The 59243-nt window shown below is 45.7% G+C and overlaps 1 protein-coding gene and 2 pseudogenes across 3 annotated transcripts, besides 7 other annotated features; 1 reads left to right on the forward strand and 2 right to left on the reverse strand.

Moving 5' to 3' along the window:
- Positions 1–402: 402 nt before the first annotated feature.
- HPCAL4 (hippocalcin like 4) lies at positions 403–13188 on the reverse strand. 3 transcript variants are annotated; one of them, NM_001282396.2, is made up of 5 exons: positions 13061–13188; positions 12820–12925; positions 6197–6366; positions 5692–5907; positions 403–4488 (listed from the first exon to the last, which is right to left on the reverse strand). In NM_001282396.2, the coding sequence occupies exons 3-5, from the start codon at positions 6356–6358 to the stop codon at positions 4291–4293; spliced, it is 576 nt and encodes a 191-aa protein (NP_001269325.1). In that variant the 5' UTR covers positions 6359–6366; positions 12820–12925; positions 13061–13188; the 3' UTR covers positions 403–4290. The 3 variants fall into 3 exon arrangements, with proteins under 3 accessions (NP_001269325.1, NP_057341.1, NP_001269326.1); NM_016257.4 differs by lacking the exon at positions 12820–12925; NM_001282397.2 differs by lacking the exons at positions 5692–5907; positions 12820–12925.
- Positions 11464–11690: a silencer, noted in NCBI's record as "fragment chr1:40155381-40155607 (GRCh37/hg19 assembly coordinates)". NCBI's record gives its function as "represses an EF-1alpha promoter that drives an FKBP-Casp9 reporter gene in an ReSE screen in HepG2 liver carcinoma cells {active_cell/tissue: HepG2}" and the evidence as "EXISTENCE:reporter gene assay evidence [ECO:0000049][PMID:32094911]".
- Positions 12965–13044: a silencer, noted in NCBI's record as "silent region_710". NCBI's record gives its function as "represses an Ori minimal core promoter by ATAC-STARR-seq in GM12878 lymphoblastoid cells {active_cell/tissue: GM12878}" and the evidence as "EXISTENCE:reporter gene assay evidence [ECO:0000049][PMID:35858748]".
- Positions 13265–13494: a silencer, noted in NCBI's record as "silent region_711". NCBI's record gives its function as "represses an Ori minimal core promoter by ATAC-STARR-seq in GM12878 lymphoblastoid cells {active_cell/tissue: GM12878}" and the evidence as "EXISTENCE:reporter gene assay evidence [ECO:0000049][PMID:35858748]".
- Positions 13567–14157: an enhancer, noted in NCBI's record as "H3K4me1 hESC enhancer chr1:40157484-40158074 (GRCh37/hg19 assembly coordinates)". NCBI's record gives its function as "activates a minimal SCP1, AML or CMV promoter by ChIP-STARR-seq in primed H9 embryonic stem cells {active_cell/tissue: H9 hESC(primed)}" and the evidence as "EXISTENCE:reporter gene assay evidence [ECO:0000049][PMID:30033119]".
- Positions 22571–23223: an enhancer, noted in NCBI's record as "H3K27ac-H3K4me1 hESC enhancer chr1:40166488-40167140 (GRCh37/hg19 assembly coordinates)". NCBI's record gives its function as "activates a minimal SCP1, AML or CMV promoter by ChIP-STARR-seq in naive H9 embryonic stem cells {active_cell/tissue: H9 hESC(naive)}" and the evidence as "EXISTENCE:reporter gene assay evidence [ECO:0000049][PMID:30033119]".
- Positions 32257–33014: an enhancer, noted in NCBI's record as "OCT4-NANOG hESC enhancer chr1:40176174-40176931 (GRCh37/hg19 assembly coordinates)". NCBI's record gives its function as "activates a minimal SCP1, AML or CMV promoter by ChIP-STARR-seq in naive and primed H9 embryonic stem cells {active_cell/tissue: H9 hESC(naive and primed)}" and the evidence as "EXISTENCE:reporter gene assay evidence [ECO:0000049][PMID:30033119]".
- Positions 33634–34329: an enhancer, noted in NCBI's record as "OCT4-NANOG hESC enhancer chr1:40177551-40178246 (GRCh37/hg19 assembly coordinates)". NCBI's record gives its function as "activates a minimal SCP1, AML or CMV promoter by ChIP-STARR-seq in naive H9 embryonic stem cells {active_cell/tissue: H9 hESC(naive)}" and the evidence as "EXISTENCE:reporter gene assay evidence [ECO:0000049][PMID:30033119]".
- On the forward strand, positions 39730–40548 carry CCDC25P1 (CCDC25 pseudogene 1; annotated as a pseudogene).
- On the reverse strand, positions 45321–45382 carry RNU7-121P (RNA, U7 small nuclear 121 pseudogene; annotated as a pseudogene).

Consider the following 59243-nt stretch of genomic DNA (forward strand, 5'->3'; position numbering starts at 1 on the left):
GGGTTCAAGCAATTTTCCTGCCTCAGCCTCCCGAATAGCTGGGACTATAGGCGTGCACCACCATGCCCAGCTAATTTTTGTATTATTAGTATGTTGGCCAGGATGGTCTCGATCTCGACCTTGTGATCTGCCCCTTGGCCTCCCAAAGTACTGGGATTACAGGTGTGAGCCTCTGCGCTTGGCCTGAGGTTCAGTCATTCTTGATTTTCCATCTTCAGAGTCCCTTATAATCTGCTCCCCCATTTCTTTGAACTAGCTCAAGTGAGTCTCATGCCATGTTCCCAGAGTCCTTGCTAGAACAAGGACCTTGGCCCTTCACTGAGTGAGCCTCCCCAGGCCTCTTCTGTCCCTTTCTCCCCACCCCAATCCTGTCCCAGTGTAGGGAAGAGCAGGAGCCCTCAGCACAGTTGCACCTTTTATTCACTGTCAGTGGGGAAAGAAACACACCACACAGCACAGGGTTGAGCAGTGAGGGCAGTCACTGAGTGCACAGCCAGAAGCAGCACATCTGGAGGGGATAGGGGGCTACACTGGAACTGGCCTCCTTCCCCTGCTACCCAGACCCCCCACTTCCCCAAGCCTCCTTTCTACTGCTGCTTAGAAGGCCCTGGGCCTGACTGGCCTCCACCAAGCAGGAAGGGCTATACACCCTGGCAGGCCCAGTCCTGCCCCCACACTCTGGCAAAGGTAAAAAGAAAACCTCGAAAATTCCAGAAAGAAAATCCCATATTTTTCTGACTTTTTAATTCCAAGGTTTGAATTATTTCTTTTTTCAAGAATGATGAATAAAACATGTAAGACATTCTTGACCCCACAGTGATCTCTAAAGTCAGCTCAAAGCCTCACCCAGGGTGGATCTTCAGGAAATATTTGTTGCTTCAATACATTTTTGTGTAAAAAATATTTAGTGTCAGCTTACTACCCTGCCTGGAGACCCCAGCTTCTTCTCTTTCTTTTCTTTCCCCCATCCCACGCCATTCCTTCTCTCTCTGCAGCAAGGCAAATTTCTACCTCTAGAGACTCTGCCATTGTCAGGAAAGGATTTAGTGCCTTTACTTATGAACTAACTTTTTCTTCACTTTTGATATACAGGTAAGTTAAATAATCCTGACTACAGCTGAAAGGACTAAAGTGGCCATCTGAAGTAGCCTTTGCTGATAATTTTTAGAGATAAGAAATAAGATGCTCATCAATTAGCCCAAAAGGATGAATGAGGGTAGAGTATGTGAGAAGGCAGATTCTGGGACCTTGCAATTCACAGAGTTGTTGCAATAAGATTGGAATTTAAAGGAGAGTTTGAATATATCAATGTTTTGATTGTCTGTATATTTTTGTGTCTGTGCAAGTCATACATAAATCTCTGCCAGCCTTGTGCTTTGCGGCAAGTCTCTCTCAGCTGGTGCAGGGACGGGAGACCTGTGTCTCTTCTCAAGGCAGGGCCAGTGCTCTACCACAGTGCTCCTGAGCACACAGTCCCTGGGACACCCAGGAGTATGCAGGAGCATGTCCTGGGCCACCTGTTGTTCCTTCCATCAGCAAGATGGTGGTCCCAGTTCCTGGCCTGGCATTGTGTGTTCACACTGCTGGGCTGTCTGAGAATATTGGGCCTGAGGAGCAAAAATCACCCATGGGTATGTGTGTCCAGAAGCCTGGAGTAATCAAACACGCCTTCATGGGTAGGCATGTTTCTCTTAGTGAAGATGATGGTGGGTAAAGACAATGCAGGATGCTTCGAGGGTTCTGAGTCAGAGGACTCCCAGGACAGCACTGAGCTGTTAGCACAGCTGCCAGAGGCAGAACACTGAGTGCTTGAAAATGTGGGGACTTCAACCAAGCTCCTATTTTTTTTGGAAGACCACAATCTCAGAAGCTTTTTAGCAGGAAGCCTATAAAGGATGAATATCAATGTAACTTGCCCTGCTGTCAACCTCTGCACAGCTTAGTCACAGAAATGGACAGGGAAGAGACTCTGAAAAGAAGAAATCCTCTTAGAGCCTTGGTTCAAGTCTTAGCCCTGTGTCACCTCCTGACTATGTGATCTTGCACAAGGGATGCTTCCTCTCTGAATCTCAGCTTCCAAGTCTAGAGAAAAGAAGTGAAAATCCTCACCTCCATGGGATGTGAGTATAGAATGAGATGGGGCACATGGCAAGCCTTTGAAAGCCATGAAATTCTGTGTGGTTGCGAATTAGGCTAGATTCAGCATTTGCAGGGAAGGAACCTCACTTAGTGAAAAGCTTTTCACCAGAAGATTTAGGTCCCAGCTAAGCCAGGCTGGTGAGCATCTATGTGTCTGTGATGCTGACTGACCGCACAAGACATACCTAATAGCCAGTTCCTGGGAGCAATGCAACATCCTTGAGGCATTGCTGGATAAACAACTGCTAGTTCCTGCCTGAGGATGTGAACTCCCCAGCCTCACCATATGGCTGGTCATGAGCAAGAGGATAGCAAAAGGATAGCAACCCAGTGGTTGCAAACCAGTGGTTGCTATCCCCAGCAAGAGGATAGCAACCCAGTGGCCTTGCTACCTCCAAGGGCCCAGTAGAGCTTGGGACCAAGCTCTATTGATCAGCATCCCCCAGAGTTTTCACCTGCAGAGAAGCAGGACAGGTGGGCACTCAGGAGTGAGGAGCATGCTGCATCTCTTTCCTGCAGATGCAATTCCCCTGCCCCGGGCTCAGCAATCATTTCCTGCTCCCACCCTGGGCTGACAGCACCTGTGTACTAGACTGTTTTCACCGGCAGTTCAAGAGGAAATCAACTGTCACTGCACGTCAAAGGTAATTTCTGATCACAAGTACAGGAGAAAGACCTGATGAAGAAGCAAGATTAATTTTTCCGGCAGTCAAAGCATGCAGCTGTATAGCTCATGGATCCAAAATTGGGAAGCAGGCATTGGAAAGCAGAACCAGCACACTTGGAAGATGTTGAACTACCTGGCAGATCTAAGATTTGGGGTTAGAAAAAGCCTCTCAAACAGAGCATGCCTGGCACATTTTTAGGCATTTCGTCCATAAATTATGTCTGGGTGCCTAAACAGTGGCCAGGTGAGCCTTTTCTTCTAGCTCTTTCTGATTCTGTGGCAGTGAAGGAACAAGTCCAGTTCTGAAACTAAACCCAATCCAGAAACGAACTACCAAGATACGGAATATACACTAGTTTCACTCTTTGCAAACCTTGCTTTTTCCTGTCCCTGAAGTCAGCACCCAACCGGAGTAAGTATGTAGCAGAAAGTTGCTTGTTGAATTGAAAAAGGTAATAAAAAGGAAGAGCTGAAGCAGCAAAAACTGCTGAGAGTGGCAGCTCAGGACTTAGTCTTAAAAAGTGTTATCTGGTAAATTTCATGGTCTTTTCTCCCTTTCTTCTCAGGTTTTTTCCCCTTGAAAATTAATATTTTCTCTATTCATTTAATCATTTTATAAGAAACCAAGTAATATAGAGTATATTTTAACCTCCTGAAATAATAAAATGACTGTAGCTCCTTTAAAGGGTACTAAAAAAATAAGTATGACATAAATTTCATTTTTCTTAAAACTTTCACTCACGTGGCTCCTAAACTTCCAAATGCTTTTCATTTCGTCCTTCTGCAGCTTTGTGTGGAGCTGAGCTGGAAGATGAAATAGCTCCTCCCAGACTAACCAGCCTTCCAGCACCTTCTGCTTAGCTGAGACCCTGACGGCTGGAAGTTTGCCTCACAACCCTATGAGCTTCCAGAGGGCACAAGATGTGTCTTGTAAATGACCATATCCTTAGCACCAAACAGGTGCTCAGTAATCATTAGCTGAAGAAAGGACTGAATGAACGCTCCAAAGGCTGGGGCTGGAAGGGCCAGGTAGAGTAGAAGGGATGGGGAAGAGACCCCCTTTATGGGATCTGGAGCCTCAGGAATGGACAGACCCAATTTGGCCCTGTGACAGGCCTGTGGGACCACATCCTATAAAGCATAATCCCAGGATCAAGAGAATTCCTAACCAGAACCCCAGGCCCCCAACTCCTTAACCTCACCTCCTGGGGCAAAAGCCAACTCCCCTATGCCCAATGGACATTGGTTCTGGCCAAGTGGGAGGTGGGGCTAGAAGACAGGGTACTGGAGGACCTGTCTCTTTTGCAGGGTGAGGTGGTCCCTCAAAGATCTTGATGGAGGGGAGGAAGGGCTTGGGCAGAGGACTGGGTGGGCCAGAGAGGGGGGCTGGAGTGTCCCTCCTCCTGGGAGGCCAGCCAGAGAGGTCATCAGGTTGGGAGGTGGCCATGCCCCTTCTGGCCAGGGACCCTGCCCCTCACCAGCTTCTACTTCTGCATGTCACACTGCAGCAGCAACACAATGGATGGGTCACTCTTGGCTGCCTCCTTGAACTCCTCCAATGTAATCTGGTCGTCCTTATCCTGGTCCATCTTCTTGAAGATCTTGTCCACACGCTGCTGGGGCGTGAGCCCGTCCTGGTTCATGCGCATCATGATCACGGTGCCCACCATCTTGTAGATTGCCTGGTGAGGGAAGGAGGAGGGAGGTGTGAACACCCACAAGGGGCCCCGAGAAGCAGCGGGTGAAGGAAAGGGATCTGGCAGGGAGAACACTGGGGGTTGGTGAGGATACTGGAAGGTATATGTGGTCATTAAGACTGGATATTTAATGAGCAACTCTTTTTTTTTTTGAAACAGAGTTTCGATCTTGTTGCCCAGGATGGAGTGCAATGGCGCGATCTCGGCTTACTGCAACCTCTGCCTCCTGGGTTCAAGTGATTTTCCTGCTTCAGCCTCCTGAGTAGCTGGGATTACAGGCATGCACCAACACGTCCCGCTAATTTTTGTATTTTTAGTAGAGACGGGGTTTCACCATGTTGACCGGGTTGGTCTCGAACTCATTACCTCAGGTAATCCACCGGCCTCACCCTCCCAAAGTGCTAGGATTACAGGCGTGAGCCACCACGCCCAGCCCTCAACTAATTTTTTATTTAGACTAAATAATATTTATGTGGATGAAACATGCCAGAAGCCCAACTCCGTGGAGACCTTACTGATGGGGCTCCTGGCTCCCCGTATGACCACCTTCCTATCACTCTCTCCCTCTCATGGCTCTCCCACCACCGGGCCTCCTGGCCCCTCCTTGAACTCTGCAGAGAAAGGCCGACCTGCCTTAATTGCCCCTCAGCATGGAACGCTTTCCCCCAGGCATCTTGCAGTAAAGGCCTCACCCCATTCAGGCTGCTGCTAACTTTCCATCTTATATAAAGTAACTTCTCCATCACGCGCTCTCCCTGCACTTTGCTTAGTGTATCTTCCTCATAGCACCTACGGCCTGACCCCGCATGTCTTCATTCATTTATTTTTTAAAAAAATTTCTCACTAGAAGGAATGCCCCATGAAAGCAAGAACTGGCAGGCGCTCAATCCCTGCCTGTTGACAGAATGAGTTGAAAACATCAGCTATGAGGTCAGACTCCCTGGATTGGAATCAGGAACCCGGCCGTTTCCTCCTCTGCCAAATGGGGTTTGGGACAGTAACCAACCCCTCCGCCCCGTCGAGTGTCGGGTAAAGCATTTAGCCCGGGCCTGTAGCGGGGTGGTAGGAGGCGGGATCGCAGGCTGGGGAGCAGCAGGGAGGCCCCGAAGCCCGAGAGCAGCGCGGAGGCAGGGGCGGGGATGGCGAAGCGCTGGCCTCGGGAACAGCAGCGCCCGCGCGGCCCCGCACCTCGATGATCTCCAGCATCTCCAGGCGCGTGATGCGCCCGTCGCCGTCCAGGTCGTACATCTCAAAGGCCCAGTTGAGCTTCTGCTCGAAGCTGCCGCGGGAGGTGACCGACAGGGCGCAGATGAACTCCCGGAAGTCGATGGTGCCGTCGCCGTTCTTGTCGAAGGTGCGGAAAGCGTGCTGCGCGAACTTGGAGGCGTCGCCGTAGGGGAAGAACTGAGGGGGGTGCGGTGGGTTGGGGCGCAGCGACAGCCCCGCCCACCCCGCCCCCATCTCAGGGAACCTCCCCTGCACCCCGGGTGCCTCGCCTCCTCCCACCCCGGGTGCCTTGCCCCCGCCACCCCGGGTGCCTCACCTCCCCCGCACCCCGGGTGCCTCGCCTCCCCTCCCACCCCGGGTGCCTCGCCTCTTCTCATCCCAGGGTGCCCTGCCTCCCTCACCCCCGGTTCCTCGCCTCCCCCAACCCGGGTACTTGGCTCCCTCACACCAGGTGCCGGCCGCCCACCTTGATGTAGAGCTGCTGAAACTCCTCCAGGTTGAGGATGCCGCTGGGGCAGTCCTTCAGGAAGCCCTTGTACCACTGCTTCAGCTCCTGCTCGCTGAACTCAGTGTTCTGAACAAGGTCCTCCAGCACCTCGGGGGCCAGCTTGCTGTTGGTCTTCCCCATGGCGGGGCCTGTGGGACAGAGGGATTCCTCCGACTGGGTCCAGGGAAAGGCCCTGCCTCAGCCACAGCTGCCCCCTCCCCTGCCACACACAGGGCGGGGTTGCAGGTTCCTTCCCCTCATGACACTCCCCCATAATGGGGCCTCCTCTCCCCTCACAACACCTGCATTCAGGTAGGTTTCTTCTCCTAGCCCCGGGGGTCTCCCGCCTTCCAGGTCTCAGCTCTCCTCCTCACTGACCGTGCAGCACGCCACAGTCTTCATCCTCTCCCCTCCTGCTCACACCTTTCATGGCTCCCCTGCCCACAGACTAAGGCCTTGACTCCTCTCCTTGCCATTTAGGGCTTTCTGAAGTCAGCCCCCACCCTCCTTGGCAGGCTTCTGTCCTGAGAAGGGACCCAAGGTAGGTTCCTTGTGTGTCCCCTTGGCACTGTCTCCCAATTTCTTCCTCAAGGCTTTCTTGGGCCACCCCAGCAGGGAGCTTCTCTCCCTCTTTCCTCTATACAAATAGAAATCCTCTACTGACATTTGGCTTTTCATTAATCCATTCATTCCCTGAGCATTTATTGAGACTGACTGTGTGCTAGGCCCTGTGCCAGTGATGGAGATGAAGCAGACATGAGCCAACCTTCAATAACTTGTAACTGGGTCAAAGAGGCAGATGGTTGGTTACAAAGGGCCTCCAATCCATGCCAAGAAATTGGAGGGAACAGACGCTCCTGGGATTTTTTAAAACAAGGGCTGGGAAGATTGCATTCATTCCACAATATTTACAGAATGCTTATGATATACCCAGTCTTGAACGAGTCACTGGGGACCCAAGAAAAGGTATGTGTTTTAAAATTTTTCCAGGCTGGGCACCGTATTTCATGCCTATAATCCCAGTACCTTGGGAGGCTGAGATGAGAGGACAGCTTGAGGCCAGGAGTTTGAGACCAGCCTAGGCAATACAGTGACACCTAGTCTCTACAAAAAATTTAAAAATTTGGCTGGGCGCGGCCGGGCACGGTGGCTCACACCTGTAATCCCAGCACTTTGGGAGGCCAAGGTGGGTGGATCACGAAGTCAGGTGATCAAGACCATCCTGGCTAACACGGTGAAACCCTGTCTCTACTACAAATACAAAAAAATTAGCTGGGCGTCGTGGCAGGCGCCTGTAGTCCCAGCTACTCGGGAGGCTGAGGCAGGAGAATGGCGTCAACCCAGGAGGGAGAGCATGCAGTGAGCTGAGATCGCGCCACTGCACTCCAACCTGGGTGACACAGTGAGACTCCACCTCAAAAAAAAAAAAAATATATTGGCCGGGCGCAGTGGCTCACGCCTGTAATCCCAGCACTTTGAGAGGCTGAGGCAGGTGGATCACGAGGTCAGGAGATCAAGACCATCCTGGCTAACACAGTGAAACCCCATCTCTACTAAAAATACAAAAAATTAGCCAGGCATGGTGGCGGGCGCCAGTAGTCCCAGCTACTTGGGAGGCTGAGGCAGGAGAATGGCATCAACCCCAGAGGCGGAGCTTGCGGTGAGCCGAGATCGCTCCACTGCACTCCAGCCTGGGCGACAGAGTGAGACTCCGTCTCAAAAAAAAAAAAAAAAAAAAATTCACTGAGTGTGGTGGTGCATGCCTGTAGTCCCAGATACTTGGGAGGCTAAGATGGGAGGATCACTTGAGCCTGGGAGGCAGGGGTTGCAGTGAGCTGAGATGGCACCACTGTACTACAGCCTGGGCGATAAAGAAAGGCCCTGTCTCAAAAAAGAAAAAAAAGAATTTTTCCTTTGGCCACAGCATGCAAGATGACCTTTGGTGGGGGCAGGTAGGTAGAGCAGGGAGGGGCCTGCTACACGGTTCAGGTGAGAGACAATGCTGCCAGAGTAAGGGTCGTGGAGAGACGTGGATGGGCTGAGACGTTAAGAAGGGCACTGGCAGGACTTTGCAGTTGATTGGATGTGGGAGTAAGAGGAACAGAGGAGTTGAGGCAGAGGCTCAGATTTGAGCCTCAGTGGATAGAAGTGTTGTTGCTGAGAAGCAGGTTTGGGAAGGATCAAGAGTTATTCCCCAGTGGGAATGTGAGCCCGTAAGTGGGCTGTGCCAGGGGAAGTGTTTGAAGAGGTACAGGCCCTCCTCAGGAAGTGTGGCCAGACCTTGAAGGCAGAGTGGACCCTCCTCTCTGACCTCCCTGGGAGGAATGTCCCTGCAGAGTCTGGGTTTCCCAGGACATGGCTTGGGAGGTGCCTCTGACCTGCCTAGAGTCTCTTTGGAAGAGGGTCAGGCTCCCACCCCAGGTAGCCTGTCCTCAAGATACTCTGGAAAAGGAAGCCCTTGGGCTGGCAGAAGGAATTCCACTCCCATAGCCCGATGTCTGCCAGTGGGCTTCTAATTCTTACAACTGGGAAAACACTAAATAGCAAATCTGAGGTTGGTCCATTCCTTCCCACTCCCCTTTGCTGGGCTGACCTCAGGCTAGTTACAGATCCTCTCTGGGCCTCAGATTCCTCCACTGGGCCATAAGGAAGACCAAGGAGCAGTGCAGGTAGCAACATCCTTCCCCACTCCCAGAGGATGAGGAATTGTATGCCCTCAGGAAAAGCCAGGGAGGGGGAGCATGCCATCTTCAGGAACCTGAGGCTGGGCGGAAAATGGCTACACTGAGGCCAGAGCAAGGATGCCTCTGGAACACCCATAGGCAAAAGGAGGCAGGCCTCACCCCTCTCCCAAATCCAAAGGACTCTCAAGGCTCAGGGTATAGTCAAGGAAGCTGGAGAAGTCAGGCAGAGATGTCTGATGGGGGGAGGCACAGCCTCTCCAGCTGTCTTCCGTAGGATGTGCCTGAGAGTCAGCATGAGGGGCTGGGTCTGTGTGTGGGAGCATGTCAATGTCTGAGGCTGCAAATCTGTCAGAGTGCACACGTCTCTCTGTGTGTGTCACAGTGTCTGTGTGGCTCTCACCTTATACCCCTTTTCTCCTCCCTGCTCTGTGCTGCCTTCTCCACAATTCTCTGTCTCCTAGGGTCCTTCCTGTTCCCTGCTTTTATTGGGTCTCAGACCCAGACTATGCCTCCTCCTTTATTTCTCCTCATTCCCTCTAGATCATCAGAAGGTCAAAGCTGAGCCTGGGCAAGATAAGGAAACCCTGTTTCTACATAAAATTTAAAAATTAGCCAGACATGGTAGCATGTGCCTGTAGTCCCAGCTGCTCAGAAGCTGAGGTGGGAGGATCACTTGAGCCCAGGAGGTTGAGGCTGCAGTGAGCCGTGATTGAGCCACTGCACTCGAGCCTGGGCAACAGAGCAAGACCCTGTCTCAAAAAAAAAATAAGTAAATAAAAAATTAAGAAAAGAAGGTCAAAACTGGCCGTGCCCTTTAAGATCATCCCCTTATTTCAGTGAAAATGGAAATTGAGAGATAGGAGAAAACTGGCTCAGGGTTACACAGCAGGTCAGTGGGAGGGCCCAGATGAGCACTCAGGCTGAATCCGTGCTACCTGCCTGGGCCACCGTCTCCAAATCATGGCTACTCTTGTTCAGCACAGACCTTCTCCACCCACATCTGCCCTCTGGGAAAATCAGAGCTCTGATCTCCCTTTTGGCCGCAGTGGAACCATCTGGGGCCACAATCTCTGACACCCAGGAGATAGCCACCCTAGGGGTGTCCACCAGCACCTCTGAGACAGCAAGTCTACAGCCAGACTCGCTCCCAACCAGAGATGGTCAGACTGTCTCTGTTGCCCCTTCCTTCTCTCCCTCATCCCCGGGGTGTGGGGAACACAATCTTAGTTACCTTCATTTTTTCCCTTCCCTTTGCCCTAGGTCTAACTTGCCATCAAGTCCTGTTGTCTCTTATTTTGAAATGCTCTTGGTACCTTCATTATGTCCATAGCCAGGGACACAGCCGAGGGGGCTGAAATCAAGCTATGCTCATGCCCATGGGGCTTCCCTGCCTGGCAGGAAGTGCCTTTCTTTTGATTCCTCTGTTAGGAGGGAATGGCTTTTTCCCCCCGAAAGTTACAATATAGACTAGAAGTAGCCATGCCCATGGGCCCCCTGAAACTCTAGAATCCTCTAGAATCTGGTCTCAAAGTGCCCACCTATCTCGCCTCAGCTCTCATTGCTCACTCACCACCGCATACTCCTCTCAAGCCAGCCTTCTCACAGCCAGACACGCCTCACCTCTTTGCTAAGCTATTTTCCTCTCCCCTAATATCCTTTCTTCTCTCCTGGACTATAATCAGTCTTCAGGGCCTGGTTGAAGCCTGCTTCCTTATGATCAGCCTTTTCCAGTCTGGACAGTGGAGAGTCAGCAGCCCAAGCTCAGCACTTTGGGCATGAGTCAGTCCCCCACAGGCGTGTAGACTTCATAGCCCTCTGACCCTCACCTGGTGCTGTAGAATTCCAGGATGCAGTCTGATTTGAGACAGGTCTTTGCATTAAACCCCTGCCTGAGTCAGAAAAAAAATCCTCCAGACCTTTTTGCTCAATGGCAAGGAGTTGATCCCCTCCAATATGCCCCAGTCCACTTTTGAGCAGGTTGAAGCGTGAGAAAAGTTTATTTTTCCCATGGGGAAAATAAAAGTGCTTTTCCCTATGCACTCACTTCTCCCAGTGAGTGCTTAGTCCTCACTGAGTCTGGGACCCATGAGAGCAGGGGTTTTTTCTCTCTTATAGCTCCCCTACCCTGGTTCCCACCCTGCCTTCTGTGCCTGCACAGAACTGCTCTGTGGAGACGCAGTGGCAATGCCTAGGACACAGTGATGTTCAATGAATGTCTCTTGGTGGATTACGTAAGAGGAGCAGAACCCCCTTCTTCCTCCCTGGATCTATGTCAGGCTGTTTTGTTTATCTGTGTTCTCCTGCTATCACACCCACTTCAGAGACAATGGAACCCAGACCTAGGGGAAGGAAGGGTTCACCCCAGGTCAACTATAGCCCATCAGCAGCAAAGTGAAGGCCAGAACCCAGCTGGGGACATGCTCTGCTGGAGCTGTGGCCCTGCTGAACATGGGCAGGCTCCTCTGCTTACCTCTTGAGGGCTGTCCTCCAGCTATGAAGGAGCTGGGACTGTCCCATACACAAAACCATTGTCCCAGTGTGCCCAGAGGTTTCTTCAAGAGGGCTAAGGGCTGTGGGCTTTGAATGGAGAGGTGGCTGAGGCTTTGAATGGGAGGGACTGAAGGAGGCAATAATCCCACACCCTCACCCAGCTTCAGAGGAGCTGGTACTGAGGTGGTTGCCATGGTGACAATAGCTCCCTGGTCAGGAGATTTTTTCTCTCTTTCCTCTCCTCCCTTTGCTCTTCCCCAAGCAGCAGCAATAGCAGCAGCAACCAGGTCTTTTCCCTCTTCTTCTTAATGAGAGGCAGGGGATGACAAACAAAGAGTAATCCCAGCTGGCCACCTACAATTTGGAGCTGTCCATGTCAGGATGGGCTGGTGGTCTAGGAGGGACTCCTAATAGAAGGGGCCTGGAGAATGTGTGGGAGGAGGTAGCCTGTACCTAGGCTGGTTAAGAAGGAATGTGTCTTCAGTGAGTTCTAAACCAACCCCGCCCCCCTCAGGTCTCCTCTCTTTAATGTCCTCTTGGTTCAGGATCCTGTTTTTCCATAATCAGCCATAGAACCAGAGTGTCTCAGTGCCAGAAGGCTGTTCAAGTTCATCTCACCCAGTCTACCCTCTCTGTTATACCTCTCCCCATTTTCATGAAGGATCAGAGAGGGGAGTGACTTGGCCAAAGTCAAACTTTGGCTGTACAAGATTTGAACCCAGCTCATCTGCCCTCCAGGTATAGTTCACTTTAGGGCCAAGAGCAATACAGCCCACATGGCACCTTGGCAAGGTCCCCACGGAGCAGCAGGAAGGTGGGAGAGAGGGAGCAAATAGTCATACAAATTAGAAAGACATTTGACAGGCAGAATGAGAGGATTTGGTGCCTGGCTGTGAGGGGGGAGGGAGGAGGTATGGAGGTTGGGGCCTTGGCAGCAACTGGACTGACGGTATGGGTGGTCTGCTGGGGGTGGTGTCTTTGGTTCATCCTCCCGCCAGGATGAGAGATGCCAAATATGGGGCCTCTGCCTAGCACTGGGGGCCACTGGGGAGGGCTGTCGAGACTGTGAGGAGAAAAACTGGGGAAGGGGGATTGTCCCCCCCTCAGGTATGCTGTGGGCTCTGTCAGCTTGAGGGGTGGGATGTGGGGACAGTGTCTGGGGACAACAAGGAGGGAGCGCTCTGTGGAGGGGGAGGCTGTCTTTGGGGGCAGGGGCTCCCTGATGAGAAGTGGCTAGGGGCTATCCGTGGAGGTGGGAGTTTGCCATGGTGCTGGGCAGACAACCCATATCCAAACAGGAGGGAGGGTGACCAGCGCCTCCAGCTAGCACCAGCGCCACCACACCCCCAGATGTGTGTGTGTGCATCTGTGTGTGTATGTGTGTTTGCGCGCGTGTATGTTGGGGGCCATAGCAATGGTTGTTCTCACCTGAGCTGGGGATAAGTAGGCGGCTCTGCCTCCTTCTCTGCACCCATGGGCCTGGACTGAGGTGGGGGGTCTCCTGCCCAGGGGTGGGCTCTTCAGTTGCTGCCGCCTAAGGCGGAACCACGGGTCAGGGAGGTGAATCAGGGCAGGACATGAGGATGGGAAGGGAGAGTGGAGGGGGAGGGGGCCAGGGCCTCCGCCCGGTGGGTTTGTTGCCTTGAGGACCCGGTCCCACTCGCATTACCTGAGGCCGGTCGCCGGGTCGCTGGATGGCTCCGAGCCTCGGCGGGCCGCGGGAACCGAGGCTGGCTCGCGGGCCGGCAGCTGTGCTCTCCAAGGTCTGCGCCGGAGCCGCCTTCCAGCTCTTGTATCACTATGTGCCTCCCGAAGGCGACACTATTTGCATAAGCCCCGCCCCATCCCGGGCAGGTTGCACGGCTATTGGCTCCTCTGGAGCGGAGTGGCAGGCGGGGTTTCAGGTGGGGACCGGGTGGCCGGCGAGGCCCGGCCGCAGGAGCGCGCCCCGCCTGCCCGCGCTGACCTTCCCGGAGTCGCCGGGAAGCGGGAGGGCTGCACCCCCATCTGCACCCCTGCCCTGAGGCTCAGCCCCCGGCTTACAAGTCTGGGGTGGAAAGGGTCGACGATGAAAGTGGATTCTCAAAAACAACCTCACCGTTGCTATGGAAACGGGAGAACCACAGCCGAATCTCTAAGCTTCCTTTCCTGGGCCCCAGCATGGGTGGGGGCGGAAGAGGGGATGAGTCACAAGATGAGACCCCCCCCCACACCCATATCCCACCCGAAATTGGGAGGGGCCAAAGAGGAGCTGGGGAGGAGCTGGGTGGGAGAGGGAGGAGGTGGCTGGTCAGCAGTCCACATCTCTGCGTCCCCCCTCCCCACGCATCCACTCCCCTCACGCCGTGGGGCAGAGAGGAGGGTGCTGGTTGCGCGCGGAGAGCGCGGTATGGGTGGCGAAGTCCCAGCCTCTACCTAGCCCCGCGCTAGTCGTGGGTTCCCTCCAGCCACCCCTCTGGCCCTTCATTCCGGTCCCTCCCCAGACGGGCCCTCCTCCTTTCTCATGGACCCCCAAGAGGCCTCTCGCGTTCTCCCCCGAAGGACCCCTATGCCTAGCCATGGATCCTCCATTCCCCACCCTCCCGTTTTCCCGTCCCGCAGACGGAGCCGGTCCCCAGCCGCCGCCAGTCTCCGGCCTCGGATGTTGACACAAACCCGAGGCGGTTTACACTGAGCGGGTCTGGAAGCTTTCAGGGCCCCGGCAACACCTCCTCCCCGCACTTGGGGGTCTCCCCACAGCCCGGGCCGGCCGCCTGGGCTGCACTGGCGTCTGAGAGCTCCTGACACAAGGCTGTGGGAAGGAACCCTTTTAAGCCAAACTGGGGGCAAAAGGGGAGCCAGACATCCCCGGGCTGGGCCACGTGCGGGGCAGGGACTTCTAAGGATCTGTCGAAAGTCGGGGCGGACGGCTGGGGATTGGCCTAATCGGAGCGCGGACGCTGAAGAGCAGCGGTGAGAGGCGGGGCTTCTGTCCGCGCGGCGAAGGTAGAGGTGGGCTGGGCGGGGCGATGGAGGATGGGGTCAGACCTGCCGCGAGTGGGGGCGAGGCTTCTGGAGCTGGTCCCAGAAATGCCTGGGCCAGGCTCGCTGGGGGAGGAACCCGTGGACGTCCCTTTTCTTTAGGACCTGTCCCGTTGCCCCTTGAAACGGTTTTGCTCTACCATTTTCGAGGCTGCGGACTATGCCTTCTCTCTGCGGCCTTAGCGGGGGCTGAGGGCTCCAAGGAACCTGCAGCTGTAGGAGAAGGCGCGTCCTTGGCACTATGGGTTGGTGACTCATGAAAGACAGGTGTTTGAAGCTCTAACTCTTTCACTTCTCTGATACCTTCTCAGCTCTGGGTCTTGGGGACCCAGAGATGAGCGAGAACCCCCCTTGCTCACAGTTAACCATAATCCAAGGCGTGAAGAAGTGGGGAGAGGCAGCACAGGTTACTAGAAGTGGTATCTGAAACCCTAACATTGACTGACCCAAGTTCATATTGCTAACATTGAGTCTCATTTTTGCCAATGATTCCATTTACGACCGTGGGCAAAACCCTTCTCATTCTGGGCCTCCCAGTCTGTGAAATGTGGGAGCTGGCTCAAGAGGTCCAGAGGAGCAGGGGGAAATTTTCAACCAGGTGGGTGAAGAAAGACTGTCCCTTGGACAGAAGTATGTGGACATGAATCTGACTGCTCCACTTAAGAGTCCTGAGCCCCTTAACAATAGCTAATGTGTATCGAGAGCTTACTTTGTGTCAGGTGCTATTCTAGCATATTATATGTTACCATATAATATAAATTGGGAATAAGTTACTCAATTTATTCCCCATAAGAGCTCTGTGAGGCAGGTTCTATTATTACTCCTACTTAACAGATGAGGAAATCAAGGCACAGAGCGGTTAAGTGACTGACCCAAGTTCACATTGCTAGTAAAGAGAGCTCCAGTGCTGGGATTTGAACCCCAGCAGTCTAGCCTCAGAGCCCACACTCCTAATCAGTACACAATACTGCCTCTTCTTATGGTCCTTCAAGTCCTTAAGGGTAAGGACCTTAGATTGGAATATTTGTTTCTGATTCCCCAAGGTATTAGAAAGGCAAAATCCAGCCTCCTGGGCAGCCCTTCTGTCTCAGGTGAACAAGATATGGGATTCCAGCAGTACAGTAAACTAGAAGTAGTGAAAACAAGAAGCCCTCCTGGGCTCACACCCAGGATTTATGCCTGTAATCCTAGCACTTTGGGAGGCTGAGGCGGGTGGATCACTTGAGGTCAGGAGTTTGAGACCAGCCTGGCCAACATGGCAAAACCCTGCCTCCACTAAAAATACAAAATACAAAAATACAAAAATAAGGAGGCTGAGGCAGGAGAATCGCTTGAACCCAGGAAGCAGAGGTTGCGGTGAGCTGAGATCACGCCACTGCACTCCAGCCTGGGCAACAGAGTGATATACACACACACACACAAAAAAAAAAAAAAAAAAAAAAAAAAGCAGCAGCCCTCCTGAACTGCAAGGGGGCCAGAGTGTGGCTTCTCCTGGCCATCCTATCCTCCAGGCATGACTACCCATGCAGCCTCACCCATGAATCATCTTGGGGCCATGTGACTATTCCTGAACTGCCAGTCATAACCCAGCTTCACCTGTTCATCATACTCAACTTTGAGGCCCTGATATTGGACCCTGCCTCTGTTCCCTTCAGTTTGATGTTTAAAGCAATAACAGCTGACATTGACTGAATTGCCTCACTGTGTACCAGACTATCTGCCAAGTCCTTTATCTGCATCATCTTACTTAATCCAGAAGATGACCACTACTAGGGATGATATTAAAAATATCTAACACTCCATTCAGGCATGAGCGTTATCAATCAGAATGGATACTGGCCTTAGTGCTAGATCAAGGTCTTAGTAGCTCTCTGTTCTGCCAAGAGTTAACACTTAGGTTATTGGATCAGTCAGGCAGGCAGGGAGAAGCAAGCATAGTAAGGAGTCAAAGGCTATGGCTGTTTACCAATCAATTTGGAAGTACTTTTATGTTTTAATAACCAGTTTAGCTGTACAGTGCATAGGGACTGAATTTCAGCCCTTGTTTCATTACTTTATTTCATGGCACAGGATGGAGCCTCAGAAAGGTTAGACAACTTGTCCATTGTAACACAGCTCGTTAGTCAAAGAGCTGGGATTCCCACCTAGGTCTGACTTCAGAGCCCACACTCTTAACCACTGGCTGACTTGTGTTCCTGAGAAGGGGTAGCATCCAGAATTGAGTTGGGATTTCCACTATTATGAGCCAGAGGAATGTGGCTTAAGTTTTGGGGCTTTGTCATGGCCTTACTGTTCTCAGGCTTGGAGTCTTGGCAAACACCTGTTCCACGTTGTTGAAGGAGCAGGCTCTGCAGAATGAGGAGGCAAAATCAAGCTGCACTGAAGGACAGGGTGGCTGTACAGGAGGCCCCACAAAGGGGCATGGAGGGGAGTGAGCCCAGCAGGGTTTGGGTGAGGACAGAGGTCTGCAGACAGTGGCCACTTCAATTTGTTTCATCTAAGTGCTAGCATTCCTCTCCTCCTTGGTCCTGAACAGTGCCTTTATGATGGATAGTGCCTTCCTGATTCCCTGGGTTTTCTCTGCCTTGGCTAGTGCAGCCTCCTGACAGCTGGAATTCCCCTAGGTCTTAGATAGTTCACCATCTTCTTTGTGGCTGGGAGAGAGTGAGATCACCAGAGTTGGATTCCTTCCTTTTATGCTATTGGCTAAGCACGATTTTTTTTAAGAAGTCTCTCTATTATTTGGAAGAAGGAGAAGGAAAAGAAGAAGGAGAAGAGAAGAGAAAGAAAAGAAGGAAGAAAGAAGAAAGAAGAAAGAAGAAAGAAGACAACAACTACAGAGAGAGTGGAAGTTCCCTATAACTCCTTGCATGATAACTGCAGGGGACCTTGTGGTTTTGCCTGTCCTGAATCTATTCCCTCTTATTCTATTGGAGAAGCCATATGTATAATGGGTTAAGTGCACAGACTTACAGCCAGGTTGCCTAGGTTTGCATCCCACAGTTGTCACTTACCAGCTGTGTGACTACAGGCACATTACTTTATCTCTCTGTGTCTCTGTCTCTTTATCTGTAAAATAGGGATAATAAAAATAGTATTGGCCGGGAGCGGTGGCTCATGCCTGTAATCCCAGCACTTTGGGAAGCCAAGACAGGTGGATCACCTGAGGTCAGGAGTTTGAGACTAGCCTGGCCAACATGGTGAAACCCTATCTCTACTAAAAACATGCCAGGCTGGGAGCAGTGCCTCGCGCCTGTAATCCCAGCACTTTGGGAGGCTGAGGCGGGTGGATCACCTAAGGTCAGAAGTTTGAGACCAGCCTGGCCAGTATGGTGAAACCCTGTCTCTACTAAAATACAAAAACATTAGCCGGGCATGGTGGCACACACCTGTAATTCCAGCTACTCAGGAGGCTGAGGCAGGAGAATTGCTTGAACCCGGGAGGCGGAGGTTGCAGTGAGCCGAGATCACGCCACTGCACTCTAGCCTGGGCGACAGAGCGAGACTTCATCTCAAAAAACAAACAAACAAACAAACAAACAAAAAATAAAATAAATAAATTAGCCGGGACTGGTGGCGCACACCTGTAATCCCAGCTACTTGAGGAGCTGAGGCAGGAGAATCCACTTGAACCCGGGAGCTGGAGGTTGCAGTGAGCTGAGATGGTACCACTGCACTCCAGACTGGGTGACAGAGTGAGACTCCACCTCAAAAACAAACAAACAAACAAAAATAGTGTTTATTTTATAGGGCTACTCTGAGGATTAAAATGAGTTAATATATGCAAAGTGCTTAGCACAGATTTTACTTTGAGGAATTACAGTGTATAGTAATAGCACCCTATTATGTACAGTTGTGGTGGAAACTATCAGCTCAGGTGTCTTGCTTTCTCTCTCTCTCTCTCCCCTTCTCTCTCTCTCTCTCTCTCCCCCAAGCAAATCTGAATCTTGAGTAAAGTGACTCAAGGATGTAGATAGTTAGCACTGCTTTATTCCAGAGCAGTGCCCTAATGACCCTGTCTATTCATTCCTGCTATCTGAATCCCGTCTTCTGCTTTTCCTTTGAGTCAGTAAGCCATCCCACATCTCTTCCCCAGATTTATGTTTTAAACTTAGGTTATCTAGAGGTGATTTATGTTTGCTTTCAGGGAACATATATTAATTTGATATATTTCTTTGTCAGTTATGACTTGTTGCAAGGTACAGAAAATCCACCCTATGATGGGTTAGGCAAAAAGAGAATGTAATGGCTTAAGTAAAGAAAAAAAAAACAGAAATAGATTGGACTTTAGGGCTGGCTGGATTCTAGGGCTTAAACAACGTAATTAATACCTGACCTCTTTCCAAGGCTCAGCTCTGCTCTCTTGAGTGTTGGCTTAATTCTCGAGATCCACATAAAGACAAGATATCTGTGGGCATCTCCAGGCCAACATACTGTCAGGTTGGAGTCCCACAGAAAAGAAGAGAGCTTCTCTTTCCCACTGCAGCCAAAGTCCTGGGCTGGCTCTCATTGGCCTGATTTGGAGTCCATGCTAATTTCAGGGTCAATCGCTGAAGACAGGGGTATGCAGTACTCAGATTGGCCAGGCTTGAGTCATTTTCCTACACCCAGAACTGGGAAGTCAAGTCAAGTCCTCCCAAAGCATATGCCCCTGCCACCACACTAGGGAAGGAAGGTGTTCCTTCCAAGAAAGGGGTGAATAGATGCTTGGTGGAGAAAAACAATAGAGGTGCCTAGAGTTTATAAGAACACATACAAGCTGTACTATCAAGCAAGTGGCACTCAAAGGGATAATTAAAGAAAGGTCAATAAGGGAATTATGTACATAGGTACGGTACAGTATGGTTGAGAGAAATCAATGAGGTATTGCCAAGCACCGTGCAGCTAGCAACAGTGGAGATCCAGTACCACCCCCAGGCCTCAATGGGTGAGGGGAGGGGGCAGAGCTGTTTATTATAGGAGATAGCTTTTTAGAGAGAGCTGTGGCTTTTGGCAGAGTAACACAGCCCTTGCCAACACATGGCCTGGTATAGAGAGATTGAGGGTGGGTGGAAAAAATACCTTGACCTCCTTCAGTTCCCTTGTGCTGCTCTCCTACTATGTCTCCCATTGGCCAAACCCAACAGGAAGGCAGGGGGCAAAGAAGCCTAGTTAGTGCAGTAGTGCAGTTCATATGCAGGCTCCTGGGGCACAGAGCAGGGTAGATTAGGGTAGAGAGAGGCAGCAAGCAGAAAACGAGATATATATATAGATATCTCTATATATCTATATATATATATATCTCCAAGTACATAGGCTTTCAAGTCAGACAGATCTTGGACAAATTCTGTCTGCATTTCAGTTACCTAGTCTGTAAAGGGGAATAATAATGGGAACTACTTGTGTGAGGACTCATGAGGATAAAGTGCTTAGCAGAGTTCCATGGCACGAGTAAGAATGATACACAGATGAACATATAAATCATGGTTGTTACTGTGCTATATTAGTTGGGACAAAGACTAAGCTGCTATAACAAATAGATCCAAACATACAATGACTCAAATGCAATAGAATTTTATTTTTTGTTTATATACAGTCTAGGGTCAGTGTCAGGTTGATGGGTGGTTCTCTTCTTTGTGGGGATTTGGGGATTAGGCTCCTTCTACCCTGAGATGCTACCATCCCTTAGGGCCTCCAGCCAGCGAAAAGGGAAAGACAGAGTGGAGGAGGCACATCTGCTTCTGAAGGCTTTGCTCTAGAAGTGGCACACGTCACTTCTTACGTTCCAGGGAAAACAAAAACCATTCTATTAGATTGGAGAGGGAATTTATAATAAGAGATTTGATACAAAAGTGTTAGAAGGGCTGGAGGAGCAAAATGCAGATGGCGAGGTTGCCCTGAGATTTCTAATTGCAGGAAGCCACTAAAAGTGTTACAAGGACTGGAGGAGCAAAATGCAGATGGTGAGGTTGCCTAGATTTCTAATTGCGGGGAGCGGGGGGCAAAAGGGAAAATGATGCTCTGCAGAGCCTTTGTTCATTGCACTGCTGCTAACTCCATTGGAGCACCTGCAGCCACCGCCACCGGAACCACCACCACTACTGCCCTGCAAGAAGCCAGGAGCTCACACTCTCACTGATGCTGCAGTGCTGAAGTCTGAAGTCACCTGCTGCTGTGGCTGTCATTGCCAGAGCTAGGGGTCATAAGAGCCATGCTGCCAAGGCAGCTGGGGTGCCTGCCACCACTGCCACTGGAAGAGGGCTAGGAGTCTGCCCATTGTTTTTGCTGCTGCTCCTTCCACTGTTGGAGAAAGAAAAACAGGCTTCTCCCTTCTTCTTTCCAAACTCCCATAAGAGCCACATGCTGGCAGAACCTAATGGGAAGTCAGTTGATAAAGGAATCTGAGAAATGTAGTTTGCAGGCTTCTAGCCCCTTGCTATACAGAGGGAAGCATAGTAGGATGAGAATAGTGTTGACAGCAAACAGACAAGTGACTGGTACTGTAAATTCAGATTGCTGAAGACTGTAGTTTCAGCCACCTTCTTGCAGCGTTTGTGGAGAGATGCTCAACTTCAGAACTAGCCCAACAATCTCTCTACACCACCCTAGATTTCTATAGAGGGCTGAGACAGGGGTGCTATGATTGTAAAGGGAGACAGACTGTAGTGTCCTCTCATTTCTTGTGGGTGTATTCAAATGGTTCCCTTCCCCAAATCTCTGGGAGGGGGACTCCTAAGAATTAGCTCATTAAGTTTTGGGGTATCATCAGGAAAGGAAGTCTTTTTCAGGTTGTATCTCAGCTGACCCACACAATGCATCAGTCTGCCTCTGTACTGCAATGGCAAGGGTGGGATGAGGTGGGAAGAAGCACTGAAGAGAGAAGGTGTGGTGGAAATGCCAGTTGGAGCGGGTAAGGACTGGGCCCTTAAGTGGTCAGTTCCTGAGATTTATGGAAGGTAGATCCTATAACCTGGTGGTGACCGGTGGAACTTTTTGCAATGATGGAAGAATTTGGTACTCAACCTATCTAGTATGGTAGTTACTAGTCACATGGGGCTATTGAGCATTTGAAGTGTAACTAGAGCAAATGAGAAACTAAGTTTAATTTTTTTTTTTTTTTGAGACAGAGTCTCACTTTGTCACCCAGGCTGGAGTGCAGTGGCACAATCTCGGCTCACTGCAACCTCTGCCTCCTGGGTTCAAGCAATTCTCCTGCCTCAGCCTCCTGAGTAGCTGGGACTACAGGCGCGTGCCACCACACCTGGCTAATTTTTTGTCTTTTTAGTAGAGACAGGGTTTTACCATGTTAGCCAGGATGGTCTTTATCTCCTGACCTTACGATCTGCCCATCTCGGCCTCCCAAAGTGCTGGGATTACAGGTGTGAGCCACCGTGCCCAGCCTAAGTTTAATTTTTAAATTAATTTTAATTTAAATAATCCATGTAGGTTGTGGTTATTAGATTGGACAGCACAGCTATAGATCCTGAAACTGGGGGTGAAGAGGCCAGACGAAATTGGGAGCTGAATGTTTTTTAAAACTCCTGCAGAGAAACATGGCATACTGCCCGCTAGAGATCTACAGAAAAATGTAGTTATGTTTCAAGGGACCATCAATACCTAAAAGAATGGCTTAGGATTGAGTATCTCACCAGCAGGGCCTATAGAAACCTCACTGCCAGCTGAGTGTATAGACAGTGAATTGGATTCGTGACGGCAAGGCTAAAATTCAACTGCCATACCAATTGTTAAAATATTGAAACATTTCCATATCAGCTTGCAAATAGCCACTTCCCCAAGTGCTTCCTGCCACCCCAGCCACTCTGCCCCCACCCCTAGAGCACCCAGGACTTTTGAAGTACCTAATGGAGTCCCTGCTGTCCCCTACCTCTGACCTGGCACAGCAGGGAGCTTTCAGGACCCTGCTCAGGGATTGGCAGGTGACTGTTCACCTGGGTTGGTGCCTGTGCCATTCTGGCTATTAAGTATTTAGAAAATCACCCCTGCTCTTGGGTACGAAAGCAACTGATGTGTGGTTATTCATGCAGGGGAATAGACATTATGGCCCACAGAAAACGGCCTGCCCCAACTCACCATTGGCATTCACATGAGAAATCCTTTTCTTCCTTTCTTCCTCCTCCTAAAACCCACTGCAGAGAAGCAATCACAAGGAAGGTGGTAGGTGTGGAAATGCTCCCTCCCTGCCCACAGCCACCAGAGCTGTAAGTCTGCCCCTCGTAGAATAGGGGCTGGGAGAGAGCTTTGGGTCAAAGGTGAAATTGAAAATTTAACTAATTTGGAAGAATTTCAGTAAACTAAAAGTGATTGAACTTGTGGGCTCTGGATTAAGGTGTTAGGTTTTTTAAAGGGAAGGCAAGGGTTAAAGAAAGACATACAGAGAGAGAGGGCAGCTCTACAGCAACACAGGTATATTGCAAAAACCTGTGGAGGTAGGGGGATCAGCTTAATGTCAGAGCCCACCGCTGCTTACAGGCTGGGGTAATTATAAGCATGTGGGGGAGGGGTCTGGGCAGTATGGCTTGCTGCCCAGGAAGATGTTGATTACGTGTTCCCATGCTGAGGCGGTTTTGGCCCTTGTTCTGGCGGAATGTGGTGTTCCTTGCACTTTCTCCCAGCAGAATATGATAAGAGGCAGGCTGTTTCTCACAGTCCGTACCCCATGGAATGTTTCACTTCGACCAAGGTCTGCGAGATGGCGGGGGAGGGGGCAGCGGGGGCTTACAAAATGGTGCGGTTTGGACTAACAGTGGAGAGGGGTGGGAGAGCGACAAGAATCGGCACTCTTGATCCAGGTGCTGGCTTCCTTACTGATCTCCTTCTGTCTGCCATCGCCAGTCCCTGGCACAGAGCCCCCTCCTTCATCCTGGCCCTGAGATGCTCAGCCACTCAGACCAGTGCTTGCCCCATTGTTTGGCCACCTGCACACACACACACACACACACACACACACACACACACACACACACACCTGCAGCCTCAGTCTGTACTTGCGGAAATGCCTGGCTCAAGCTGGGCCAATCAGATGTTGTCTCCTGGGAGTGTGGAATTTTGAATGGAGAAGAAAGAAATCTCATTATCATCACAGTGGAATCACATGCTCTGGGCAGTGTTCTAGGAAGAAAGCTCTATGATCCCTTGCTGTGGGATGTTCTAGGCCTGCCCTTCTGTGACAATTTCTTGGCTGTTCAACCCTTTCTGGGAGCCCCTGAGACACCCCCATGAACCTTCTAACATGTCATGCCAGCTCTCCCTCTCCAACTTCCCGCCATTTTTTCCCTTAAGTTAGGCGGAGCTGGTTTCTATGGCTCGCAGCCAAACACCTCTCAACTAATAAGGGCCATGCAAGATCAGAGATAGGAGGTGCGGTGAGAGGCAGCTGCCAGCAGAGGGGACTGTGGCCTCACTTTGAAGGGGCCTTTGAGTGGCCATAGAGGCCTTTGAAGGGAAGGTGGGTGAGGGAGCCAGGCAGTGAGGAGAAGGCTCTTCCTTGTGGTGTTTTATCCCAGCAAGGGCAGGGAGGGCACACAAGGAGATAATGAGATGGAAAGTCAGGGACTTTAATCCTATCACAGCTGCATCACCCACTTCACTCATGCTGTGACTTTGGGCAAGTCACTCCTCCCTCTAAGTTTGCTGACTTCGAAAACTGGGTTAAGACTAGAACCTCCCTTACAAGATCGTCGTGAGGATTAAATGTGATAATGTATCATCTTAAGTGCTTGGGACATTGTCTGGCACATACACTGTTATATATTTTTGCTGTTATTATTCTCATTTCACAAAGCACAGAACCAAAGGGCCAGAAATAGAGCCCCAGGAGAGCATATAGACATGCTTCAGACCATGGGGGGACTCTTTCTGGTACCCTGAGATTTGCAGTTCTAAAGCTAGATAGGGAGGATAGCTGGGTATCTTCCTGGGAGAGTCTGTGGGGATGAAAAGTTCCAGAGACCAGAACATGGGGATAGCCCAGAAAATGGAATCCATTCCTGATGACCAGGTGGTGGGAGTAGGGCCAGGTCATGGCTGGGAATGTGATGCATCCTGGTGAGGGCATCCACATCTCAGCATTTGTGGTCTCCAGAGATGCCCAGTTTGCTACTAGGACCTGTGATGGGCTGATTGACTCACAGGTGCTGGGGGCCAGACAGGGATCCTTAGGTGCATGTATTAGAAGCCAAGGGGACATTAAGAGATTATACCCAGCCAGGGGAATCCAGTCTTCTTGCCCTACCTTTTGGGTGCTCAAGCCCATGAGTACAGTAGGGGTTCATGTGTTGTGGACCTGGGAGATTAGAATAGCAGTTAAGATCATGGACCAAGGATGCACAGAGAGGAGGCTCCATACTCACCAGCCATGTGACTTCAGGCAGGTCACTAAATCTCTTTGAGTTTCTATTTCATCTTTAAAACTAGTTCAATTATAGTACTTTCTGTATGTGGCTATGAGGGTTATTGTAGGATTTGAGGATTTTTTGGGGGGATGGGGTTATTGTAATGATTTTAAAGCATTATCTATGCAAAGCAGTTAATATCTGGCATACTAACATTCAGTAAATGTTAGCTGCCACACTTACCATCATCAGGCCTGTCCAACTGCGGTTAGGACATGTGCACATTTTCAAGATGGAAAACTGGTCAGCAGGGGCAGCCAGGGTGGGGCTAGCCTTTCAGATCTTGGCCCCTTTCCTTCCCATCCAACCAGAGCTGAGCTTTCCCGGCTTCCAAACTTCTACAGTTGTTCTAGCCCAGAAAGGCACCCGGACAGACCCCTTCATGTGCATGCAACCTGTGCAGCCACACAGGGCTCCACTTAATTTAATGCTCTGCTGATGCCGTTTTGCAATTCTTAATAATTCTTTAATCAGGGGCCCCACGTTTTTATTTTGCACTGGGCCCCTGGAGTTAGGGAATTTTTTTCTATTCTCAGTCGCACCTATGATACCTTTCTTGCTGATTAAGTTCCTTGAATGGTTTTCTGTAGAGGTTTCTCCTCTTTACAATCATGTTGGGGATTTATGTTTAATTTTTTTTCTTTTTTGAGACAGAGTCTCGCTTTGTTGCCCGGACTGGAGTGCAGTGGTGCGACCTTGGCTCACTTCAACCTCTGCCTCCCGGGTTCAAGCAGTTCTCCTGCCTCAGCCTCCTCAGTAGCTGGGATTGCAGGCGCACACCACCATGCCCAGCTAATTTTTGTATTTTAGTAGAGACAAGGTTTCACCATGTTGGCCAGGCTGGTCTCAAACTCCTGACCTCAAGGGCCACCTCGGCCTCCCAAAGTGTTGGGATTACAGGCATGAGCCACTGTGCCCGGCCTATGTTTAATATTTTATCTTTAAAATACTTGAGTTTTTATATTAGTTTGGTAACTTTATCATTCAAATTGTTTGTCTTTAGGATTGTCCACTTTTATTTTCTGTCTTTTGAATATTTAACTCTTGGTTGTGCTAATTTATTTATTATGTTTCTTCTTTAACATTTTTGCCACTTAAAGAAAAACTCTGAGTTTAATGATCTTAGAGCTTTTACTTTACTCATTTTGCCCTGAGAGTCTTCTTAACCTTTAAATTTTCATTTCTCATTAAGTTTAATTGTATTACTTTTTAAAATCTTCCATCTGACAGTCATTGCCTTATAAGGGCAGTTTCTCAGTGTTTGTCTAATATTAATAATGTTAATAACACTACTACTAAGACACAAAATGCTGTTAACATTGTGGTGTGGATTCTTTCAGATTATGTATCTAGGTATTCATCTGTCCTGCTGGCCTATCTAAATATATATACATCATATACATATACATGTATATATACATATACATATACATATAATTTTCAATTTGTTCCTCTCAATATATTTTTGGTCATCTTTCTAAAACAATATACAAATTTTTTCTTTAAAAATTGTTGTAATAACTATGTTTCCACTTTATGTATGCATCATAGTTTATTTAATCAATCTACTCATGTTGGATTTTGAATTGTTAACAGTTCTCTATTATTAGAAATTATGTCATGGAGAATATCCTTGCGGATAAGCCTTAGCTCAGATTTATGATTTACTCCTAGGATAAATTGTAGAAGGATAAACTGCTGGATTGGGGGATATGAACTGTTTATAAATTTTTCATCAAGTGTTTTAACATGAAGTATGTTCTCATGGTATAAAATTCAAAAGGTACAAAAGGGTGCATAGTGAGATTTCTGTCCTTTCCCCCCACCTCCCCTCCCCATAAGTCCTCCAGCCATCCATTTCTCCTCCCCAAAGCTATCTCATATTACCAGGTATTAGGAACATCTTTAAGGTTATTGACATAAGCCATCTTATCAGATTGCACTCCAGAAAAGATGCAGTGTAGGAGAGTGCCTGTCTTGCAATGGCTTTGCTACAGTTTCATATTTTTAATTTGATTAATACTTTTACATTTAAATTTTGATAATATTTTGTTTTATTTTATTTTATTTTTTGTGAGATGGAGTCTCGCTCTGTCACCCAGGCTGGAGTGCAGTGGCTCGATCTTGGCTCACTGCAAGCTCTGCCTCCCGGATTCATGCCATTCTTTTGTCTCAGCCTCCCAAGTAGCTGGGACTACAGGCACCCGCCACCAAGTCCAGCTAATTTTTTTGTATTTTTAGTAGAGACGGGGTTTCACTGTGTTAGCCAGGATGGTCTCGATTTCCTGCCTCGGCCTCCCAAAGTGCTGGGATTACAGGTGTTAGCCACCGCGCCCGGCCGATAATATTTTAAATTTTAATTTTACGTTTTCTTTTTCCTCTTTTCTAGTTACAAAATGCGTGTTCATTGTAGTAAATTTAAACAATAAAAGAGAATATAGAATAAAAAGTAAAAGTCCTCCCCTCCCACTCTACCCAATCCTGCTGCCTTCCTCAAGGGCATCTCTAGTTAAGTTTGGAGTCTTTCCTTTCCTTCTTTCCAGACCATTTGTTTCCCTTGCAAACACACACACATCCCCTGAGCTTGCTCCTGATTCGTTCTATCATTCCCCTATTAATGTATATTTATAATTATCTTTCATTTCTCACTGTCAGAAACTTTGCTTTAGTGAACAAGCACGTATACTGAATCTCTTCTGTAGGGTTGGTTCCTAATATTGCTATCAGTAAACACACCCACTGCAGAATATGAAATTGGTTATTTCCCATATCTTGGCTCAAATTGGGTACCATCTATCTTTAAAGTTTGCCAATTTGATAAAAAATTATATCTTGTTTTGATTTAACTTATATCCCCTGATAATTACTGAGGTTGAATATATTTTCATTTAATTTTTGACCTTTCTTATTTATTTGTGACTGGCCTTTGTATACCCTTGGGCCAGTTTTCAATTGGGCTATCTTTTTCTTGTTAATTAGTATATCCTTATATGTTATAGGTAATTTTTTGCCTATCATATTTTCTCAGTCTGTGTTTTTTAGCTTTGTTTAGGAATTTTTTTTTTTTTTGGTATACAGAGACTTCTCATTTTACGTAGTAAAGTCTATCCATGTCTACATTTTCTTCTGATATTTTTAGAATTTTATTTCATATATTCAGACCCCTTCCTTCCTTCCTTCCTTCCTTCTTTTTTTCAGAGCCTCACTCTGTCACCCAGGCTGGAGTGCAGTGGCATGATCTCAGCTCACTGCAACCTCTGCCTCCCAGGTTCAAGTGATTCTTATGCCTCAACCTCCCGAGTAGCTGGGACTACAGGCGCACACCACCATGCCTGGCTAATTTTTGTATTTCTAGTAGAGACAGGGTTTCACTATGTTGGCCGGGCTGGTCTCAAAATCCTGACCTCAGGTGATCTGCCCACTTCAGCCTCCCAAAGTGCTGAGATTACAGGTGTGAGCCACCACACCTGGCCTATTTTGTATATGCAGATCTTTGATCGATCTAGAATTTATTTTGAAATATGTTGTGAGGTAGGTACCCAACTTTATTTTTTCTCTTTTTGTTTTAAAAATCTATTTCTAAATGAGTTGAAATCATTTTTGTATGATCTAGATGCAAATAGAAAGACAGAACTTCCCCAGGAGAGGATTGTTGACAGTTTCATAGAGCCATGGTAGGCTAATGGTGATTTCTCTTTGACAATGTTCCTCACCCAAATTATTTTGGCCATACCTTGGGGTGCTCATTTTTGTAGAGACCTTGTCTCTGCAAAAATTACAAAGATTAGCTTGGCATACACTCACCCTGTGGCTAGGCATTAGTCCTAGCTACTTGGGAGGCTGAGGCGAGACAATCGCTTGAGCCCAGCAGTTTGAGCCTTCAGTGAGCTATGATTGTGCCACTGCACTCCAGCCTGGGTGACAGCGCAAGACCCTATCTCTACCAAACAACCAACCAACAAACACCTTGTGATACCTGTGATTGTATTTTTTATTGATTGTGTTTTTGTATTTAATATTGAAATAGTAACATACTAGTTGGTTTTATTGTTGGTACATTGTAATACTTAGAGTAAGTGTGTGGAGTTTTGTTGCCCTGTGATTTAGTTTCAGGGAAACTGGAGGCCAAAGGAGAAGAAGTCAAAGCAAGGTAGTTAATGAGGTTGGGTGAGACCTGTGGGATGTGGTGTGAGGAGCATTGGATGGGAAAGAAAAGGCCCCCAGGATAAAATAAACATGGAAAGGATGAGGACACAGGGTTTGACTGTGTAATGGAAATGTTTTTTCTGTTTGAAACGAACAAACAAAATACTTCTATAATTTGTATTCTGAAAGGAGAATTTGTAGGTGGGAAGAGACCTCTAACTAAATTATGCAATTCTGCCTGCGTTCTGCCGCCCACAGACACAGGCATTGTGCTAAACAGGGCTGCTAAATAGGTATGGACGGTGGAGATTGGGACAGTTGATAAAATATTAATAGTAACATGTTAGTTGGCAAATGGTAAATACTAACTGCAATAAATAGCAAAGTTAATTATTTATAAATCTAAGATATAACATAAACTCATTAGGACACATTCATGAACATTGATAAATGGGCCTCCTAAAATAGAAACTTCTCAGAAGCATTAGCTGCACTATCTGCCACTTCGTCCACGTCACGGCAAACAGCACACGCTACATTGCTCATTTTTTATGGGGCACTCTGTGCTTTAGAGAAATAATGAGTTTATCTTTATCCTCAAATTGCTCACTTATTAGTGCTTCTAAATAACTTAGCCTTGACTTTGGTTTTATTGTTGGTGCATTATATTAAGTTGGTGCAAAACTAATAGCCATTATGTTTAATGGCAAAAACCGCATTACTTTTGCTCCAAATAATATTTATAGTAAGTGTGCGGGGTTTTGTTTCCTTAAAAGATCCAGAACTTACAGGAAAATTGTAAAAAGAACACCCAGGATGAAGAGACAACTGTGTTTAGGTAAGTGTTCCTTTTAAATATCATAAATAAAAATATTTTGGCTGGGCGTAGTAGTTCACCCCTGTCATCACAGCACTTCAGGAGGATCCCTTGAGGCCAGAATGTTCAAGACCAGCCTGGGCAACATAGGGAGACCCCCGTCTCTACAAAAAAAAATATATAGAAAAATTCTCTGGGCACGGTGGTGCACACCTGTGGTCATAGCTACTCAGAAGGCTGAGGCAGGAGGATTGCTTGAGTCCAGGAGGTCAAGGCTGCAGTGAGCTATGATTGCAGCACTGCACTCCAGCCTGGGTAACAGAATGAGACCCTATCTCTACCAAAAAAATAAAAATAAAAATAAATAAAAATCTGAATCTGGGGGACAAATTTTTAAGAATATATTAATAAGGAAAATCAATACTATGTAAAACTCACAACAGCCTGGAAATGACTTTGATGCTATAGATAATTCATTGAAAATAAACCAAATAACTTGTCTTTCTAGAAGGAAAACAGACTTAGTATTTCAACAAAAATTATGAGTAGATGATAAGTGCTAGTGAAGTAAATGTGGGATGAAAAGGTGCCCAAATGTGATTAAAAGTTGAAAGTTGCTCAACTTGTGTGGCACTTAAACCATTCAGAATGGCAATTACATTCTGTTAAAGCTCATGATTTGTATCAGTCAGGATTAAATCAGACAAGCAGAAACACGGAAAAGGGAATTTATTATAGAGATTAGTCCTTACACAGTTGTGGGGATTTGTTTAGGACATAGGTGGATTATCTTTGCTCCCCCATGCCCAGGGCCTCGGCTGGGAAAATTTGACAGCTGAGGGCTAAAATCATCTGGGGACATTGTCACACACATCATCAGGTGTTTGACACTGGCTGTTGATGTTGACACCGGTGCTGTTGAGGTATGGAATGTAACTGAGATCTGACCAATGGAATGTGAATGAAAGTGATGTGTGTCTCTTCCAGGCCTGGCCCATACAAACCTCTCATGCATCATGCTTTCTCCCCTCCATTTATCAGCTGAGTGAAGAGGACTTCAACAATAGATAGGAAGGCAAAATCCTAAGGTGGAAGAAGTCTGGGTCTCTGAATGACTGTGTAGACTAAAGCCCTCACCAACCTGCCTCAGGTTGTGACATGAATGAGAAACAACTTTCTATGAAGTTAAGCCATTTACCTTTTTGGAGTTGTTTGTTATAGCAGCTAATGCTGATTACCCTAATAACCATTTATCAAGGGAATCAACATTACCTGGTTATTTACTGAAGTTACACGTCACCAGAGATTTTCACCTGGTGTGTGATCTGGAGCTGCAAACATCCATGGTGATTCTCACCATGACAACTGTTACATAAGCCCTTTTTATGATCGCCATAGCAGGGGTTGGCCCTGTAACTCCTATTACCTAAAATGTGTGATACGGTTTGGCTGTGTCCCCACCCAAATCTTGTCTAGAACTGTAGTTCCCATAACTCCCATGTGCTGTGGGAGGGACTCAATGGGAGGTAATTGAATCATGGGGGCGGTTACCTCCAAGCTGTTCTTCTGACAGTGAGTGAGTCTCACCAGATCTGATAGTTTTATAAGGGGCTTTCCCCCCCACCCCGCTCTGCACTTCTCCTTGCTGCCTCCATGTGAAGAAGGACGTGTTTGCTTCCCCTTCCACCATGATTGTAAGTTTCCTGAGGCTTCCCCAGCCCTGTGGAACTGTGAGTCGATTAAACCTCCCAGCAGCTCCAGGACCACCACTGGCTCCCCACCCCACCTCACCTCTGGCCCCATTTCATCATCCTCGCCTCATCCTTCCCTCCCTTCTGCGACCCTGGCCTGTATTAGAGCACTCTTGAGAAAAAGAACCAATGGGATGCATTAGAGAGAGAGAGATTTATTTTATATTTATTTATTTATTTATTTGAGACGGAGTCTTGCTCTATAGCCCAGGCTGGAGTACAGTGGTGTGATCTTGGCTCACTGCAACCTCCGCCTCCTGGGTTCAAGCAATTCTCCTGCTTCAGCCTCCCGAGTAGCTGGGATTACAGGTGCGTGCCACCACGCCTGGCTAATTTTTGTATTTTTTAGTAGAGTCGGGGTTTCACCGTATTGGCCAGGCTGGTCCTGAACTCCTGACCTTGTGATCCACCTGCCTCAGCCTCCCAAAGTGCTGGGATTACAGGTGTGAGCCAGTGCACCCAGCTGAGAGATTTATTTTAAGGAATTGGCTTGTGTGATATGGGGACAGGCAAGTCTGAAATCCATAGGGCAGGTTGGCAGCCTGGAAATTCAGGAAGAGTTGATGCTGCATTCTCAAGTGAGAAGGCTGGAAACTCGAACAGAATTTTGATGTTGCAGTCTGGAGACAGAAATCCTTCTTCCTTGGCATACCTCAGTCTTTATTTATTTATTTTGGAGACAGGGTCTCACTCTGCCGCCCAGGCTGGAGTGCAGTAGCGTCATCACAGCTCACTGCAGCCTCAACCTCCTGTATTCAAGCAATCCTCTCATCTCAGCCTCTCCAGTAGCTGGGACTATAGGCACGAGCCACCACGCCTGGCTAATTTTTGTATTTTTAGTAGAGACAGGGTTTCCTCACATAGCCCAGGATGGTCTTGAAGTTCTGAGCTCAAGCGATCCACCTGCCTCAGCCTCCCAAAGTGCTGGGATTACAGGCGTGAGCCACTGCTCCCAGCCCCTCAGTATTTATTTTTAATTGGCTAGTTCAAATAATTTAAACAGGCTCCAAAGCTGTCCTTAGGTGTCTGGTACCCTGGGGTGATTAGGGCAGGCGGATAGTGACCTGACCTCAGCTTGGGAGAGACCAGTTGAGTAGATGGTTGTGTTTATGGGCTTTGAATGGGTTACTTCGCATAAGAAAAGCGTGCTCTAGGATGTTGTTTGCAATCTCTAGGAATTAGCTAGCAAGGGAGAGACAGTCCATGCACGGTAAGGCCCCAAGTTCAACTGATGGGCCCAACCACTTTATAGAGGGGAGTCTGCTTTACTAAAAGTTTATGAGTTTCAATGCTGATCACAGGCCAGACACAGCAGCTCATACCTGTAATCCCAGCTCAAGATGGGAGGATCACTTGAGCCCGAGACTTTGAGGTTACAGTGAGCCATGATTGTGCCACTGCACTCCAGCCTGGGCAACAGATCAAGACCTTCTCTTAAAAAAAAATGTGGATCACATGCAAAAAATTACCTTCATAGCAACAGCTAGACTGCTATACTGTTGTTTGTCCAAACAACTGGGCACCACAGCCTGGCCAAATTAACACAAAATTAACATCACATGGCCCCTTTGCCATTCCTTGAAGGCAGGCGTTGTCCTGTCTCAGAGAGTGATTCCCAAATATCTGCGGAGCTGGCTCCCTCTCCTCCTTTGGAATTTGCTGGATATTGCCTTAGTGCAGTCGCTTCTGATAGGCCCCTTTTGCATGGCAAGCCCTCCTCCAGCCCCAGCACTCCCAGTCCCCCTCCGCTGGGCTTCTTTGTGTGTTGTCTCAGCTGAGTCATGCCTCAAAGGTGCAGTTTTCTACTCTGGTATGTTCTAGTCATGAACGCCTGGACTATAACCCATTTAACAGTCAGGACGTTATCTAACTTGCACACTGTGCTGGCGATTAAGCTGTCATCTCTCTGCTCCAAACCCTCCTTTCTATGACCTGCTTTGTGAAGCTGGGCTGGGACTCTGAAAACCACATTTCTGCTTTGCTGGCTGTTAGGCTTTGTCAATAGGGGACGCTCCAGGGTGTTTTAATGGAACCCGGATTTGCATTTGTTTTAATCAGGTATTGTAAGACAAGCAGACTTGGAAGGGAATGTCATGAAGGAAGAGGTTTACTCACAGTTCCCTAGAAATGGGAGACATGAGATACCATGGATGTGGGGGTAGGGGCACAGAGAAGCCCCGGGGTCGGTCAGGAGGCAGAAGGAACAAGGGGAAAATGTAGGCAAGAGTTTTTATTGTGATTTTCATTGGAAAGAACAGCCAAGGTAGGGTAAGTAGGCCTAGAACTGGCTTGTTCGAATAACTTCAACAGGCTCCTAAGAAGCTGTCCTTAGGTGTCTGGTACCGGGGCCTGGGGTCATTAGGGCAGGCGGATAGTGACCTCAGCTTAGGAGAGGCTTGGTTAGCATAGATAGTTGTGGTTATGGGCTCTGGATGGGTTACTTTGCATAAGAAAGGCGTGCTCTAGGTTAAGTTGTTTACTATCTTTAGGAATTAGCTAGCGAGGGAGAGACAGTCCCTGCAGGATCAGTAAGGCCCCAAGTTGTCAAAACATCGAATAAAAGAAAATAAAAAGACATGATTAATACACAGGGAGAGAGGGCATGCAATGATGGGGATGGAAGAAGAAACTTACTTCTTCTGTTGGTTCCCTGTGAATTTCCTGTGGCTGTCTGATGGCCTGTATTTTCAGCGAGCATCACTCCAGCAAAGCTTCTATTCTACTCCCTGGCAGCAGCAGCACCTTCCTGGAGCAGCAGCTGAGACCAGTTGCTCTGCAATTCTCTCCAGAACTGACTCTGCAATTTCCCACCACTTGCAGAGTCAGCCCCAATATGGTCTTCTCAGAGACACCAGCACCAGCCAGACAGTGCCCTGTCCCCAAGAGGCCTGGGTCTCAGCCCCATGGAACCCTCTTCCAGGTTCAAAGGCACCAGCATCATCCAAGCAGCAGCCACCCATCCTCAGAGATGAGTTTCAGCTCTGGAGTCCCCTTCTTCTAAACTTACAAATTTTAATAATTCAAACCTCTTCTCCCAGTTCCCTCAGTCTTAGGAGTGGTAGCTACTCATCCATAATATGTTGGTGTGTTGTTATTTGAGAGACAGGGCCTTGCTTTGTTGACAAGGCTGGAGTGCAGTGGCATGAAGACAGCTCAATGCAGCCTCAATATCCTGGGTCAAGCAATCCTCATGCCACAGCACCCTGAGTAGCTGGGACTACAGGCATGCGCCACCACGCCCAGCATTTTTTTTTTTTTTTTTTTTTTTAGAGAGAGGGTCTCACTATGTCGTGCAGGCTGGTCTCAAATTCGGTGGTTTTCCTTTTTCTTTTTTCTTTTTTTTTCTCTTTTAGTGACTTCATTCACAACTTTATATCTAGTTAGCAATTATTTATATTCAATTCTCTTTGTTCACATGGTGGTATTCTGTCTCATTGGACCATAGCTGCTTGAGAAATTGGTCTCAGGAGTGGTCCCAAGAAATAACTCCTCAAAAATGTGTTTTTGTGTGTGTGGTTTTTTTTGTTATTGTTTTTGTTTGTTTGTTTGTTTGAGATGGAGTCTCGCTCTCTCGCCCAGGCTGGAGTACAATGGTGTGATCTCAGCTCACTGCAACCTCCACCTCTCGGGTTCAAGCGATTCTCCTGCCTCAGCCTCCTGAGTAGCTGGGATTACAGGCATGCGCCACCATGCCTGGCTAATTTTGTATTTTTAGTAGAGACGGGGTTTCTCCATGTTGGCCAGGCTGGTCTCAAACTCCCGACCTCAGGCGATCCTCCCACCTCGGCCTCCCAAAGTGCTGGGATTACAGGCGTGAGCCACGGCACCCTGCCATTGTGAGCCACGGCACCCTGCCGTGATATTACTTTAATGTGTTCTTGGGCTTGAACTCAGTGCCGAGCTCCACTGGCAATGGAAAATGGCATGCTAGCAATCCATGGCATACAGTGACATTATGATTAATCACATAATTGCCTGTGGTTGATTGTGATGAAGTGCCTATTACAAGTGCCTTGGGGGACAAGGTGGCTGTTTCACTTGGTCATTATGGCAGTGATGATGACTGCAAGAACTATTTGGGATGTGGGATGGATTCTTTTGAATGCACTAGAGTGCTTATAGAAAGAAATGACAAGCTCAACTGAATATTCACTTGGGACTATGACTAAATTTGAGAAGTAATTAACATGTCTTAGAAGTGGATGATATGAATGTCTCCCAAAAATGGATACAGTAATTATTGCAACTTTGCATCTCTTCGTTTTTGGGGAGAGGATTTGTTTATATGAAAGGTAGTTGTATCTTGTTAGACAGAAAGGCGGTTGTTTTTATTGTCTTGAAAAGTTGACATATATGGAGAAAGATGTAAAAATATGTGCACATGGATCTTGAATAGCTGAACCAATGGACTGTGCTGGTTCTTAAGCTCTTGTCTATTGCTTCAACTCATCCTTCTATACTCTGCACCATGATGCTGGGACAGGGACTCTGCAAACTGTATTTCTGCATTGCCAAAAGCAGGCTTTCTGTTAGGCTGTGTTGATGGGTAGTACAAGAGGGAGACTGCAAGGCTGAAGGAGGAAGGAATTGGTTTCTTTCCTTGGTCTTCCTGAACTTGTGAGCATCACCTAGCAACACTTCCTCGCCTGGGCCACAATGAGGTAGGAGGCAGGACTCAACTCCAGAAATGGGGCTCAGACACTGCACCAGATTGAGGACTAGCTAAAACAGGGTAGGGGTGGAAGCCGCTTTCCAATCAAACACGCCCACCATGTACCATGTCAATTTATCATTGTCATGGCAACACCAGGGAGTTACCGCCTCTTTCCATGGCAATGACCCAATGACCCAAAATTACTATGCCTTCCCTAGAAATTTCTGCACAAACTGCCCCTTGATCTCCATCCAGTTAAAAGTGGGTATAAATATGACTGCAAAACTGCCCTGAGCTGCTGCTCTCCGCCTCCAGTGTAGCCTTGCTCAGAAGGAGCAGTCACAGAGTTGCAACACTGTAACACCACTAGAGCTATAACACTGCTTCTTCAGTAAAGCTGTTTTCTTCTATCTCTGGCTTACCCTTGAATTCTTTCCTGGGCAAAGCCAAGAACCCTCATGGGCTAAGCTCCACTTCGGGGCTTGCTTGCCTTGCATCAGCTGCAGTTCCTTCCTGTGGAGGTTGCTGAATCCAGTTTGCAAATTTCCCAACATTTGCAGAGCAGCCTTATTGTGCTTCATTCAGAAACTCCAACAGCTGAGTGGCACCTCTTCCTCAGAGATCTGAGGTGCAGCTCTGCAGGGCCCCTCGGCTAAGCTTTTTTTTTGTTTGTTTGTTTGTTTGTTTGTTTTTGAGATGGAGTCTCGCTCTGTAGCCCAGGCTGGAGTACAGTGGTGTGATCTTGGCTCACTGCAACCTCCACCTCCTGGGTTCAAGCAATTCTCCTGCCTCAGCCTCCCGAGTAGCTGGGTTTACAGGTGCGCGCCACCACGCCTAGCTAATTTTTGTATTTTTTAGTAGAGACGGGGATTCACCATATTGGCCAGGCTGGTCCTGAACTCCTGACCTTGTGATCCATCTGCCTCAGCCTCCCAAAGTGCTGGAATTACAGGCGTGAGCCACTGCACCGGGCCGACAAGATTCTTTATATTAAATTTTCTCTGCTCATATTAAATTTTCTCTGCTCAAATAACTGCTGTGGTTTCTGTCTTCTGATTAGACCCTTCTTGATACAAACACCTTAGCATCCTTTGGATGGAGAATTGTGTCTGATATAATAGATGCTATAAATGATGTTTGTTGAATTAATGACAGTGACATTTAGTAAGTTCTTGCCACCTCAGGCTTTGTTCTACATGTGTCATCTCATTTCATCATTAAAGTAATCTTATGAGATAGGAACTATTTTCCCTAATAAAAGACAAAATAAATACTGATATGTAGTGAGTATTAAACTGAGTGTACTGCTAGGTAAGGCAGAGGAAGCCTGATCCAATACAAAGTTCGGCCATGCACGATTGGGTCTTCAGATTAAATGTTAAAGAATAACTCAGGACAATTACCTAAGCATTGAGAGTTTCCTTTTTTTTTTTTTAAACAGTATTTTATTTTATTTTGTATTTTTGTGGGTACATAATAGGTGTATATATTTATGGGGTACATGAGATATTTTGATACAGGCATGCAATGTGTAATAATTACATCAGGGTAAATGGGGTATTCATCACCTCAAGCATTTATCATTTGTGTTACAAACAATCCAATTATACTTTTTTTTGTTTGTTTGAGATGGAGTTTCACTCTTGTCGCCCAGGCTGGAGTGCAATGGCGTGTTCTAGGCTCACTGCAACCTCTGCCTCCCGGGTTCAAGCTATTCTCCTACCTCAGCCTCCTGAGTAGCTGGGACTACAGGCGCGTGCCACCACACCTGGCTAATTTTTTTTGTATTTTTAGTAGAGATGGGGGTTTCACCACGTTGGCCAGGCTGGTCTCAAACTCCTGACCTCAGGTGGTCCACCCGCCTCGGCCTCCCAAAGTGCTGGGATTACAGGCGTGAGCCACTGCACCCAGCCTAATTATACTCTTTTAGTTATTTTTAAATGTACAATTAAATTATTATTGACTATAGTCCCTCTGTTGTGCTATCAAATACTAGATCTTATTCATTATTTCTAACTATTTTTGTACCCATGAAGCTTCCCCATTTCCTCCCCCCACACTCCCTATTACCTTTTGCAGCCTCTGCTAATCATCCTTCTACTCTCTATCACCATGAGTTCAATTGTTTTAATTTTTAGCTCCTACAAATGAGTGAAAGTGAGAACATGTGAAGTTTGTCTTTCTGTGCCTGGCTCATGTCGCTTAACATAATAACCTCCAGTTCCATCCATGTTGTTGTAAATGACAGAATCTCATTCTTTTTTTACGGCTAAATAGTACTCAACTGTATATGTACCACATTTTTAAAAATCCATTTGTTTGTTGATGGACACAGAAGTTGTTTCCAAATCTTGGCTATTATGAATAGTGCTACAATAAACATGAGAGTGCAGATACCTCTTCGAAATACTGATTTCCTTTCTTTTGGGTATATTCCCATCAGTGGGATTGCTGGGTCATGTGGTAGCTCTATTTAGAGTTTTGAGGAAACTCCAAACTGTTCTCCATAGTGGTTGTACTAATTTACATTCCCACCAACAGTGTATGAGGGTTTCCCATTTCTCCACATCCTCACCAGCATTTGTTATTGCCTGACTTTTGGATAAAAGCCATTTTAATTAACTGGAGAGAGATGATATCTCATTGTAGTTTTGATTTGCATTTCTATGATGATCAGTGATGTTGACTACTCTTTCATATAAGCATTAAGGGTTTACTTTTAGGTGAGTAGTATACAAGGAAGAGCATGCCTCGTGAAGACTGACACCCAGTCCAAAGGCAAGGGTAGGCTTATAAGGGCAAAAGCCACACAGTTTCATAAGGAGAGGTGATTGGTTTAAATAAGTCTTTAGCTTGTCCTCTCAGGATTATTTGGCTGTAATGGAACTGAGCCCCAATTCCATCTGTGCTTTTTTGAATCTTTATTGACCCAGTAAGTCCACGAAGTTGAATCCAAATAAACACTTGAGGCACAAATCGCAAACACAAGAAGTTCCTCATCAGGTTAGGGTTTTTGTTTGTTTGTTTGTTATGGGTTTTTTTCTGATTCTGATCAATTTTCCCAGAAGCAGTTGCTTTGGTTCCTTCTTCTGGGACCCTAACTGATTGATTTTTGCATTTTATTACTCATCCAGGCTCAAAGTCAAGCAGGGTGTAAGTCCATCTACACATGCTCAAGGCTTAGCAAAAATTTCCTTTATCATCTCACTTTTACAGGTGGACCTGTGCCACAGAGGAATTAAGTAACCTTCCCATGGTCACATAGCTGGTAAGTCATAGAGCCAGACTTTGGTAGGTGTGGTAGGTAATTTATTTTTCATGTGAATCAATTTCCCGCTGCCATTCTAACCTTTACGTACCCCTATGGGCCAATCCTTCCTAGTCAAGCAGGTTGACTTCAGAATTAGTGCATTTAACCACTTTGCTGGACTGCTTCGAGGAGAAAAAGAGACAGAGAGGGGAAAGGAGGGAAGAAGAGAGAAGGAGGGCGTTCCTCTGTGTGTATTAAGAGCATGTACTTTAGTGGCAAATAGATGTAGGTTAAAATCCCAGATATGGGTGAATTGAGCGCTGCTGGTGGGCAGTAGAGTCACTGCACCACCGCCGGGACCATGGTGTTCTACTTCACCAGCAGCAGCATTAATTCATCCCAGTACACTATTTACATGGGAAAGGATAAATATGAAAATGAAGATCTGATCAAGCACGGCTGGCCTGAAAATATCTGGGAGAGAACATAGAAGACATTCCAAAGGAAGTGCTGATGGACTGTGCCCACCTTGTGAAAGCCAGTAGCATTCAAGGCTGCAAGATGAACGTTAATGTGGTATATACGCCGCAGTCTAACCTGAAGAAAACAGCTGACATGGATGTGGGGCACATAGGTTTTCACAGGCAGAAGGATGTAAAAATTGTGACATGGGAGAAAAAAGTAAATGAGATCCTGAACTGATTAGAAAAGACCAAAGTGGAGTGGTTCCCAGACCTAGCAGCAGAGAAAGAATGCAGAGATCGTGAAGAGAGGAATGAGAAAACAGCCCAAATTCAGGAAATGAAAAGGAGAGAAAAAGAAGAAATGAAGAAGAGGGAAATGGATGAACTTAGGAGCTATTTACCACTAATGAAAGTTGAAAATATGTCTTCAAATCAGGATGGCAATGATTCAACTGAATCCATGTAAAAGGAGAAAAGGACCTTTGAAAGATGTGAATGTAGAGACAATTGCAGACCTTTTGGTTTCATCTGTATTCTGAAGTATAAAATACAACCAAAATTCTACCTTCATCCTACCCAGAAATTATTGATTTTGGAGTTTTAAAAAAATTGTACCTTTTTTGTTGACAGAAAAGGATCAGATATGTATAAAATAGTTGAACTTGACAGCATATAACTTAAAGCAAAAATGTTTTTGCCAGAACATGTCTTGGTACTTTGTGAAAGCTGGCTGCCCTTGTTCTTGAGATTGACTTTAAAATGAACCACTCTGAAAAGTACTTCTGTTGCTGTGATCTATCCCTGAAAACAGATGTCTTGAAACACTTTTCATATTCTTAAAATAATCTTCACTTCTGTTAAGAAGAACATGTTGGTGGGTAATTATGCGAATGTTTCCCTGTCCCTGATTTCCAGATTAGAAAAAAGGGCATATGGGTTTTGAAAAAGAGATTTTCAGAAGATTGTCAGCTTCAGTATTCACGTTCCATCGTGTCATCTGGGTCTGTTAGTGTAGTGACCCACAGCACAGTCTGTCCCAGCTTTTACGTCCTTGCTTCTTCTGAGCAGGGCCTCCTCCATCTTAGTATCATCATATTTAAAGAAATTGATGGTGTTCATCAAGGTGGGGCCTGTGGCAGTTGTTGCCTGAGCACCAAGTAACCCAAGCCACCTATGCAACAACTTCTGGGCTCTGGAGTAATTTCTCAGCATTGAGGGTAAAATAGGAAGGAATGCTCTGTTGATCATTTGGCAGATGTAGGTTACCTGATTTGTGCCTTGGGATGCAGCATGAAGCAGAAGTCCATATTGCAATTATGATTTTAGAAGGAAATAAGCGTTTCACTAGCCAGCCAAGTAATTATATTCTTTACCTTGAAATCATATTTGAGTTGTGGCCCCAGAGTTCAATTTCTCATTGTAGATTCAGTAACTTACTATATAACATTACTTCTCACTTGAACCACTCACTATCTGTTGTGATTCTGAGCAGAAGATGTCTTTTGATTGCAGTATGTAAGGGAACCCCTGTAGAAGGAGACAAAACAAGAAGAAAGAGAACAAAGCCTGCAGGACCAGAGGCATACAGGTGGACATTTTACTCACACCCACAGCAGCAAGAATGACCTCCTGCAGCAGATATTCCACCTGTAATAGCGCTTTGGAATTCTGGGCAAAACCAAAAGGCTAGTGTTTCCAAATATTCCATGTTGGTGTATGGGGTTGAACTGGAAAATTCCCTGAGGCATGATTCATTGGCCAAATTTTGATAGGGTATAGAAGATGACTTTAGAGATGAGTGGTTTTGTGTACGTGTCTAATGATATTCAGCTTGACGTTCTGCAATTTTAAAAGTTATAATAAAGTATAATTTTTTATCTGAAAAAAAATCCCAGATCTGCTTTTTGCTATTTACAAGTTATGTGAACTAAGAAAATTATTTAGATTTTCTAAGGCTCAGTCTCTTCATCTGTAAAAATGAGAAAAAAAAAAAAAGTACATAACCTAAAAGGGCAGTTTATTCTAGATGGTTTTTTAAAACAGCATACCAATTTATGATCCATGACTGCCCCCTAGAGGTAAAATTAAAATACTGCTCCATAATTGTGCTAAATATAATCCCGGAAAGAAGGTACAGACTACAGCTGTGATTATAGGTTCAAGTTGACAGCAAGACTCATGAGACAGAAATAAATTGTAACCTAGAATACAAGGCAGAAGATATGGCAGATGCTACATCTTTATCTCACCAGGTGGCCCAGCAGCTACCGAAGTACACATGTCCTGTTGTCATTCATCCACAGGGCAATTACAGCTGCCACGGGCTAGCCAAGGTGTGCAGCGATCACTTTGACTCATAGAACCTAAAGCCTTAGTCAGGCGCAGTGGCTCATACCTGTAATCCCAGCACTTTGGGAGGCTGAGGCAGGAGGATCTCTTGGGCCTAGTCTGAGACCAGCCTGGGTCTCAGGCAAGGCCCTGTCTCTTTAAATAAATAAATAAATAAATAAATAAATAAATAAGTAAGTAAGTAAATAACCTGAAACCTCTATTTCTCACCAATATTTCCTGCCATTCCCAGTTGCATACGCTCATGACCTGTATGCTCACTGACAATGCCTCCAGACCCATGCGCAGTTCCACACAATTGTGTAGTCAGCATACACAACATCCCCTGTTTATGTTAACTCTGCAGTTTCCAAGGAAACAGTATTGTGGAAGACCAAGGTCAGTGTCAGGCAGGCTTGCATCAGCCCCAGCCTGATATTAATTTTCCCTTTACTCACAGAAGCATAATTTAACATTAAGAAATGTTTCCCTGTGATTTGCCAATTAAGTGATAAAGGAGAAAAATCATACAATCCTCTCAAAAATGCAAAAAACATCATTCAACAAAACTAAATGTGGATTCATAATTTTTAAAAAACCCTTAACAAATTAGGAATAGAAGGGAACTTTTTCAACCTGTTAAAGGGTATCTACCCCAAACATAAACTTTATGCTTGAAAGTTTGGAAGCATTTCCATTAAGTCAGGAACAAGATTGCTATCAGCACTATTATTCACCATTATACTGGAGCTCCTAGCCAATGTAATAAGAGAAATAAACAAGAAGTGTTAACATAGAAAAACAGAACACTATCCATATTTGCAGGTGATATTACAGTCAATGAGAAAATCCAAGAGAATATAGAGAAAAACTATTTAAACCAATAAGAGTATTAGGCATAAAATATACCATTCCCAGGGTTGATAACAACTCTAAGGCATCTAGGACTATATCTCATAAAGGATATACTAGACCTTCATAGAGGACAATACAAAATGTTTTTAAATATATAAAAAGAATATGAATAAAATAATAAATGGAGAGATATTGATGGGAATACTTACTATTATAAAGGTATCACTTCTCTCCCAAAATAAACCTACAAATTAAATTCATTCCAATACAAACTCAGCAGGATTTTTTGTTGTAACTGGATTAACAGGTCCTAAAGTTCATATGAAAGAGTAAATGTCCATGAACATGCAAGATACTTCTGAAAAAAAGAATAAAATACCAGATATAACAAATGAATGTTAAACTACAGAAATTAAATAGAGTACAGTCAATTCAGACCAACCTAAAGGGGTAGAGAGCCCAGATACAGTCCAAACACATTGGTCTTTTAATCACCTACAAAGCCTCACATGATCTGACCTCATCTCTCCAGCCACTTGCCTCAGCTCACTCCACTTCAGCCACACTGGCCTTGCTATTCCTTGAACTTGCCAGGCCAGGCCAGTGTGGGCTCTTGACACTGACTTTTCCCTCTGTCTGGAATACTGTTTATACAGATAATTCCCTTACCTACTTCTGGTCTGCATTCCCATATAACCTTCTCAATGAGACCCACCCTGACTTCTCCATTTAGAATCATCACTCATGTCCCTAACTCAGATCCTTCTTGCCCTTCTCTACTTTTTCTCCACCCCTCACAGAACTTATCACCTTCTAACACTCCAAATAATTTACTTATTGTGCTCATTGTTTTTAAAAATCCATCTGCCCCTGCTAGAATGTAAGCCCCACAAGGGTATAGATCTCTGTTTTGTTAGATCTCAAGTACTTTAACAGTTCCTGGCATATAGTAGGCACTCAATAAATACCAGTGGAATAAATCAATGGAACAAGGGCATTTCCAGTAGTAATAAATGCTATAAAGCAAATAACACAGGGGCATGTGACAGAATAACTGGGGCAGGCTTCTATAAATTGATTAATCAGGGAAGAACTCTCTGACTGAGTGACTTGTAGTGGTAGGCTGGCAAATATTTAGCAACTGACTCCAAAACAAAAGCCCTGATTTATAGCTTTTGCCTATTTCCATGGTGTAAATATTCCCACCATGGCCAATTCGAAGTTACTGGCATAACATAACTGAATAGGGAGTTGGAAAGAGATGCACACACCTGGCTCTCACAAGCCAATGCAAGCCAGCTCCAACACACCACTGCACTTGTATGGAATGGGAGAGCTCCATACAGGATTCTTGAGTGAATCACTAGAATGTAAACTCGATGAGAATGGGATTTCCTGTGTCCTCAGCACCTAGAATATTTCCTGGTGTATTACATTTGCTTAGTAAATACTTCTTGAATGACTGAATGACTGAATACATACATAAGTGTAGGAATTTCTTCATTCACTTTTACCCAAGTGAGTACCTAGCTTATTTGCCACCTGGAATGGATAATTTTTTTACTGTCCCTCTTTTTCATATGACAAAATCATTTTCAGTAAAATCATGAAATAAAATGAATAATAATAAGAATAGGCTGGGCATGGTGGCTCACACCTATAATCCCAGCACTTTTGGAGGCCGAGGCGGGTGGATCACCTGAGGTCAGGGGTTCAAGACCAGCCTGGCCAACATGGTGAAACCCCGTCTCTACTAAAAATACAAAAATTAGCTGGGGGTGGTGGCGGGCGCCTGTAATCCCAGCTACTCAGTAGGCTGAGGCAGGAGAATCACTTGAACCTGGGAGGCGGAGGTTGCAGTGAGCCGAGATCGTGCCATTGCACTCCAACCTGGGCGACAAGAGTGAAACCGTGTCTCAAAAAAATAATAATAATAGTAATAATAAGTCCCAGAAATTAAAAAGCAGATAGTAAGAACTTTTGTCTATATAAATAAATAAATGCCAATATAAATGAATATTACAATACAAAAAGGAAAAGAGTAATTAATGAATAATTTTAATTACCTTAATGTGTTTTTTGAAAAAAGGAAAAAACCTACTTATTTTGTTCTGTAATGGTAATTAATATTACAATTATGATTTTTGAGCCTTAACTTCTGCAAATTTGTCAATGACTGTGTCTAAATTTATCTTTTTTGCAGCCTTATGTTCAATAGACAGTACAGACAGATTTTTCTTTTTCTTTTTGTGGGGGATTTTCTAGTAAAAAATGGAAAACCTGCTAGACAAATTCTTAAAAAGCTATAACACAGATAAATTTTTCTATCTTCACTCAGAGTTGATTGAAAAACCCATTTTATTAATTTCAAATTTAAAAAGGTTGTTTCACATGAAGCAACATACATACAAATACTTAGGAAAAGTCTTAAACATAGGAAAATTTGTCAAAGACTCGTAAAAACCCCATCTCACAAATTCCAGAGATTAAAATTCTGTCCATGTATTTATTCATTGGAACTTATTCAAGTAACTTTCAAATGTCTCCTCAGTTAAAAAAATTCCATTAAAATATATTTACCAGAAAATTTATCAAGTATTTATGTCATATTTGGTTCAAATAAAAGGGTTTCACTTCTCCTGCAAAAATCAGAAGTTTGCTAAATCATGATGAACATTAACATTATTTGATCCATTTGTTTAGAATGAGTGTCCAGACCTCTGTGAAAACAATTTAGTCGTAAAAACATTATCATTTTTATTTCTTCTGGTAGTGTAAGACCGACATCTTTTTTTATTATTATTTTTGAGACAGAGTCTCGCTCTGTTGCCCAGGCTGGAGTGCAGTGGCATGATCTCAGCAACTCAACCCAGGAGGCTGAGAGTGCAACCTCTGCCTCCTGGGTTCAAGTGATTCTCCCACTTCAGCCTCCTGAGTAGCTGGTACTACAGGTGTGCACCACCACGCCTGGCTAATTTTTGTATTTTCAGTAGAGATGGAGTTTCACCATGTTGGCTGGCTCTTCTTGAACTCCTGGCCTCAAATGATCCATCCGCCTTGGCCTCCCATGGTGATGGGATTACAGGCGTGAGCAGCATCTTTTGTTGTTTCTCTCAGTATTCCTCTTTGGGCTTCTTTTTTCTATGCAAATATCCATTTCCTTGCCTTTTATTGTTCCATAATTAATGCCCACCTCCATAATTTTGTATAGCAGTTGAAAGTTATTAATTTTTAAACAGCTTTATTGAGTTGTAATTTACCTATCATGAAGGGCATCCATTGTAAATGTATAATTCAATGATCTTTAGTAACTCTATAAATCACAATCCAGCTTTAGAACATTTTCATCATCTCAAAAAGTTTACTTGTTCCTGTTTGTAGTTAGTCCCTGCTCCCACCGCCAGCCCCAGGCAACTATTGATCTGCTTTCACAGTCTATAGATTTGACTCTTTTTGGAAATTTTGTAAAAATGGAATCACACAATATGTGGTCTTTTGTGATTAGCTTCTTTCACTCAGCAACGTATTTTTGAAGTTCAGCCATGGTGTAGCATGTCCTTTTTAAATTTGCTGAGTGGCATTCCATTATGAGGATATTTTCTTTATGCACTCACCACTTGATGGACATTGCATTATTATCAGATTTTAGCTATTTATGAACAATTGTGCTATGAACATTTCATGGACAAGTCTGTGTGTGGACATATACTTTTATCTCTCTTGGGTAGATATCTAGGAGAGGAATTGCTGGGTCATAGTTAGAGTTAAAATTTTAGTAGGTGTCAAACTCTTTTCAAAGTAGTTCCACCATTTTATATTCCCATCAGCAGTGTATTTTCTTTTTTTGCTGAAGTGCAGTGGCAGGATCATGGCTCACTGCAGTCTCACCCTCTTGGACTTAATAGATCCTCCCACCTCAGCCTCCCAAGGAGCTGGGACCACAGAGCCACCACGCCTGGCTAGTGTGTGTGTGTGTGTGTGTGTGTGTGTGTGTGTGTGTGTGTGTGTGTGTGTGTGTGTTTTGCAGAGACATGTCTTGCCATGTTGCCCAGGCTGGTCTCAAACTGCTGGGCTCAAGTAATCCGCCTGCCTTGACCTCCCAAAGTGCCAGGACTACAGATGTGAGTAGCATATTCGTTTCGGTTTTAATATGCATATACCGAATGATTAAAGATGTTGAGCATCTTTTCATTTACTCATCAATTCTTTGTCTCTTCATCTCTCCTCTGGTGAAATGTCTACTCAAATTTTTTGACCATTTTTATTTTATTTTTATTTTTATTTATTTATTTTTGAAATGGAGTATTGCTCTGTCGCCTAAGCTGGAGTGCAGTGGTGTGATCTCAGTTCACTGTAACGTCCGCCTCCCGGGTTCAATCAATTCTCCTGCCTCAACCTCCCAAGTAGCTGGGATTACAGGCACCTGCAACCTTGCCCAGCTAATTTTTGTGTTTTTAATAGAGATGGGATTTCACCATGTTGTCCAGGCTGGTCTCGAACTCCTGACCTCAGGTCAGCCACCCACATTGGCCTCCCAAAGTGCTGAGCTTACAAGCGTGAGCCACCGCGCCTGGCCACCCATTTTTAAATTAGATCATTTGTCTTCTTATTACTCAGTTGCAGGAGTACTTTTTATACTTATCTCTAGTAATATTTCTTATCTTAAAGCCTATTTTGTCTGATATTAATACAGCCAATTTAGCTTTCTTAGGATTCCTGTTCATGTGATACATCTTTTATCATCCTTTTACTTTCAACCTACTTCTGTCTTTGAATTTGATGTGTCTCTGATAGACAATATATAATTAAATCCTGCTTTTTAAAACATTTAGTCTAACAGTCTGTTTTTTCTGTCTAGTCTATTCACATTTAATGTATTTATTGGTATAGCTGGATTTATGACTGCCATTTTTCTGTTTGTTTTCTATATTTATCCTGTTCTGTTTCTCTGCCCTTCCTTGACTGCCTTCTTTTGTGTTAAAACATTTTTTAAGTGTACTATATTAATGTATCTATTGACTTTTTTTTTTTTTTTTTTGAGACAGATTCTCACTTTGTTGCCCAGGCTGGAGTGCTGTGGCACAATCTTGGCTCACTGCAACCTCCGCCTCCCAGGTTCAAGCGATTCTCGTGCCTTAGCCTTCCCAGTAGCTGAGATTACAGGTGTGGACCACTGTACCCAGCTAATTTTTGTATTTTTAGTAGAGACAGGATTTCTCTATGTGGAACACTCCTGTAATTCCAGCCACTAGGGAGGCTGAGGCAGGAGAATCGCTTGAACCTGGGAGGTGGAGGTTGTAGTGAGCCAAGATCACGCCACTGCGCTCCAGCCTGGGTGACAGAGCGAGACTCTGTCTCAAAAAACAAACAAACAAACAAAAAAGCCACACACACACACACACACACACAAATAACAAAAAACACAGTTTGATGACAATGTGTTTAAATGTGGATTTCTTTATGTTTCTCTTACTTGGAGTTCCTTGGGTTTTTTAAATCTGTAGATGAATTTTCAAATTTGGAAAGTTTTTGTCCATTATTTCTTCAAGTATGTTTTCTTCCCCTTTCTCTCTTTTTTCTGAGACTTCCATAGACATCACACTTTGACACAGGTTTGTATGCTTCATGATATACCACAGATCTCTGAGGTTCTATTCCTTTTGTTTCATCTTTCTCTCTCTTCCTCAGATTAGATTATTTCTATTCTACTATCTTCAAGTTCACTGATTCTTTCTTCTGACATCTCAGGTCTGCTGCTGAGTTCATTTTGTGAATTTTTCATTTGTTATTGTACTTTTTGATTCTAGAATTTCCATTTAATTCTTGTTTATAGCTTCTAGTTCTTTATTGAGATTTACTATTTGTTGAGTCTTTGACATTAATTTTTTTATTTCTCTAAACATAGTTACTATAAATTTTGTAACATATTTATAATAGCTGTTTTGATGTCTTTGTTTGCTGAATGCAACACCTGGTCTTGAAAAGTGACAATTTTCTATTGACGGGTTTTTTTTTCTGAGTATGAGTCACATCTTCCTGTTTCTTTGCATGTCTCATTATTTTTGTCGAAAACTGGATTTTAAAATAATATGCTGTAGTGACTCTGGATTCTGATTTTTCCCCTGAGGGTTGTTTTTATTGCAGGTCAGTTTTTTGTTTCGTTTTGAGACAGGGTCTCCTCTGTCAGCCAGGCTAGAGTGCATTGGCAGAATCACTATTCACTGCAGCCTTCAGCCCCCACCCCCAGGCCTCAAACAATCCTCCCACCTCAGCCTCCTGAAAACCTGGGACTATAGGTGCATGCCACCATGCCTGACTAATTAAATTATTTTTTTGTAAAGATGGGGTCCCACTGAAACGGAAAAAGTTCCCTTGTCCTCCTTCACAGGGCGTGGGATGGGGGTGTGGCTCACTTCTTCAATGCCCCGCTGTTTAAACCTCTAGGGGAGCATACAGACGGGGAGGCTGCAGGGATCCGACCCCACAGCAGTGTCTAGGGGTGAATGTTTACAGCTGAAGCCCCAGTGGGCTTGTGTTACAGGGTGCTCTTTTAGTTTGCCGTCTAGAGGTGGCATGTGTTAACCAGCTCAATTAGACCCTCTACCTTGTCGAAAGGACAGAGGGCTTTCCGTATCCTGGGGTTCTTGCCTTGGTGTACCGGAAGAATCTGATCACACGTGGGCTTGGAGAATGAGTGCAAGGTTTTATTGAGTGGAACTAGCTCTCAGCAGATGGGGAACCCAGAAGAGAGATGGTTTCCCGCCGGAGTCGGGCACTCAGAGAACCACACTCTGCATTGTTCTGCCAGTCGGTGGACTGTGGGCATACCAGTTCCTGTCGGTGCAGTGCTCTTGACATCCAGCCACCCGTGTGTTCCTCCGCTGTTGTGCGCTTCTCTACCTTCAGCAGCCTCTGTGTTCTTCCACCGATCTGCTCCGCTCCATATCCAGCAGCTTGTGTGTTTGCCGGCTAGGGTCTCAGGGTTTTTATAGGCAGAGGATGGGGGCGTGGCAGGTCAGGGTGGTCTTCGGAAATGCAGCATTTGGTCACGAAAACAAAAATGCTTGTCCTCATCCTCGTTCATGGGGGTGGAGCCCTAGCCAGGGACCACACCCTCCTCTACCAGCACTTCCCTCCCCCTTTTCCGTATCATTTAAAAGTGACTATGCTCGGGCAGGGCGCGGTGGCTCACGCCTGTAATCTCAGCACTTTGGGAGGCCGAGGCGGGTGGATCACGAGGTCAGGAGTTTGAGACCAGCCTGGCCAACAAGGTGAAACCCCATCTCTACTAAAAATGCAAAACCTTAGCTGGGCGTGGTGGCGGGCGCCAGTAATCCCAGCTATTCGGGAGGCTGAGGCAGAATTGCTTGAACCCAGGAGGCAGAGGTTGCGGTGAGCAGAGATTGCGCCATTGCACTCCAGCCTGGGCGACAGAGCAAGACTCTGTCTCATAAATAAATAAATAAATAAATAGGACTATGCTCTTCCTTTACCAGCATTTCCGTATCACCACTATGTTGCCCAGGCTGGTCTCGAACTTTTGGGCTCAAGTGATCCTCCCATCTCAGACTCCTTACATGCTGGGATTACAGGCACGAGCCACTACACCTGGCTGATTTTATTTGCTTGTTTATTATTTGTTTCGCCTTTTAGAAACTTGCCTGGATTAAATTTGCAGAACCTGTCTCTCTTAGGGGTGTTTTAGAGTTGTCTGTCTCAAGTGTTTTTTGTTTTTTGTTTGTTTGTTTTCTAATTCTTATTTTTTTAAAATCTTGGCTTCCTAGGGGGCACCCTCGTGTCTGAATATCTCAGTGGTAAACCAATGATTAGTCAGAGGTTTTACTCAAACACTTTGTGCCAGCAAGCCTTCCACTCTTTGCCTGTGAATCTGTGTGTGGGTTGAGGAGTGCTTTCAAAGTCTGGGCACTTTTCAAGTTTTCCCCAGGTTTTCCTTTCCAATGGGCTTTTCTGGTACTTCCTTTGTGTGGACAGTCTCCAGTCTGCCAGGAATGTATGCAGAGCTAAAGCCCTTTTGGGCCTTGCCTGTACATGTGTGGCGCAGCCCTCCAACCAGCCAGGGATGTGGGGAGAGCTCATCCAGTCCCTCTTCGGTTTTTTTGTTTCCGGGATCTCCTTGTTAAATTTCTAGCTTGGCTGCCTAGTGGGACTGCAACCTCAGGCTAGCAGAGCTATGGCTTTCCCAGTTCAATTCCCACTGAGCTTGATATTCTTATTGAGAATATTACTTGGCATATGTTTTTTGTTCTCTATTCTAAATCAAGTCAGCCCTTTCCAGCAGCAGCAAAGCTGCTGTTTTTCACAACCAGCTCTGCCCTGGTAGCATGGCTGTGCCATCCATACTGGACAGGGAGGGGAGAGGTGAGAGTACCAGGCAAAAACACCACAGATTCCCACTGTTCTTACCTGAAGTTCAGCAGTTTTTCATGAATAAACACTTCTCAATTTGTTGTGTGCATTGTCAATTTCTAGAGGCCTGAGATGTCTGTCTTTGACAATTCTGTCCGGTTTTATAGTTGTTTTTCATGAGACAGTTTGTGAACTCTTCATTCCACCATCACTAGAAGTCCGGCCCAATCGACAATTCTTTTTATTGTGGCAAAATACACACAACACAAAACTTGCCATTGTAACCATTTTAAAGTGTGCAATTCAGTGGCATTTGGTACTTTCACAATGTTGTGCAACCCTCATCACTATCTAGTTCTGGAACCGACCCATTAGTCCCATAGATAGTTTTATTGCATAAACAGGAATTGACCCTTCTGGTCTTAAGGCTTGAAACTTAACATTTGTTTTATCTGAGTTTCTTCACGAGGAAATAACTTTCAGGCCTCTCAAAAAAAAAAGTATCAAAGAATAAAAACTCACCATATCACCACATTCCAACAATAAGATGCCAGACCCCTCATTCATCATGTTTGCTTCCTTGCCCCTCCCCAGTTTCTGTTTTCTTACACATCATTACATTTCTCCCCTGCTATATAAATCCTTAGTTTTAGTCAGTCAGGGAGTTGGATTTGATACTGAGTTCCCATCTTCTCAGCCGCAGCACCTGATTAAAGCCTTGTCCTTCGTTTTCTCAGTCATTGGCTTTCTGTGCTGTGAGCAGCAGGACCTAGACAGAACCCCTGGTGTTTCAGTAACAGTTCCAGAACATTTTGATCCCCCGAAAAGGAAACCCTGTGCTTAAGCAGTTATCGTAAATGGAATCACATAATACGTGGCCTTTTGTGTCTGGCTTCTTTCAATCAGTGTAATGTTTTCAAAGCTCATCCATGTTTTAACATGTATCAGTGCTTCATTTCTTTTTATGGCTGAATAACATTTCACTATATTGATATACCACATTTTAAAATCCATTCATTTGTTGATGGATGCTTGGGTTATTTCCATCTTTTGGCTATTGTGTATGGTGCTGCTATGAACATTTGTGTAGAAGTTGTTGTGTGAATATTTGTTTTCTATTCTTTCAGGTATATATTTAGGTTGGAAATGCTGGTGAATATGGTAATTACATTTAACTTTTTGAGGTACAGCTAAACTATTTTCCACAGTGAAAAACATTGGCAACTAATGTATCTGATAAGAATCTAGTATCCAGAATATGTAAAGAACTTTTTCAACTCAACAATAGAAAGACAATCTTATTAATATACAGGCAAAGGACTTGAATAAACATTTCTCCAAAGAAGATAAACAAATGGCCAACAAGTACATGACAAGATCAACATTGGTCATTAGGGAAATGCAAATCAAAATATCATTTAACATCCTCACTAGCAATGTATAAGCGTTCCAATTTCTCCACATCCTTGTCAACACTTGTTATTTTTAATTTTTTAGGATAGCCAATCTAATGGATGTGAAGTGGTATCTCATTGTGGTTTTGATTTGCATTTCCCTTATGACCAATGTTGATCTTGTCATGTACTTGTTGGCCATTTGTTTATCTTCTTCGGAGAAATGTTTATTCAAGTCCTTTGCATGTATATTAATAAGATTGTCTTTCTATTGTTGAGTTGAAAAAGTTCTTTACATATTCTGGATACTAGATTCTTATCAGATACATTAGTTGCCAATGTTTTCTCCCATTCTGTGGGTTATCTTTTCACTTTCTTAATAGTGTTGTCTGATGTATAACAGCTTTTAATTTTGATGATGTCTAATTTACCTATTTTTTTCTTTTGTTGCTGGGTTTTTGGCATCTTGTCTAGGAGACAATTGCCAAATCCATGTGACAATTGTAAAGCTTACTATTTTACTGTACATTTTTCAAGGCCAAGTCCCACTGTTTGCAAATATTTTGTCTTAGAAACTTCATCTAAAACTTCACCCTGGAAAAAAAGATGACTTGGAAAAGAAAAATCACATACAACCATATTCTCTTTCATTTTAAATCTATTGTTTAAACGCAATCTGTAGTAACACAAGGCTTAGAGACACAAACTGTGACCACAGTGATCTTGAAGGAACTCAAACTGTTCTGAATCAGTAAGAACTTGCCCTCTAAATAAGCATATGTAGCTCAAAGTGTCTTAGAGACCAACTGCATAGTAAGATTCCCAAATTAATTTTTGTATAGAATACAGTGTTTATTAAGGATAAGTTATAAAATGTGCTAACTTGATTTATATTTAAGAGCATCCATAGCAATTATTTCAACTTAGAAACAGTTGAAAGATTTTTTTTCAGGAGTGTTTTGTGACTGATATTGTTCAGAGTTGCATGAGCATGATGATAATAAAAAGTGATTGACTTTTTTTTTTTTTTTTTTTTTGAGACAGAGTCTCCCTCTATTGCCCAGGCTGGAGTGCAGTGGTGCAATCTTGGCTCACTGCAACCTCCACCTCCCAGGCTCAAGCGATTCTTGTGCCTCAGCCTCCTGAGTAGTTGGGATTACAGTCATGCACCACCATGCCTGGCTAATTTTTCTATTTTTAGTAGAGACAGAGTTTCATCATGTTGGCCAGGCTGGTCTCAAACTCTTGACTTCAAGTGATCCACCCGCCTCAGCCTCCCAAAGTGCTGGGATTACAGGCATAAGCCACTGCACCTGGTTTTTGTTTGTTTGTTTGTTTGTTTGTTTGTTTGTTTTCTGAGACAGGGTTTCACTCTATCACCCAGGCTGGAGTGATATGATCATGGCTCACTGCAGCCTTGACCTCCCAAGCTCAGGTGATCCTCCTACCTCAGCCTCCCAAGTAGCTGGGACCAAAGGTGTATGCCACCATGCCAAGCTAATTTTTTTGTATTTTTTGTAGAAACAGGATTTTCAACCTTGCCCAGGCTGGTCTTGAACTTCTGAGCTCAAGTGATCCACCTGCCTCGGCTTCCAAAGTGCTGGGATTACAGGCGTGAGCCCCCGTGCCCAGTCAAAAGTGACTGACCTTTTAGTTGTTTTATTAGTGTTTTAAAATTCTGTCCAGACAACACACCTCCGTATTGTTTGCACCCAGAATGGGCTGCTTCTACTGCCTTTTAACATGTCATTCCTTTCTTGGAAAAAGTGGTTCTTAAAGTATAGTCCCCAGACCAGCTGTTTCCACATCACCTGGGAACTTGTTAGAAGCGAGCATTCTTGGCTTCACTCAAGACTGACTGAATCAGCAACCCTGGAAGTAGCGCTTAGCAACCTGTGTTGTAACAAGCCCTCCAATGATTCTGATGCAGTTTCATATTTTAGGACCACTATCTTAGAATATGGAACCTGCCAGACCTAAGACACTAGAGTTTAGGGCACTGGTAAATGCAGCCCTATGAAGTTGTGGTGTAAGGCAGAAAAACAGCCCTAGATTTTGGCAGACTTGGACATCTGTCCCTCCTGCTATCAGCGAAGAAAAGTGTCACTGAGTGGCAGATAGAATGTTTTAGCTTCTAGTCCCTCAAACAGTCTCCATGATACAAACACTGACTCAGTTAAGAATCCAGGAAGACTCTTGGAGACTGCGGTTGCTAAGAGTGACGAACTTGAACTGGGTTTGTTCTTTTCTTTGGGAATCCTGCAGCTGTGCGGCATGTAGCACCTGTGCCACCACACTCACGCTCACTGCTCCTCCTTGTGCTGTTGCTCTGTATAAATACACCTCCGATGTTGGCAGCCCACGGCCTGTGATTCAGCCTCTGTAGTGGAGCCCAGGCACCCAATGTGCTAAGAATAGAATTTTCCATTTCAACTTTATTTGCAAGAAGGTTTTCTGTATTTCATTCATCAGGTATTAAAAGTCTACTAAATACCAAGGAATTGTGCAGTGGTATGGGATTACAGTGGTAAGCAAACTGACATGGTCCCACTTTCAAAATGCTCTTTCTCTGGTTGGAGAGAAGGGGTTTTAAAAAGTAAATGCGTCCTCTAGTTTTGAATATTTTAAAAAATGTAAATGCAGCCAGGCACTGTGGCTTATGCTATGCCTGTAATCCCAGCACTCTGGGAGGCTGAGGTGGGAGGATCGCTTGAGCCCGGGAGTTTGAGACCAGCCTGGGCAATGTGGCAAAACCCCATCTCTACAAAAAAATAGAAAAATTAGCCAGGTGTGATGGTGCACGCTAGTCAGTAGTCCCAGCTACTCGGGAGGCTGAGGCAGGAGGTTGAGTCCAGGAGGTTGAGGCTTGAGGCTGCTGCTGTGAGCCGTGATCACACCACTGCACTCCAGCCTGGGTAACAGAGTGAGACTCTGTCTCAAAAAAATAAAAAGAAAATGCAAATACAAATTGTGCTAAGTGTGACTATGATGTCTAAATGCTCCCCTCAGAAATACAGGAGAATGATGCTTCCCACACTCCTATTCATTTCACCTACTTAAAGCTTTCTAAAGCGATTTCCAAACCTTAATGCCACATGAAAAGATACGAAGCCTTTCTGCTGCCTTCAGGGACCTACTTCTAGACTGGAGCTCATCACTGACATCATATGCTAATGTTTCTAGAGCATTTAATGAAAGAGGCATTATGGCATATAATAATTATAACTGTTTTGGTATTTACACCTTTTGATCCAGTCACTTCTGGGCATCCCTCCAAAGGGGATAATGTGGTCCTTAGAAAAAAGCTGTACTGCTAAAGATAGTTACTGGAGCTTTATATATTCAATCAACAAATTAAATACTCAGTTATTACTTTGCTAATGTGAGTAAATTGCTTGACCTCCCTGGGTGGCCTGGGTAAAATGGGGAGATAATCTCTATCTCAAGTTTGTGACAACTAAATGTCTGTGGAAATATCTCCCTAGCACTAGGCTCAACGAAGAGTAGGTGTGCTCTGGATGGGCTCTTTTCACCTTCCCTTTCTAATTATGTTGCATGTTATTATACATATGATGAGAATCTATGCAGTTTTTCTGTTTGTTTGGATGTTTTTTTGAGATGGAGTCTTACTCTATCACCCAGGCTGGAGTGCAGTAGTGCCATCTTGGCTTACTGCAACCTCTGGCTCCCGAGTTCAAGTGATTCTCCCGCCCCAGCCTCCCGAGTAGCTGGGACTACACGTGCACACCACCACGTCCAGCTAATTTTCGTGTTTTTAGTAGAGACAGAGGTTCACCATGTTGGCCAGGCTGGTCTTGAACTCCTGACCCCAGGCAATCCGCCCACCTCGGCCTCCCAAATTGCTTGGATTATAGGTGTGAGCCACCACACTCAGCTTCATAGTTAGTTTTTTGAGTCAGAATTTCACTCTGCCACCCAGACTGGAGTGCGGTGGTACAATTTCGGCTCACTGCAACCTCCGCCTCCTGAGTTAAAGTGATTCTCCTGCCTCAGCCTCCTGAGTAGCTGAAGCTACAGACAGACACCACCACACCTGGCTAATTTTTGTGTTTTTAGTAGAGGCAGGGTTTTGCCATATTGGCCAGGCTGGTCTCACACTCCTGAGCTCAAGAAATTCACCCGCCTCCGTCTTCCAAAGTGCTGGAATTACAGGCGTGAGGCACTGAGCGCGATGGAGAATCTATACAGTTTTATATCACCACCACTCCCCTCAAAATGCGCTGAATTTGGTCAAAAACCATTACTTCTCCCCTTCGCCTGGATTCTGAATGGTAGCATTCAGGTGTCGAGTGGTTGGAGTGTCCTAACTTTGACCACCATCGAGTGCTGTCCTTTCCTTGGGTGCTAACCCACTGCTTCTCCTGGTTCCCAGGCACCCCAGCCTGCTGTCCATGTGCAGGCCAGGAACCCCTGACTGCCTCCATGCTGGCGGCAGCACTTTCCCAAGAACAGAAGCAGGTGCTGAGTGAGTGACCCACGCGCCTACGAAAGAAGAGAGGGCCAGAAGCTGGTGCTGACGCAGACACCAAGGTTACTGAGATTCCGTTTGGTTTTTTATGAACTATCTTCCCCACAGGAGACATTTGTTCCTCCTTATCCAAACAATGCATTCAAACTTGGCTGTAAAGATTGTAGGAAGAGATGCACAGGGCAAGGTGGGAATGGAGAGGGGCTGGTGAGCTTCCATGCCCTCTCTAGGCATGCTGTGTTCCAAGCACATCAATGTATTCACCAACCTGGAAACTCCCCAAACCGCATTTAGAGTGTTTATATGAGGTTTCATTACCTAGGCATGGCTGATTAAACCACTGGGTGTTGGTGATTGAACCCAATTTCCAACCCCCTCCTCTCCTCAGAGGTTGGAGGCGGGAGCTGGAAGTCCCAACCCTCTAATCACATGGTTGGTTTCTCTGATGACCAACCCCCATCCTGAAGCGAGCTAGGGGTTCTACCTTGAGTCATCTGCTTAGCACAAACTTAGGTAGGGTCAAAATGGGCTCATTATGAATAACAAAAGACACAGCACTCAGGATATTCCAATGATTTTAGAAGCTCTGTGCCAGGAACTAGGACAAAGACCAAGTATCTATTTTTTATTATACCACACCACATAAAGGACGCCTGGTCAGATTCTTCCTGAGAGTGACCTTTTGTTTTGGAATAGTGACGGGTACACAAAGAGCTCTCCTAATCAGATCTCACAGCCTCATTCCTATAAGTATCAACTCCCTGGTTTGGCATGAGGTTGGTAAGGTCAGCTGTGTGCGCAGCCACTGCTTAGCTCTGGGAATACAATGGGTACAGGCCGTGGTGTCAAATACCTTCATCTACTGGGAGAGAGAGACATACCTGACTATAGTTATAGGGTGTATTCCAATTGACTTCTGAACTTGGGGACTATGGACTCTGTCTATAGGGGATTTGGGTGAGTGAAGCTTAACTAGGACCTCTGACAAGGACTGGTGGGTGCCTCCAGATGGAGAAAAGAAAGAACTCAATGAGCAAAAGCAGAGGCAAGGAAAAAGAGCCCATGGTAAGTAGGTGAGGAACTGATGTGGAGGTCAGGGTTGACTTGAGGTAGGCATGGACCCCTTGTCAAGGACCTTGTTAGCAGCATCAGTGATTTAGGTAGGGAGTTCTAGAGAATTTAGGTTTATTTTGAAGAAAGATAACCCTAGGCCGGGTGTAGTGGCTCACACTTGTAATCCCAGCACTTTGGGAGGCCGAGGCAGGAGGATCGCTTGAGTCCAGGAGTTTGAGACCAGCCTGGGCAACATGGCAAGACCCTGTCTCTAAAAAAAAAAAAAAAAAAAAAAAATTAGCTGGGCATGGTGACGTGCACCTGTACTCCCAGCTGCTACTCGGGAGGCTAAGGTGGGAGGATCATTTGAGGCTGGGAGGTTGAGGCTGCAGTGAACCATGATCATGTCACTGCCTTCCAGCCTGGGTAAGAGAGCAAGACCCTGTCTCAAAGAAAAAAAGAAAAAAAAAATCACCCTGGACAAGTGGATTGGAGGAACAGAGCCACTATCAACTCTTCCTTAGTCTACTACATTAACTTCCTGGTCTCCTGGGTTCCAATCAACCCATCCTGGGCCTAGTGTCAGAGCACTGTCTAAAATGATGTGAGCATGTAACTCTCCTGTTGTAACTTCAGCAGCTTCTCAAAGCTCCCAAATCTTCCAGAAGGCTTACAGCACCCTCATGATGTGGCCCTCTGCCTACCTTTCCCACCTGATATGCCCTCCACCCCACCATCCCAGGCTCTGGTCTTTTAGTTCCTTGAGTGTGCGGAAGCTGCCTCCTCCTCTCTCTGGCTCCTTTTCCTTCAGAATTCAGCTTAAATGTCACCTCAGGAAGGTCTTAACCCCCTGCTCCATATAAAATAGATGG

The sequence above is a fragment of the Homo sapiens genome, chromosome 1 (genome assembly GCF_000001405.40).
Source record: "Homo sapiens chromosome 1, GRCh38.p14 Primary Assembly".
Lineage (NCBI taxonomy): Eukaryota > Metazoa > Chordata > Mammalia > Primates > Hominidae > Homo > Homo sapiens.

What these genes read in the sequence shown, in the direction of transcription:
- HPCAL4 (NM_016257.4), bottom strand. Translation starts at nt 6,358, where the DNA reads ATGGGGAAGACCAACAGCAAGCTGGCCCCCGAGGTGCTGGAGGACCTT. An exon ending in TTCAGCAGCTCTACATCAAG is followed by an intron (nt 5,908 to 6,196) that starts GTGGGCGGCCGG and finishes CACCCCCCTCAG; the next exon opens with TTCTTCCCCTACGGCGACGC. An exon ending in AGATGCTGGAGATCATCGAG is followed by an intron (nt 4,489 to 5,691) that starts GTGCGGGGCCGC and finishes TTCCCTCACCAG; the next exon opens with GCAATCTACAAGATGGTGGG.